At 37.9% G+C, this 72,089-nt stretch overlaps 3 protein-coding genes across 4 annotated transcripts; 1 reads left to right on the top strand and 2 right to left on the bottom strand.

Moving 5' to 3' along the window:
- Window positions 1-13,652: 13,652 nt before the first annotated feature.
- LOC134815530 (polycomb protein Pcl-like) lies at window positions 13,653-36,995 on the bottom strand. Its single transcript, XM_063824070.1, has 7 exons — window positions 36,901-36,995; window positions 27,059-27,227; window positions 26,406-26,492; window positions 15,525-15,656; window positions 15,153-15,269; window positions 14,583-14,701; window positions 13,653-13,812 (listed from the first exon to the last, which is right to left on the bottom strand). The coding sequence occupies exons 1-7, from the start codon at window positions 36,993-36,995 to the stop codon at window positions 13,653-13,655; spliced, it is 879 nt and encodes a 292-aa protein (XP_063680140.1).
- Window positions 36,996-51,469: 14,474 nt separating this feature from the next.
- Window positions 51,470-59,971, top strand: LOC134814853 (glycerol-3-phosphate acyltransferase 3-like). 2 transcript variants are annotated; one of them, XM_063823152.1, is made up of 10 exons: window positions 51,470-51,619; window positions 54,652-54,736; window positions 54,885-55,073; window positions 56,965-57,110; window positions 57,278-57,374; window positions 57,590-57,732; window positions 57,940-58,100; window positions 58,393-58,567; window positions 58,783-58,933; window positions 59,156-59,971. In XM_063823152.1, the coding sequence occupies exons 1-10, from the start codon at window positions 51,519-51,521 to the stop codon at window positions 59,300-59,302; spliced, it is 1,395 nt and encodes a 464-aa protein (XP_063679222.1). In that variant the 5' UTR covers window positions 51,470-51,518; the 3' UTR covers window positions 59,303-59,971. The 2 variants fall into 2 exon arrangements, with proteins under 2 accessions (XP_063679222.1, XP_063679221.1); XM_063823151.1 differs by having other exon boundaries at window positions 58,381-58,567.
- On the bottom strand, window positions 51,864-54,313 carry LOC134814924 (E3 ubiquitin-protein ligase TRIM71-like). Its single transcript, XM_063823265.1, has 2 exons — window positions 54,107-54,313; window positions 51,864-53,855 (listed from the first exon to the last, which is right to left on the bottom strand). The coding sequence occupies exons 1-2, from the start codon at window positions 54,243-54,245 to the stop codon at window positions 51,976-51,978; spliced, it is 2,019 nt and encodes a 672-aa protein (XP_063679335.1). The 5' UTR covers window positions 54,246-54,313; the 3' UTR covers window positions 51,864-51,975.
- Window positions 59,972-72,089: the final 12,118 nt, after the last annotated feature.

Below are 72,089 nucleotides of genomic sequence, written 5' to 3'. Positions count from 1 at the left end.
TATCGTATAACACGACTTCTTTTTACCGATAAATAAAGTACTCACGCGGAGATCGCAGAACCTTTATCTTGCTCCGTCAGAGCTTTTAAACGGACCAATCTTCTCAAGCTCAGATATAAAAGTGAGTTACCTCCAACCTAACCACCCCCCCTTCACCCCCCCCCCCCCCCCGGCCCATCTCTCATCTCAGATGTAAAAGTGAGTTTACTCCAACTATACCCTACAGTTTTACCCCTATATTTTAGGGTTAAATGTCAATTATAGAAACAATGATTAAGCTTCTCCCCAATGTCCACATGAAAGTTTCACGAACATGGTAAATGAACCCTATAATTAGAAACCTGGTAATAACCTTAATCTGTTTTTCAAAGACACTAATTTCGAGTATAATTATCGTTGCAGTCCACGTCTAATTCGAACTAAGCTTGTTTGAAATTATTTTGTGGGACAAATGCGCTGGGGACAGGTGGGCCTGAGCGGCGAGGTCGTTGCACATACATATAAATAAATAAGATTGTAATTATTATACATTGTTATAGGTACATTTCTTTCTAATAATGTATTGAACTTAATGTTGAAGCATTTGAAATGGCTGAATAAATTCTTCAGAAACAGTCATTACGTTCTCATTTCTCACTTTCCGCAATATTTCCTGGAATGTGACCTTTTGGGGTACAGCAATGACCATGCTTTTCAAAGGCAGAAACGCTCATTCTGTTTCCTGGAAATCAAGTACTGAACGTCATACAACGGTTTCTTGCTCAGCCGCAATACAGTGTTTGCACCTGTTCTCACTGCCGCGAGTCCCGTTTCTGTGGTCTCGTGACTCAAAACCCTTTTGTTGCAAATCACGTGACCTAAACGTACGTCACGTGATATGCTAATCAGCAGTCCGGGGTGTTCTGGACCGGTGATCTAAAGGAAAAAGCTGATTAATCGTGACACCGACACTACACAATACCACATAATCTGGGACCGATCTTTGACCTAAAAGAGTTATTTAATTTACATACGGAAGGGAGGGGGGGGTGTTTTCACCACAAAGACAACATCACCAATATTACACAAAAAGTGTCCAATAGAACAGTCAATTTGCACAACATGTTGAGATCATAACCTAAGTTGTATACCAAAAATGTCTAATATAGCACAATATAACTAACTACACACAAAACCTGAAAATTCTGAAGCCTGTCCAGCTTAAGTTCAATGCGCGTCTATTGTTGGTATAAATATTATATAATGTATTCCTTGTTCTAGTGTGACGCAAATGTTACGCTGATAGATTTCCCTCTTTGTGTCGATCAGATTTCACAACGTGCACTTTCCCCTACCTCGACAAAAATCGGGCCAATAGAAGAGAAATACCGACAACTTAAACGAGATTAAAACCAATAAGCATGAGATTTTCCGTTTAAAATTATCATAAAGGATCCAAAGTACTAAATGTAAATGACGTGTGAATTTCCTAAGTATCACAACCTGATGCACTCACCCTCTCAAGTCTCAAGTCAAAAACGCATTAAGCATATGACCCGTTTCCTTCGTTCCTTACTGTAAAAGGTATAAACATAGGACTGTCTCTCCAATTTGACTGTATCTTCCCGTCAGCTCCTGTAGACGACATAAGCAACATATTATAAGATGCGGTGGGTGCGGAACCGCACTAGTGACCTCCCACTGCTATTTTTTCGCAACCATTACTTGCATTGGCCCTATTTACGTTCTATCAGATTTGTGTACTTGGTATCATTCAAATTCAAGTCATGACGTAACACTTTTCAAAAACTAGCACCTGGTTAGACAATAATTAGCCAAAGCATCCACTGTGACACGTGTGCGAGGTTTAGAGTTATTAAATAGCCACGACCGCCATCTAAATGCCTGATTTCAGGATCCCCCATCCCCCAGTATTAGAGTTAACTTTGTGCAATAAGCTTAAATGCATTTAGGTGTGAAGTTCGGTAAGGTATAGTACTCCTAGTTTGTCAGCGAGGACGTTGTTTGACGTTTTCAAATTCAGGAACATTGTCTTCAACTCTAAATCGACTTATTTCTGTCAGAAACCATCTAATGAGAATCTTGCCAGGTTTTAATAAAACTCAGAGAGAGAAGTAAAATCTTCAAATTGGGTGCTACATATATATTAGCACTGCTAATATGACTTTCATACTCCAGTTAATATCAAATAGTGGTGAAACTCACTTGAAAGGTATCGGTAGAGCTCGAAAGAGCACAATAGATTCAGTAGGCTAACAGTAACTTGCACTGCTGTTCACTGATCTGCCGTCTGCGTTTACTGAATACTGATCAATCCATCTATAACTCTATAAGATGAATACTACCCCATTAATTTGCCTTGACTACCCCTAGCTACTCTTGCTAACTGGTATCACCTAATGCCCTAATGGTTTCCACGCCTTTAGGCCCAGGTACGATCATACGATCTAGTCCTCTTCATAGACATCACACCTAACACAAATAAGCTATCATGGAAACCACTTGATCAATTTACTAAGTTGTCAGGTTTAACCCCTGGTGCTGGTATAGTATTTAAACGCATCAATTCATCTATTAACGCTTATTTAAAATCATTAGATTGGTAGTGATCGCTTGATAATATACCCTTTAACCAGCGCCTGATTGATTCATCACAAATCAATCATGTGCTGGTTAAAGAGTTTTGAATAGCATTTAGCGATATAACCTATAAATTGAGTATTTTAAGTTGTCATGACAACAACTCACGTACGACAGATTTTGTGCTCGCAGCTCAGTTTCATATTTACTTCAGGGGTCTCCGTCGTAACAGTAAATTAAACGTGGCTACATTGCTGGAGTATTCGAGTAAAGATAAAGGTTGATCGTGACTTCTACCTCATCAAATAAACTGCTTGAAAGTACAAGTATAACCATGCAAGGATCTTAAAGGAGCCGTTTCCATGTGAAGATCATATTGAACTGCGATGCACGTGATCACATTTTCTCCAGTTTTTACGCACGTGATCGCATTTTCCCCAGGTTTTACGGTAACTGATGAAAGAGTTCATTCATTAACTGAACTGGGCGTAACTTGGCTGACCCAAAACGTTCCAGAATAAACTCTGTACCAAGCTGCTATTTCATTATCTGTATCAATATTACTAATAGATATCAGTTTGTCTATTTGGCATTGCCCTAGGATACCGTCTAACTATAAAGTGGTGTCAAAAGACACGATATTTACTTATTTAGTGATCTTGACACCACTTGGATCTTGGGGGTTCATTTTTCGAGACCTACATTATTCCTTCCTTGGGAAATTTTGTATTTATTCATACTAGTCAAAATTAAAAGGCCATAAAAGCAGTCGACCCAGTCCACAAAATTTCAAAAGTATATCTCTCACGGTTTTCGCGGAAAGTAGTGTTAAAATTGATGTCGTGGTGTAAGTAAAATGGCAACAGATATACATATATTATATACATATCGTCTCGCTTTATATAGTAAAGTAGTAAGATTACTTAGATAAAGACTTGACAAGCATATCCCGATTCCCACTTTTATTGCAATACTAAAACACAATATAATATTATGGCAGATTAGGTACCGATTGAAGACTATTAGCGCGTTAGATCGTGACCGCACGTGGTTGAAGTCTCTAGTATAATAGAACGGCACACCAGCTGGGCCATGATGATCTACAGATCTTATACTTTATCGTTTACTGTATAGGCCAGGCTGCTCGAGATCATGTAGCACCTTATTACCTTAACACTGAATCTTTATTTTGTGGAATATTCTGAATTAGATTTTATTTACTACAAAATATTTAAAGATCACTTTGTACTACACTAAAATACCTAAATCTCAACAAATGTGTCGTAGATCATCGTCTTTCCTTCGAATTCTTATGTAATGGACCAATGTTTTTATCGACTAAACAACAAATTTGAAGTGGGTTTTTAGAATGTACAATGTTAGCTGTAGCTATGTACTAAAAAACAGATTTTAAGTCTTGCATGGCTAGCTTATAATAGCCAATAAGATTTAAAATATTTCGTCACGTGAATGATCTAATGCTTCTTTTAGTAAATAAGTTATAGTTTCGTATTACCACGGGGTCAGATAACACATTTTCCATCAGATCTCACGTTGAGTCCCCTGTTTGTGATTTTATAACTCATTCATTTTGCCACACCCTTTTTGAATTTTCTATTTGAGTATTTGGAAACCGGTCCACGTACTGGAAGTGAGTCCAATTCTCCCCTTGTTGATTCTAATTTGTACTGTATACCAGTTTCCATGCCGAGACGAGGTCACACATTTGCTTGATCGTTTGTGAAGATGGCGTTAGGGTGTTCAATACCTGAACTTTAATAAAGTTTATTGAACTCACGCGAAGCGGAATGAAGGCGATTATTAATATTAGATGGTAAATTGGTTTGACAAAGCAATCATATTTTCGTGCATTTAATTAGCCTTCTGCGTTAAAACCCCAACATTTAAGTCGTATCATGGTTCAACGTCTCACAAAATATGAGCTCATCCCCATAAAAAATCAATCAAGCCAACTTTGAACCTGACAATCTTATTATTTTTCTCCGCCCAATCTGTGATCGACCTCTCACATAATGCTCTTCGTAGTCGAATTGCCACGCGTCACAGATACTATGTATATTCGAGAATGGTCCGAACAATGGGACTACGGAATACAAAGGATCAGACATAGGGGCACCAGGAGAGTGCGAAACGAATATCTTAAATTACTACAACCGAGCTGAGATTGAGTTTCTTCATTTCAGTCCTTTACGTAGATCCCTGATCCCATATTCTTTTCGCGTCCGGGCGCTATTTTTGATGCAAAAGGGTTGCCATCATCAATTATAGCTGGGGTAGGCAACTACTGTTTAGTGTTTTGCCATCATAAGATCTTAGGTTGCAAAGTCGTTTTTATGGTATATATATATACTAACTATCTTACTATATATAAAGCGAGACGATATATATGGAGGGTTCCGTACCATTTTACTGACACCACGGCATCAGCTTTAACGCGACTTTCCGCAAAAACCGCAAAAGATATACAACTGAAACGTTTTTGACTGGGTCATATGCTCTAATGGCTTCCAAATCAGCATGAAAAAGCAAAAAATTTGCCAAGAAATAGGAGTTTTAGAGCCCAAAATTTGGACCCCCAAGTGGTGTCAAAAACGCGAATTAAATAGGTAATAATTATTTTAGTCTCTTGAGTCTTGACACCATTTTAGGGTTATAGTTATACGGGTTCCTGCTAGTTAATTGTAATTACTAATTATTATTATCCATTCCCGATATACCAAACACCGACTTAACATGATTTAACAGTGAGGACCCCGCTCAAAGTCGATGTTGCGAGTTAATTAACCCCCCGATTTACCGGTTTTTTGGTTAACTGGAATTTTCCATAAACTGGAAAATTAACCAAACTTTGAGGCTGACAGTTACCATGATCGAGTTGTTTGTGCCAATCAATGATTTCCAGCCATGCTCGATCAATTCATATACCTTCATTTTACAATTTAAACAATGAAATGGACCAGCCACTTTAAATTAACCTTTTACAATACAGTCAGATTTCCTCGTTAAAGGCCGTTATTTCAACATTTTAGAGTTCTGTACCCTGTGCTTACCAGTTACTATACAGAGAGGATGCCTTGACCGCATATCATAATGAGTCTTCTAATTAATCAAGTTGAAAGTCAAAACAAGTTCATTACGACAATCGAACGTTTATCTCGGACCATTCATATTTATCCAAATTTCAGCTAATTTCATATATAACAGAGCTTAGTGGACAATAGTGCTCATTTCAGAGGGGAGCTGAACCAATACTACTAGGCTGATGGACCAGTGTACAATATGATATTAAAACGATTGTCCAACATTATATTATTAACATAATATTATTATAACGAGGTCTGATCATCACCTTCTTACCACGTTCGATGTCTGTGTGAAGGTAAAATGGTGACATCCTCTGGATCAGGCAGAGGTTGAATGTTATCGGGATTACTTCTGTAGTAGTTGTACACTGTACAGCAATACTAAGGTAATGGGACTACCGCGGACCTTCTACCGGCCAAACCTTGTTAACAAAGTCGCAGTCAAGGTTCGCAGTAGTCCCATTACCTTAGTAATGCTGTACAACTACTACATAATATTATTATGGTAGATAAACGTTTTACTAATTTTACAATAACATCTTAATCTGGTCCATTTATCTAACGAAAAAAATTGTTTATTATATGTACTTCCATTTCATTTTAGGGGCACTGATCAAGGCCATAAAAAGTCTCATATTTTGGAGCCTACCAATCTCGATTCTCGAGCTCGTTTGATCACCTCGTATTGTTACTATCATGTTATTATTTTGTTGTAAATTTTATCAATGTTAGCGCTACTTTAATAATCCCTTTATGGCTTAATATTATATTAGCGCTACCTACTCCTTGGTTATTAATCATTTCTTTGTGGAACATGATTGTAGTGCTCCCTTAACTTAAAGATTTGATAAGTGCTATTCCGTAACTGTTTGAAAATGCTTTTCATTCGAATTATCATGGATACTCTGATACCTAAATAGTCTCACATTATGTTTCTTCGGTTAGAATAATAATACTAGATCTTTTTGATGTACCAGGCCAGGTTTTAAGGCCAGGTAGCGCAGTTGGTTAGAACGCCAGCTTTGCAATCGTGAGGTTGCGAGTTCGAATCCCACTGTCTGCCTGGTCGTGGGGTGAGTGTCGTTGACGTTCAGCTAAGGATCCTGAGTGGTCTATGCAGCCCCCCGGTCTACTCAGCCGAATACTCGAGAAATCGGGTGTGAGGGTTAAATGAGGAGCTGCACATTGCAGCAAAGTTTCGGGCGAAGAAAGTATGGTACACACTACCTTAACCGTCACTGGCCAAATAAATCCTTCGGCTTCCTGTAATTGGCTGGTTGCACTTGAGTAACAATGTGGCTGTTGGAATACACCGAAGTAAAATAAATGTCTTGATAAAAAAGAAAAGGGGAGCGACCGAATTCCTGGCGTTGTAATATCTGCAAAGTTATTTTCGTTACTTCCGGGATGAATCACTGTTGTAAATGCGCGGCGATAGTCAGGACGAAAAATCGCTTATGAGAACTTTCATATTGTAATTTGTAAGAGATAATATGATTTACGATGAGCAAAATAACAAAAAATTAAATTGTTTATACAGTGACTTCAGCTGCAGTTAGCTAGATCTTAGAAATCGTTCATCTTAACCGATGCCCATTTGATCAAAAATTTGGTCCAATAAATGGGTATTGGACATGAGGTTGGTGCCCCCAAGACTAAGGATTCCTCATAATTTATTAACGAGACTTAAATTATATTCCCTCTGCTAGGAAGACCGGATCACCTCAACCACGAAATAAGTTCTGAACTGTATTTTCCCTCTTCTAGCAACATAATAAACAAGATAATTAAAAATTAAGTAGCTTATATAATGACTTCAGCAATTAGCTCGATCTTACTAATTGTTAGTCCTGAAAAAGGAACTCTATTTTATCGAGTGACCAATTTCCTGTACAATTAATATAATACCAATTAATAATAGTTATCTAATAATTGTAGTACTACAAGCTACAGGTTCCTTCCCTAAATTTCTAAATGAGGGTTTTACATTTAAATGTGAACAATCAAACCCCGGTTTACCGTGACCCCCGATTCAATGTTGATGTTCTTTCCCCAAACTCCGCGGTCAATCGAACTACGAAATTTACAGATTCTTTGATAGGTTGTGCCTCCACCCTTCGTCCGTGATTTTTCTCTGTATTCTTGAGGGCAATTCTTGACAGTTTACGTAGTTACCTATCACAGATTTTTATGGGAGATTTTTGTGCGAGATCAGTACTAATCAAATTTTTCAAGGTTATAAAGTTTTACAAATTACTAGTTTCAGAGATTACTTAACATATGCATAACTACTAGCAGTTGAGAAAAACGATCGTCCCGGTTTGTTCCCGCTGCTCTCACAGAGATCAGCTCTGTACAAGGTGCCGTGTGGTGCAGTATGGTGCCGTGTGGTGCCGTGTGGTGCCGTGTGGTGCTGTGTGGTGCCGTGTGGTGCCGTGTGGTGCAGTGTGGTGCTGTGTGGTGCCATGTGGTGCAGTGTGGTGCTGTGTGGTGCCGTGTGGTGCAGTGTGGTGCTGTGTGGTGCCGTGTGGTGCAGTGTGGTGCTGTGTGGTGCCGTGTGGTGCAGTGTGGTGCTGTGTGGTGCCGTGTGGTGCAGTGTGGTGCTGTGTGGTGCCGTGTGGTGCAGTGTGGTGCTGTGTGGTGCAGTGTGGCGCAGTGTGGTGCAGTGTGGTGCAGTGTGGTGTGGTGCAGTGTGGTGCAGTGTGGTGCCGTGTGGTGCAGTGTGGTGCAGTGTGGTGCTGTGTGGTGCCGTGTGGTGCAGTGTGGTGCTGTGTGGTGCAGTGTGGTGCAGTGTGGTGCCGTGTGGTGCAGTGTGGTGCTGTGTGGTGCCGTGTGGTGCCGTGTGGCGCAGTGTGGTGCAGTGTGGTGCAGTGTGGTGCAGTGTGGTGTGGTGCAGTGTGGTGCAGTGTGGTGCCGTGTGGTGCTGTGTGGTGCAATGTGGTGCAGTGTGGTGCAGTGTGGTGCAGTGTGGTGCAGTGTGGTGTGGTGCAGTGTGGTGCAGTGTGGTGCCGTGTGGTGCAATGTGGTGCAGTGTGGTGCCGTGTGGTGCAGTGTGGTGCAGTGTGGTGCCGTGTGGTGCAATGTGGTGCAGTGTGGTGCCGTGTTGTGCCGTGTGGTGCAGTGTGGTGCCGTTTGGTGCCGTGTGGTGCCGTGTTGTGCAGTGTGGTGCAATGTGGTGCAGTGTGATGCCGTGTGGTGCAGTGTGGTGCAGTGTGGTGCAGTGTGGTGCAGTGTGGTGCAGTGTGGTCTGTGGTGCAGTGAGGCGCAGTGTGGTGCAATGTGGTGCAGTGTGGTGCAGTGTGGTGCAGTGTGGTCTGTGGTGCAGTGAGGTGCAATGTGGTGCAGTGTGATGCAGTGTGGTGCAGTGTGGCGCAGTGTGGTGCCGTGTGGTGCAGCGTGGTGCCGTGTGGCGCAGTGTGGTGCAGTGTGGTGCAGTGTGGCGCAGTGTGGTGCCGTGTGGTGCAGTGTGGTGCCGTTTGGTGCCGTGTGGTGCAGTGTGGTGCCGTGTGGTGTCGTTTGGTGCCGTGTGGTGCCTTGTGGTGCAATGTGAAGTACTCCGAATTGAAAATTAATCAAATATTAATATAATAATATCTTTAAAGTTACTTATTACTTTATTATATAGTTATACGTCTTGGTATAGGATGGAAGAGTTAGATTGCCCACGAACTATGATCAGTATTTGTAGTCTGAGCGTCAGACTACCCGGTACCACTGATTTCCTGAGTCTCAAGGCAGGGTTATTCCTGACAACAGGTTGGTACAAGCAGTGAGCTTCCAAGTATAATGATTAGCAGTGACAGGGGCGGATATCTGCAGATCATGTCTAATTAATTGCGGTGCCGAGACTAGTAGGTCAGTACTACTGAATATCACCGGGTTAGAAGTATAATTCACTTCCTCGCCAATCCCCCCTCCATGCTGTATTGGGTTCTTAATCTTACTCTAACGCGTTTCTAACCTGCACTCTAACGCGCTGCGATATTCACCTTATGAGTCCACAAAAGCTAGAAACTCACCATTAATGATGCTCGAATCGACGGATCATGCGTGAAAATAATAACAGCCACCCAATGGCCACCCACTGGCCCCAGGTTCAGAGAAGTAGTTCATTACAATAGTCTTGATTGCAATGGTTTTGATTGACCTCCTGGCAGATGTTTCATTATTGGGATTATCAGAATATTAGATGTAGTGCTTACCCACTATATCTTACTACATCTTACTATATAATATAAAGCGAGACGATATATATATATATATATATATTATATATATATTATATATATATGTCCGTACCATTTTACTGACACGACGGCATCAACTTAAACACGACTTTCCGCAAAAATTGTACAAGATATTATACTGGTTCAAATGCTATAGTTTTACATGTTACATGTTACATGGCGAGATCTCCATCCAAAAGGATTAGTCTGCGTCATCTGCGTCATTACTTTGTATTATACAACTTCGGCGGGTAATATTTCTCCATCCTTTTCGATCTGCAGCCAATCTTCTCATACAATCAATCGTGAGTCCATTACGATCCAATCTCTGCTCAGCATCTTCAATAAACACATCATTTAAGCTCTTCCTAGGCCTGCCTCTTGATCGTTTCCCATGCTTCGGTTTCCATTCAAGTAGATAGTAAGGTAACCGATCTTCAGGCATTCTACTGACATGTCCAAACCAACGTAGCCGTTTTGTTGCTATTATGTCAGTAAGAGCAGTTATTGAAGCCCTTCTTAAAACATCTTCATTTCTTACTCGATGGAACCACCTCACTCTCAGGATTCTGCGTAAGCAGTACAGATGGAAAGACTCTAATCTTCTTGTCTGCACTTGAGTCGTGTTCCATGTCTCACTTCCATAGGTCAGAATGGTAAGAACAGCTGCGATGTAGATTCGCACTTTGTTGTTAATGCTTATGTTCTTATTCTTCCAAATGTTATTGAGTTGGTTAAAAGCTCCGGTTGCTTTTCCAATCCTGACACTTATTTCTTTATCGATCTTGCCATCCGATGTAATTTTGGCACCCAAATAAGTGAATTGAGTGACCTGCTTTGCAGAGTTTCCATCGACAGTAATATCTATGGTCCTATTCTCTGGGAGTGGGTGCTGCGACGTATCTTTCCCAATTACCATGATCTCTGTTTTCTTTGCGTTCATCTTTAAACCCCCAAGCCCACAGTATTTCGCAATATTGTCCGTTGTTTCTTGCAGTCCCTCGACAGTGTCATCCATGCCTGCTATGTCATCAGCATAGTCCAAATCAATGACACATTTTTCTGGTTGTCTGGAACTTTGTCTGTACTGAAGAGTAAAACCACGCGATATATTTTTAAACTTCTCGGCAAGTTCTAATCCCCAGTTAAGTACAAGGTTGAAAATGGGAGGCCCTTGCACACCACCTTGTCCAGTCCCCGAATCGACATCAAACCATCTTGTCAATTCCCCATTGACACGAACTGCACTTTCAGTTGCTCTAAAGAACGCTTTGAATTTTAGTTTTAGTGCCCAAAATTTGAACCCCCAAGTTTAAATAGTGTCAAAAACGCAAATTAAATAGGTAATAATTATTTTAGTCTCGGCAAGTTCTAATCCCCAGTTAAGTACAAGGTTGAAAATGGGAGGCCCTTGCACACCACCTTGTCCAGTCCCCGAATCGACATCAAACCATCTTGTCAATTCCCCATTGACACGAACTGCACTTTCAGTTGCTCTAAAGAACGCTTTGAATTTTAGTTTTAGTGCCCAAAATTTGAACCCCCAAGTTTAAATAGTGTCAAAAACGCAAATTAAATAGGTAATAATTATTTTAGTCTCTTGAGTCTTGGCACCACTTAAGGGTTAGACGGGTTCCTGCTAGTATACATACTAGCGAGACGATATATAGAGCGAGACGATATATTATATATGGAGATATGGGTGCCATTTTACTGACACTACGGCATCAACTTTAACACGAATTTCCGCAAAAACTGTCAGAGATATACAATTGAAACTTTTTTGGCTGGGTCGAATGCTTTTATGGCCTTTTTATCAGAATGAAGAAATTAAAAATTGGCCAAGGAATAAGAACTTTAGGTCCCGAAATGTGGACTCCCAAGTGGTGAAAAATCAAGAAATTAATAATTATTGCCGTCTTTTGACACCATTGACACCATCCTGCTACTACCTTACGAGACATATTTATATTCGACATAATTCTGGTGACCTAAATGTTTTGGGAACGAAAATATGGGATTTTTAACGTACTATATTGATAGTAAATCGACAAAGTCATAATTAAAGAAAATACCTGAAAAATAGTTTGGGGAAATAATAATGGTGACCTAAATTTTGGTAGTCCGAAAATATAGACTTGTTTTTTTGGAAAACCACCGACTTTCGTATCTTCTAAATATGTCTTTTAAATATGTCTCGTAAGGTATATAATAGTGGGTAAGCACAACATCTAATAATAGTCTATTATGAGATGTTGTAGTATATTCACGGTGTCGAGCGAACGTTGTCCTTTTTTGGTCTTTCCACGATTTAGTCACGTGATTCATGAAAATTTTACAACATTTTTATCCTAACTCAAATTTTAGCTGTTTTTTATCCATTTAGCCAAAAATTGGGGAATAAAGGGGCGTCAAGATTAATGAATCATTAATAATGATTCCTCATAATTTATTAACGAGACTTAAATTATATTCCTTGTGGTAGCAAGACCGAATCACCGCAACCACGAAATTAGTCCTGAGCTGTGTTTGAGGAATTCAAATAAAACCGCTTATAGGACGTTTAGAGTTTAGTCTGTGAGTATGATCTTTAGTATTACCGTATTATAATACACTTATAATGAAGCATTTCATCTCTGAATAGCTTTGTTATAGAGTTAGAGGAATTTCAAGGGTAGGTACTGCCTACTACATTCCATAATGGCATATAATGTGTCGTACGTAGCCTTGGAATTTCCATGTAATACAAGATACATCATACATTGCCACATTGATCTATGTACGCACTTTGTTGAACTAGAATGCCATTCTATTCATGGAATTTATATTCAAAGTAAGAGCCCCAATTTATTGAACCGAAAACTATTTGATGTCTGAAATTGTAAACATTTCGTCGACAAGCCTACCCAATGCCTATTGTTTTTGTTACCGATTGTTTCCAATTGCGCTCTTCAGTTTCAAGTTATCCAATCATATCATCACAGCTTTCTGCTGTTCTCTCGTTTCCGCTCACCCACTCCTCAGTGGGCTGTTCATTTGACAGAGTTACTGGCTGGCACTCCCAACATTGTCTCACTCACTATCACTGCCCAATCAAAATCATTGCTCTAGAGGAAAATTGAATCTGCGAAATCACTTGACCTCACGCCGATCACGCCGCCGCCGATTTCAACCACTCCGCCGCCGTTTAGAGAAAAAAAACGGCGGCGTGCAGCACTGTTAGAGGGATATTTTCAGATATTCTCCTGTTTTTTTAGAAACTGCCGCTATTTTCTTCTCGACCATTCCAAATGAAGCAGCTTGTCAGTTTGAACTTTTTAACATATTACCCCATGCCCAACTGTTTTGCAATATAACTTGCCTTATTTGCTCTAAATCAAATCGCATCACAGTTAAAGTTCTGTTGGAGCTATATTATGCTCGCGCAGATTATGCACAGCATAAGCCATGAGACTGATATTGATTTTATTTTACTGACAAGGCGTTTACTCGCTACGACGCGTAGGCGAGGAAGGTGGAACACGTCAAAGCGTTTAATATTAGGGTCAATACTTTTATATATTTCTATATTATAGAGCTTGCAACTGACAATTTCACGACAGGTGGAAGTGTTAAATTATTAAAACCATCAAGTTCGGTACTCGGTACTATAAGAGAATCAAAAATGGTATCGATGCTTTCGAGCAGCGTGAGAAGTTTTAAAATTGACACTTCATGTCAAATTATTAAACTATAAAATCCTTTAAATTGAGTGTATTTGAGGTATTTTACCGGAGGTTCCGTTAGCGAGATCCATTACAAAGCCAGGTGGAAGGTAGTGAGGTATGGGTTGATGGGATGCAGGAAGTGGGAGAGTCAGGGTCTCATCCAGGGGGAACGAGGGAGGCTCGTCTACTAACAACCTGAGGCAATGGGATCAGCTAACATACTTCACATTGTATTGAAGTATTGATTTTTTTCTGCAATTATTGTCGTTTTGATTTACACTCATTTTCATTTTTTGTTGAATCTGTGAAGTGTGTGATTCTCTGCGCATCTACACTGTACATTGACTACTGTACAGTGTATATTTGACAATAGAAACCCATCCTACCGTCGGGCACCAATATATCAAACTGCACTGTACAAGCTGGGACTCTGTCGTTTGCTTTTATTAGTGGCTGCTTTATTACCAATCTAACCAATGACACTGTCATTAACTTTAAATAATGAGCTACAAGCAATTTAGTTAAGTATTCCAAGCCTCTGAGTGTTCGCTTGTCCGATGTCTATCATATTTGCTCTCAGGATTTCTGGCATACTAATGACGTATGATCGTATAGGATCATAATATAAACTAGGTGGTAATCATATTATTACCTATTAGGTATATAAACGCTCTTTCTGTTCTATTTGCTGATCAAAGTTTTGTTTGGGGAGTTAGCGCCTAATCGGAAAGTTTCTCACAACATAGGTTAGGGCGAGGATTTAACACTTTACTGTTCGGGTTAATTCTTTATACTGCAATTGCTTTTACGCCGTTTCATTTTGTAAAATATCATACCCTCTTTATAGCATAATCTTAGCTTCTTATAGCTTCTTATTAGCTTCTTATAGCTTCTTATTAGCTTAAATGCAGTATTTAACATTTAATTCCAGGATTTAAGTTATAACTTATGATCAGGCTTGATACTTTGAGAGCTTTTCTGCGCCTTTAACCATCCTATACCTGTATAAAGTAGTGTTTTTGTGCTTCGCTCCTGGTTGAAACAGGTCAGGGTTATCAATAGCTGTTTGAGCGAGAGTCCATACCTGAAGAGGTTAGAAAGTAGTTAATATATATAATATATCATATATATTTATTGTTTCTCACTGCTCTTAAAATTTAATGAGTTAAGATTGGAAGGTCGATTTCATCTAGATTTGTGAGACAATGATTCAGCGCAACAAAAGCTTGAAAATGTGACGCATCTCGCGTTCTTTGAGGTACAAATAAAGATTTATTGAATTGAAAGGTGGGTTGAGTTCATCTAGCTTTGCGACACAATTATTCGGCAGAACAAAAGGTTAAGTTGAAAGCATGACGCAGCTCAAAATTCGCAGTAAAAATAAAAATTGAATGAATTGAAAGGTAACCACAATTCACTGCAATTTTCAAAACAATGATCCTCCAGAACAAACGCTTGAAAGTCACAGCTCAGTGCTCATTGTAATAACATCTGGTTGAATTTGTCAGCTCCAGCTCAGAAACTGAGTTTCTTACCTGAAGATCCTGGAACCTGACCGGGTCCCAGGCCTGTAGCAGGGGTGTTGTGTTCATACGGAGACACACAGGGAGTTGAAAGTCACCACGGTAACGCGTCATGACCACGTGATACATCTGATAGATTAGGGTGGTTAGTGAACACTTGTCAGTAGACACACTAGTCAGGTGTGATCATCATAAGTTGTTTATTATGGTGTTTACTGACTATCTATTCATGATGCTAAATAAAACATCGATATCGTGATCTTCAGATTAGTATTTCTGCAGTTCCACAGTTTTCGTTTTACGAATATTTCTAAGCTGAATCAATACATTCGATTGATTCGTCAATATTCCAAATTATATTCAGTAACCAACTATAAACCTCACCGCCAATTGAAGACATTCACGATCACTGAGAGCTCGTAGAGTTAGATGTTCCTCTCCCAAATTGCAGACCGAGCAGATAAAAATATTGTTCTCCCCGAACAGCATTGGTTTAGCACTACAGCTAACACAAGCCTGAAAGAGGTAAAAGTTATTTAAAAATATATATCACGTTATGGTTCAAGGAGTTTAAAGAGGTTGAACTAGGTTAATTGCTCTAGGGGATTTACGCAGCAAACCTTTCCCAAATAAGAACAATTGGCCCTTTTGAGACCTTTTAACACGTTAAATTAAAGCGGCTTTCATTTATTTTTGGCACGAGATAGTCACAGACGCACTTAGTCTTTTATAGTTTAATGCAATTTAGAACTAACAGGTCTGGGTGGGCCAAAAGTCATTACCCATACGTTGGCCTTTATAGCTCAGTCACTGAGTGCCCAATTGAAATAATTCTTTCTGGTATGACTTACTACCACCACTGGTTCGGGGAATTTGTCAACTCGAAAAATATTCGTGTTCATTTTTTTCAAATGAAGATTCATTTTCGCATTTATTTGATAATTTGGATAGTCGAATCGTGTTTGGCCATTCGAATGACGTTTGTCCTGAAAAAATTAGAGTTATAGCTTCTCAGATGACCGAGATACGAAGCATAACGAGTTTATTCATTACGTGAGATCAGGTGATTGGCTTACCTAATCACGTGATAAGGTGACCCCCGACCCCGGTAACTACCCCGTTGAACATTATGGAATCGTTAAGGCTGCCCAATTAAGGTGTCGTGTCACATAATCACCCAATCAATTTTGCTAACGAGATACACAAATTGCTTGATAATTTCGTCATTTCTAATCTGTTTCACATAATTTTTTCAGATCAGATGCAAAATGTAATAATCTACCGTCTCAGAAAAAATTAGGCGCCCAACATGTTCACAGAGAACAATATAGGTGTTTTAATATTGAATGGGCGTGGTCTAAAATATTCGAATTTTCAAATTTTAATGACGGAATCCTCGAACAAGTTATAGGTACAGTATGCCATCTGCAAAGCAACAACTCTCAAATATAAAAGACGGCGGAGGTATAAGACCCAACGTATGGGTACTGACTTTTGGCCCACCCTGTATTTGAGCTGTTTAAAAAAAATTGAATATTGATAGGTTATGGGAACAGGATAATGGTTAATGTTATGACAGCTTCAAGACTCCAGAGGTCTGTTGCATTGGGGGGGGGGGGGGCAAATTCTAAATATTTTGTGGCGCTTCGCGCCACAGCCTAAATTTTTTGCAGCATGTGCTGTATCGCGATTTTTCAGATCCTGGCCTCACGACAAATCGCGATTTTTTCAGTTCTCCGCATCAAATTGCGCATTTTCCTTTAAATCTGACGTTTTCTATAATTAGTAGGTATATGAAACCAATCAGTATTACATCCACAACCTTCCGAATGTAGGTACGGACTTCAAAATACCGAAAAATTATATATTTTCGGCTCAGAATGATCAGGGTAGCTTTGGTATTTTGCATTTAAAACGAATTGATTATAACCTTCGAGGCAAGACTACATCTTCAATATCTTGCATTTACGTTTAATAACTTCATTTACGTTAACTAAAAGTAACTTCAGGAAAACTGACACGTCGGTTGAAGTTAAGGGGGCAGGGGGGCCTTTATGGAAATTCTCTCGAAATTGACTTTATAGTTGTTTCTGATTGAGGGGAGTGATATATATCAGCTGTTTTTGGTCCTATCATGGAAAAATATTGTTCCTAGCCGAAATTATTGCCAGTCAAAGGCCAGCTCTTATGTGTAATTGTATTGTGCGAGCGATTTTCAATCGCGCGCCCTGAAAATTGAGTCTAAAAATATATCTTCTCCTAAATTTGTTTAGCAATCACCTTGAAACTTTCAGGATATTATGTTCTAAGGACCATTTAGGAGATTCTGATTTATCAGAATTTTAAAATAGGACTTAGAAAATTTTTTATTCGATTTTTAAAAATATCTTGGACCTTGTTTTTCAAAATCGAATAAAGGCCTTTTCTGAAAGGCCTATCTTAAGATTATGATAGACCAGAATCTTCTAAATGGTCCTTAGAACATATCCTGAAAGTTGCAAGGTGATTGCTCAAAAAATGTAGGAGAAGATAGATTTGGATAGACTGGATTTTCAGGGCGCGTGATTGAAAATCGCTCGCACAATACAATAACACATAAGCACTGACCTTTGACCGGCAATAATTTCGGCTAGGAACAATATTTTTCCATGGAACTAAAAGAAGCAGATATATATATCACTCCCCTCTATCATAAACAACTATAAAATCAATTTCGAGAGAAATTTCATAAAGTCCCCCCTGCCCCCTTATGCAAGTTTTCCAGTTAAACGATATATCATTCACCAATCACTTTATAAGCTTTCTAAGTCTAAATATGGCGACAAACTTCACGTTAATATCTAGAACAATTATCGCGCGAGTCTCTCAATTTTGTATGAAGCACTTTAGTCCTGGATATGCTGCACTGGTATGATTAGTTTATCGACTGCTTCATCGCGTCTAGTCGACAGAATTAATAACTTCCATGATAGAGCTTGAAGTCTTGAAAGTTGTGCAAATGTTCAGAGTTGACTTAAAATAGTTGGGTGTGCTGATATTAATAAGGCAAGATAACTTCCCGTGAAGCACGGGTTGGCCTTGAATAGGATTCGGCGACAGTTTGCATCAAACGGAGCACCGTCTTATAAATATTAAGTATCTGATGCATTAAGCATTTCTGTTTTATTGCTCCAGGAATCGTACGTCGTACATTGGCTTTGAAATAGATATTATTCCGTTTGTGTTCGTAAAGTTCGGGAAATGGTTTTAAGGGATTTTAAGGAATTTCAGATGAAGCAAGCTGGCTTATCCGGAATCAAAGGAAATTCAAAGCTTTTATAATATTAATGTTTTTCAAACAAAGTTACAACGAATTCTTCATATATCTTACTATATATAAAGCAAGACGATATATATGGTTCCGTGCCATTTTACTGACACCATGGCATCAACTTTAACGCGACTTTCCGCAAAAACCGTAAAAGATATACAACTGAAACTTTTTTGACTGGGTCAAATGCTTTGATGGCCTTCAAATCAGCATGAAAAAGTAAAAAATTGGCCAAGGAATAAGAATTTTAGTGCCCAAAATTTGGACTCCCAAGTGGTGTCAAAAACGCAAATTAAATAGGTAATAATTATTTTAGTCTCTCGAGTCTTGACACCACTTTAGGGTAGACGGGTTCCTGCTAGTATATAGTAATGCATCCTGGGTTTAGACAGGATATGCCCGTTTAAAATATTTCCATCACGTTACATTACATAATTCTCAATAAATGTAATAGATTTGTAGTGTTGTAATTAGTTTAACATAACATAATATTATTTGATAATATTAATATAACAGTTCTCCAAATCTTATGCTTTTTGTTTGTCTGATAACTGAAAGTCCACTTTAATTGTGGCATTTATTATAATAGCAGAACGAGTTAAAGCTGGTGATTGCGATCAAGGCACTTAATGGACACATTTTGCAATCATAATGATTATATGAAAAGGCTGATCAGAAGAACAAGGAGAGACAAATTTTCATTACAATATTAACACGAAATATAATATTATAACAATAGTTTTCCAAATCTATTGTGTCAGATAGTATAAAGATTTGAAGTTGGTAGATTGTGATCGAGGCACATGATAATGAACATATTTTAGAATCATACTTCATAATGATATTATTACTGATCTGCATGTTTATTTTCTGACAAAGTACTCTACTTAGATAAATTATTAATCTTGAACATATTAAGCTCGTAGTTGGTAGCTGGATGTATCCGTTGTTTACTTTAAGATGGTAATCAGAAAAATCAAAAAGAGGTTAAAAAAGCTAAAAAACTAATGTCTAATCTTACTCTATATTTTAGAGCCCAAAATTTGGACCCCCAAGTGGTGTCAAAAACGCGAATTAAATAGGTAATAATTATTTTAGTCTCCTGAGTCTTGACATCATTTTAGGGTTATACGGGTTACTACTAGTTATTATGTATTTTTTTTTATTGAAATCTTTCAAATCGATCAATTACATACAAATTTACACAATGAATGAACAACATTAAATTTTCTCAAAAGTATAAGACTCCGATAAAATCAGATTTTCTAGGACAAAATGTATGTAATCAAAGGACCTGAGGGTCACCAAAACACAGATGTTGAGAGCAAAATGCACCTCCTGCACAAGTATGGGCCCACGAAAATCTTTAATTTTAAATAGAATTTCAAATAAAAACACACAAAAATATCAAAAGCAATCAAATCATATAATAAAAGGCCCCTTCCAGCCATTGCCACCTGCCACCTAATTTGGCAGGTTTTACATTAAGACTGACAATCAATTTGAAGTCTTAAAATGATTCCTGCAAAATTAACCGAAAACCTGCCTATTTATCGTATTCGTGCAGAGATTTATCTCACGTAATTATTTAATCGAGTTGTTGATTAATAGAAAAGCCTGCAAAATTAACACAAAACCTGCCTCACCTTTCACCTACTCTCGGCAGGTTTGCTCTATTTTGGCAGGTTTTCCGTTAAATATAAAGTCGAATGCTGCAGATTTAACGCAAATCCTGCGTAAGTTGAGATAATTTGAATCAACTTGTGGCGTGATTAAACCTATATTGGCAGGGGTTTTGGATAATTTGAGTGTACAATGTGGAATACGGTAATGATCGTATAACCTTATTACTAGGTAGGGTGTAGGACTGAGACTTGGTTTGTGCAAAGCTACAGAAGTACAGAATGCTACATGCCTACATGGCTCTATAGTTTATACTTTTATACATGCAGTCACTAGTCAGTGGCGAAACGACCGCCCGACACTCCGGCAACCCCTGCTATGCGGAAGGGGATGGGGGGGGGGGGGGGGGGTGCAGCTGCGGCCTCTTAGGTACGTTTCGCCACTGCATATTATCCACTGTTACCAACACGGGGTCTATGATAAGTTTGAGTATAAAAGTACAATAAAAACCGATTATTGGAAAATAACTGTTTGCTTAACTTCAGTTCTTAGGTTGCCATTTTTAGATTAGATTGCTATGTTCTTAAGTAGTGAGGACAGCACTTTTTCAGTTGCAGTGCCTCTACCTGTTCATTATTCACATTGTAAGATTTAGTGAATGAAGTGATTCTGAAAGAATCTTCAATTACAATTAATATAATAGTTCTAAATATGCAGTTATTTTCAGATTATGAGATATTTGATCGGAAATTTGTCACACGTTAAAGTGACACTTAATAAGTTGGACCTTAATCGAAATTCGTATTCACGAATTGGAAATAGCTCGTAGGTACTATAATTTATAGGTTGACCTCCCACATATGCTCTAAGTGGGAGGTCAACCTATAACTCAAATTATTGCTATTTACCAATATTAATTGATCACTGATGTGGCACTTTCAGCGGAAAATTAGTAATAGAAAGCGGACAAACCAGTTTTGGTGAAGGATGTATATCTTATACTCTTATAGTAGTTGTACACTGTACAGCAATGCTAAGGTAATGAGGTAATGCTGTAATGGGACTACTGCGGACCCTCTACCGGCCAAACATATTATCTCATTATTGAAGGGTGTAGACTGTAATATAGATGTAAGAACTTGCTAAATTGGGAGGTGACTGTTTTAAAATGATCAGATGCTTGCTTACTAACTTATTAAGAATGAGAGGTGATAGTGATTTACTTTATCTTGACAGGACAGTTAAGTATTTAAGCTTAAGAAACCACGTGGAGCTAAACGGTGCAAGTGATATAATACTTGAAAATTGACCCCCCCCCCCCCGACAATTGACCAAACAAATATATTTATTATACTAACCCTAACAGTAACCTGATTGGGCGACATCTGTCCGACAGCGACATCTGTCCGACAGCCGAATTGGGGATTTCGGACAGATTTCGCTGTCGGACAGGAGTCGTTTTTGGCGACATCTGTCCGAATTTCGGATCATATTGTAATTTCGGTTCACATTCGTATTTCACAAACTCACGGGTAATTTCGTGACGTTGCTCCCATTGTTCGAATGCTGATTTGATCCATTGAGATCTGATCCATCGATACGTGATTGACTATTTAAGGACAGGATTGTGCTAGCCGTACACTAACAAGCTGTCGATCACATCACAGGACACAGCCTACATGAGTACATATAGGATAGCAGCCGTATGGAGATCAGTTATCGCAATCCACAATGGCAACCAATCTTCAGTAAACAGACCCAGATCTGCAGCAAACAGACCCGAGAGATCTGGAAACGCTATCCATTCCTGCAAACTAAATCCTCTCTACCGACAACAGTCCAATGATGCTCTGGGACTCTGGATGGGACGAACAGACTCGTCGATCATTCCTTTGGGGGACTCCTAAGAACGCATATCATATGGTAGACGCGGAGCATTGCGTAGTCAACGCCCAACGGTACCTTCAAATCCGCACCTAATCTCTTCCATCAGCTCTTCACAGTCCACGGACTCTTCCCTGACGGCTGGCACCTCCCCCTCTTCTAAGGACTCATTCCTGGAAAATCGACGAAACTCTACCGCAACATGTTCGATCAGATAGACACCTGGGCTTCTGAGGCCTTGGGGCTACCAACCACAATACATTCTCATGGACTACGAGCTCGCCATTCACAACGCAGTTGCTTCATGCCTGCCTGCCTAGGTCGAAAATAAACTAGTAGTACACTATGGCTCAGATCATATCTCAAATTGGCAATGTTACGTATTCAAATTAACAGTTCAGATCACGTCTCTAATTGGAAATGTGTTGTATTGAAATCAGATCACAATTTCGGACAAATGTCGTTTTTTCTGGTACCCTGAGTCGGACAGATGTCGCTGTCGGACAGATGTCGCTGACAGGAGTCGTGTTACCCAGTAACCCTAACCCTGACCCTGACCCTGACCCTGACCCTGACCCTGACCCTGATCCTAACCCTAACCCTGACCCTGACCCTGACCCTAACCCTGACCCTAACCCTGACCCTAACCCTGACCCTAACCCTGACCCTAACCCTGACCCTAACCCTGACCCTAACCCTGACCCTAACCCTGACCCTAACCCTGACCCTAACCCTGACCCTAACCCTTACCCTAACCCTGAATTGACCCCAGTGTAATTACATGGGGGGTCAATTGTCGGGGGTAGATTGCATCAGGGGGTCATTTGTCGGAGGGGGGGGGGGGGGAGGGGGTCAATTGTTGCGGTACCGTACTATATAAGTATATTAATTATTAATATAGCGTACTATACCTCTCATTTGGAGATTCAGTGCCATGGTTGTCAGCTTTTTATCAACTCCGGCCAATTTCTTGACTGCGCTAATCAACTCGGTTTTATTGACTTTTAGTTTTGGTGCCAAATAAGCAAAATTCCAAATAACTTAAGAACTTAAAAGAAAGATAAAAGAAACCTGCCAATTTATAAATTTAACGCTGCCATAATAAGATTATAGCATTATAATCTATTTGGCATGGATTGATAATTTTATAACAAATCCTGCAAAGTTAATGGAAAACCTGCCGATTTAACTTTATCACTGCCGTAATCTATCCGGCAAGGATTGATAATTTTATAAAAAATCCTGCCAAGTTAATGGAAAACCTGCCGATTTAACTTTATCACTGCCGTAATCCATCCGAAAAGGATTGATAATTTTATAGCAAATCCTGCCAAGTTAATAGAAAACCTGCCAAATAACAAATACCTGCGCTGTTGATGCAGGATCACTAGTTAATTAGGCAGGTTTTGACATAAAAAATTAAGAGAAAACCTGCGGATTTAGTGTAATATACTGCTGATCTGGACAGGGTAAATTAGATTACTAGGCAGGAGTGGTAATTTCGCAGTCTTCGCTATTAACTGGGCAGGTTTTAGGTTAAATTCGCAGTGGCAATGGCTGGAAGGGGCCTAATAAAGTGAAATCCATGATGTGATGACATGCACTAAAATGAGAAATGAGAAATACAGACAACAGGGATTTAAGCTCCTTATGAACATATTGTTAGCTTTAGGTAAACTGCTTCACATCTCTGTCTCGAGGGAAAAATCTAGATCATAATCAAAGTCCTCCGGCATAATTAAGTAAGTAATCCCACATGTAGGAGGTCAATTTGCTTTTGAACTCAGAAATAGTCTCTATCTCACGTATATCTAGAGGAATATGATTCCATTTGGAATGGGTCCTAAAGTAAAAGTTCTTAGCAAAAGCGTTAGAGCTTGCTCGTGGTAAGATCGAGCTTACAAAACATAAGGGGTCCATGTGGCTATTTCTTAACCTTGAGTGGCCTTGATATGGTTGCAAATATGAGGGTAAAGTGACAGGAATATGTTGCTTCACAATTTTAAAGAAGAAAATAAGGTCAAGAAAGTCGAAGCGGTCTTCTATGGGCATAATCTTAAGCTGTCTGCATTTCTGAATGTATGTGGATGGTGGATAACTCATATACTCCTCGCGAAGAATCCACTTAATAGCACGCTTTTGGAGGCCCTCCAGCTTGCTTATCTGGAATTTTGTGACCGGTCTCCATATAACTGAGCAATGCTCAAATTGACTTCTCATTAAAGTGAGATACAGTACTCTACGACGATTTACATCTTGAACAAAATAGCAATTTCTCCTTGCCATGCCTAATTTTTGGTTGGCCTTTGAGAGGACTTTAGAGCACTGGTCTTGCCAGTCGAGATTCTTGGTCACAAAAACACCCAAATCCTTTTCATGATCGACATAGTCAAGTGCGATTCTTCCCATGGAGTATACAAAGTTAAAGAGTGGTAGGACACTAAGGAGGGAAACTGTTTCGGATATCCTTCCTGCGACGGTGAGGACCTTACATTTGTCGGGATGAAATCTCATTTTATTAGAAAGTGACCAGTCATGGAGATAATCAATGTCCTTCTGCAGTCGCAGGATATCAGACTCCGAAACAATCTCACGCCAAATTTTAGTATCATCGGCATACAGTGACAGTTGTGTGCCAGGTGAAATCCCCACTAATATATCATCAATGAACATAATGAACAACAAAGGTCCCAAAATTGACCCTTGTGGTACACCAGATTGGGCGTTTCTCATGGAAGAAAACTTACCACTTATCAAGACCTGTTGTTGCCTGTCTCTTAGATAATCAGTGATGAATTTCAGTAGCCTCCCATCAATACCAAATTTGCTCTTTAGCTTAAATAATATAAGATCATGGTTAACTGAGTCGAAAGCTTTGGCAAAATCAAAGTAGACTACATCTGTTCTCATATTTTCATTCAGTGAGAGAGCTAGGCTGTCACATAGACCTACAAGATTAGTTGCACATGATCTTTCAGCTCGAAAACCGTGTTGTTTATCGTTGATCATGCCGTTAGTAAGTGCAAGTAACTCATCTTTAATTATGCGTTCAAGAACTTTGGTGATTAAGCATGTAAGGGATATTGGCCTATAATTTGAAACCTCGTGTTTATCACCTTTTTTATATATGGGTACAACGTGTCCCAGTTTCCACTCCCTAGGTAATGTCCCAATGTTGTAACATGAATGAAATAATAGTGATAATGGGTATGCAAGCCCAACAGCACAGTTTTTCAAAAGTTTCCCATGAATACCGTCAGGCCCATAAGCTTTGTTAGGGTTAATATTGGAAAGGATTTTTCGAACCCTTTGGTGGTCAAATGCAATATCAAAGCGCCAATCGTTTGAATAATCAATATCTATGTCGTATAATGATGCTTCAGAGAACTGCTAAAAGAAAAAGCCATTAAATAAGTTGGCCTGGTCCTCTGGGCAGTTGCGGACAATGCCTTTGTAGCTTACAAACTCAGGAATTCTTTGACTAGCTGTTTTTGATTTTACATATGACCAGAATTTTTTGTTACAAGAGCGCTATCATCTGATTCATTTAATGTTTCTCGCATTTTTTGAGCAACCACATTTTTGAAGTTTTTCCTGGCAAGGGAGAATGCTATTTGGGCTCTATCGCTTTTATGTCTATCTTAATGCAGTCTTATTTTCTTGCGCCATGCATCATGGCACTCTGAGTCAAACCATGGATCTTGTCCATCTGTCTTAACTGAGCATTTCTTGATGAATTTGTCAGTGATATTAAAAAGTTTTTCTTTAAATTTTTTCCACCCAATTTCAGGTTCTGTGCCATTAAGCAATACATTCCAGTCTGTGTGCCGGAGTTCATGGTTTAGCCTCTCCCAGTTCACGTTTTTATAGTTATAGCACATACGCTTAACCGGCTTCTTCCTATTTACCTTAATGTTGATCTTAAAGTTGATTGGAAAATGATCAGACTTACAGACGCTATCTCGCTCACCTACCATTAGGTCACTGATATTAGACTCAGAGTTTGTGAGCAAAAGGTCCAGTGTTTTGCCTTTGCAATGTGTGGGTGTAAGTACACATTGCCGAAGGCCAAGGTCTACAAAAGATTCAACAAAAATCTGCTCAATAGGACAGGAGCCGGCCAAGGTAGACCAGGAGACTCCAGTCAGGTTGAAATCTCCCAGGATAAATACTTTGCTTAGCCCTCTTCTCCGAAGAAGAGTTTTCAGAGATCCAAGAATTTTTTCATGATTTGCAAAGCCCAGTGTACCAACACGATAACATGTACAGATAACAAATTTAATGCCCGTTAAAGTCTCAATCATAATATCAGTAAAAAGAGGGCGAAATTTCCAATATAATCACCAACCCCAAATCACTCCATTGTAACTTTACAAGTTTGAACTTGTGGCTTGTGCGTGATACTTATTCTTTCTGCGTGATATTTGTTCTGTTCGCGTGACACTAACCTGGTGAAACCACTGTCTGCAGTTCAGACACTGTAGCATCTGTTTGTACCAAACTCCTGGCCCCATACAATAGCAATACACACCTTCCTGTGGAGGTTATACTTATGTTATACACGTTATTATTCTGTAATCTCTTGAAAATTGGAATGTCCACCTGAGATCCCAAAAGAGAAATATTTTTAACCAGTATTTTTAAAGTTTTAAATGTCATTACGTTCACGAAATTGCTCCTTAAATACAGCGTGCCCACACAATATAGCCGGGTAAAAGCAATACAATTTTCGTAACTTCTGTCACATGACAATCATTTGAGTCTAATCTTGACATTAATATCACATGAGCCATCGCGAACTGCAGGCTGTCAAGCTCGTCGGACACGTTTCAAACTATATAGCCACTATGCTGCCATGTCTTAATGATTTGTTTTAAAATATGATAGATTCCCTCCCCAGACTCCGGCCCCATCCCGATATTTCCGGCACTCTTATATTGTAGAGATTGACACAGTATCTTCATGGTACAATGTAATCCTCTCGTGGGTCAAAAGGAGATAAAACTGTCATATAGAGTTATCATTATTAGCTCTATCAAATAGACATTTGATAGTTCACCACCACGTGCATCAGATAGGATGACACGTGAATAACAGTTACCTCGTTATAGCGATGTTTAGCATCCCATGTCAACTCAGCTGTCTTATAGGGCAGGAAATCGTAGTATAAGTTCAGAGAGGTTAGGGTTTTAAGTTTTAGTTCGGAGCGAATCTTATCGAGTACATTAGGTGAAATGTCTGTGCTTCTTTTCGTAACCTCATCCAGATGCCTGTAATAAATCTATGTTGTTGCACTTAGCGTAATATTCCGCAGATACATAGATCATGCAGTGCAGTGTTTATGTTTAGTGGATTAAATGATATGGAACGAACTACCTTACCCAGAGAAAACATTGTCAATTATTGAATGTTTTAGAAGTTCGATAAAACATTTTAATTTAACTTCTAATTTTTGATAAAAATTATTCCATAAATTCTGAATTTAATTTTCATAAAATTTCATGTCTCGCTTGAATAGTTTTTTCAAGTCATTGGGCCAAAGTTCTGTCCCTTCGTGTTGAGACGGTGGTGTGCCTAAAGAGAAAAGTACGAACCTGGGTTCGCTTTACTAGCGTATTCAAGTATTCAGTAAGTTATACCATCGACCACTTGCACTTAGGCTTGATGATACAAATTTGTCAAAGATCTCTAGATTAATACAGAATTATCCTGTTAACGACGGACCAATTCATCGCACCTTGTTGGTGGTGTATTCACTGTATCTAATGACTGTGTAATATATCGATAAATCTTTCAATGATTCCTACATTATTACGATATAATAGAACTTGAAAAACTATATCGATAACTATTTTGGTCATATCTAGTGTTTGATCTTTGCATAATAATATGTTTAAGTACCATTTTCTGGCTTTAGTATTGCCGATATATTTTCAAGCATAAGTTACTATTCTTAACTTAGTATTCATGCTATTTTCTGGGATGACTAGTTTAACTGAGTATAACTTTTATCTTAAAAGCGGTGTTATTCAATTTCAATTTATTATTATCAAGTGATTTTTTCTGAATAGATTTGAGATGAATAGATTTTGAGATGATCTAGTTTTCCACATTTGGACCATCAGAATTAAAATTTCAGTACTCACTACATGAGTTATCGAACTTACTATAAGATTTTATAGGAGAAAAAATCTTTCTGGATTCTTCTCGATCTTGATAGTCGCTCACAAAAATAGTATAATTGCGATTCAATACGATTAACGAATTAAAGGCTCCATTTGCTGTGGTTTCGGCGAGCAACTTTCTTTTTTATTATATAAAAGGTTCCTGTTAGTGGTAGAATGCTACTCTTTAAATCAAAGTTGCCATATTCCATATATAAAATTTTAAAGTTTAAAAGCCCTCAGTAGTATAGCTTTCATTAGATTTCGAGTGGCCTGTCTTGTATTTAGGTCACAAAACATTGCTAAAATACAGTCAGCCCCCAGGAGCTAGCTACCTTTGGATTTTTCAATGTGTTCTGCCAACCGATTACTTTTTCGGGGTCATACTGTGAAACTCCAGTTCTAATATTTATGAAAATGAATGATCCTTGGCCTTAGTCATCATTTGATATTTTTATAGTAAACTTGCCAGCCGAACCTTCTATAAAATATACTTAGATCCAATCTTTAATTAGTTCACGAGAGATACTTGTTAATAGAAACACTGGAAATATCCATAATATTGACAAAGACTCCTTTATGTACGGAAAGATAAGGTAAACAACTAAATACTAATCATGAGCCGACGGGGTTTCATCTGGTAGAATGTTTCTAGAAATTGGGGACTGTACAAAAATTTGACAAAACTAATGTTTTGGGGAATTAGGGAATTTGTTTTTGATTATTTATTATTATTAAGGGGATTTTACTGGATATGACGGATGACCCGCCTACACTTACGCCGGGATATTTATTATGCGGGGGAGTTAATTTATTGGACTGGGGTAAAAAATTAATGGGACCGGGAAAGGGAATAAAAAAATTTATGGGCGGGAAAAGTTTCCAAAAAAAAAACCCCACCAAACCACTTTATATCCCCAGTTCCATAAATATTTCCCCAGTGGTAAAGGTTATTGCCTACTCTAGTAAATGAGGGGATCCACCCCAATTAGAAAACATTTGTTCCATGTGATTTATATGATTTCAGTTTGGGGGAATATTCTTTGGAAACCCCATAGTGCCTGTTTAATGTTAGCTTTGGTACCTACAAACCAAAACTGTTTCCCTTAGATTAATTTAAATCCGGTAAGAAGTTTTACAAAACACCCGTCCCTGAAGCATTAATAATAAAAAAGCACAAGGGTTAAAAAAACCACATTGTTGATCAGAAGGGTATCTACTTAAACTTTAGTAGTGAGAAAGAAAAGGCCCCCACGGGGACAAGGGACGTGGCTAGGATAAGGTCGCGGGGGCAACTATTTTATTAGTGTATTTTGGGCGAGGGGGGCTCAGCGGCCACATTCTGGGTTTCCACTGGGGGAATGCTGTACCTTACTGTTGTATACTGTACTAATATTTTTTACACCCCTTTCTCACTTACTCAGTTCTGCATATCCCCTACCACCACCGCCTCACTTTTAACCTAACTTTAATCCATGGTTTAATTGTGGTTATTTCTCTTATCCATCTCACCTTCAAAAAGCTTTAGTCTCGGGTTTGGGATTTTATTTAAATTGTGTTATTGTAGTTTTTGTCAGATTTGGTTTGTTTTACTTCCTCAGCCACGGAACAAAATTTTTTTGAAGTGTTTTTAACATAATAACGGGAGTGGCTTTTTAATAAATATAAAGGGGTTTCGAGGAATTTGAAGATGCTCTGAACTCCAAAACGCCTGATTTAAAAACATCGTAGGCTCTCATTTGGGTTAATTTTGGTTAACTCCGGATATCATGGGAATTTGCCCCAGTATTCAAAATTTTCGTTTGAGTTGGAATTTTCAATTTTTCTCGGTGTCAAGGGGGGGATATATGGTTTTCCCATCTCTAGGGGGAAAATAAATTATAAAAATGGTTTTCAGTTTGTTAAACTTGTCCACCATGGCTCAGGGGGGGGAAAAGGTTTCCGAACGGTTGGGGACATGCTCCAGTTTTCGAGAACTTAGATCTTTCTATAAAATTAATTATTATCATTCGTGGCCCTTCTTTTTTTCTTTTGGGGCTTTTTGAGCATTTACCTTCATTTTCCAGGTTGTTGGTCAGTTGGTTTAGGAAAAGATCGGACAACCCGGACTCGAATTCAAAGTTTAATTCCTTTAATCAATCCCAAAACTGTGATCAATTAAATGCTCGTTCCGTAAAAAACACCATCAGTTAAAAAAAAACTGCTGTCAAAACATAGTAATTTACTAATTATGTACGGAGTTTATTTCTTAATCGGTTGATATTTCGGTTTAAATTGGGACGTTTTGGCCCCCCCCGGCCCCCCCCCTGTTAATTTTATACCTGTAATTGTTTTAAAAATAAAAATCTTCATTTTCGAGATTTTTAGGCGGGGGGATTATTTTTCTTTTTGTTTATTATAATTTGTTTATTTTCCCCCTTCATTCTCTTGTATATAAATACTTTTTACCTTTTGGTAAAATTTACTTTCTTTATAATTTTTAAATGGGTGTCCAGGGTGGACCAATACACCAAGGAATTTTTGGGGGGGACTTTTTGAAAAAAATTCGGTTTAATGCGACTTTAATTTCGTTTTTTAATTTCCGTTTAAAATCCGTTTTTACGGTTTAACCCTGGACTTAAGAAAAAAACCCGCTAGTGTCGAAAAGCCTTTGTTCGAGGGAATTTAAAAAAAAATCAATTTATGTTTAGAATTTAATCGAAATCTCTTCTTCACCATTTAAGGGGCATTTAAGCTACTAAAGCTCTGTATTGTAGGGGAAAAAGGTGAAACGGGATTTTTTTATTTTGAGGGACCAAAATTAAACGGGGGACAAAAGTCTTGTAAGTATTTTTTTGTAAGAATTTTAGGGGGATTTTTTTCCTAACACGGATACTTTTTTAACCCGCATCAAAAAATTATTTCAATCACAAACCCTAACGTTATTTGAATAGTTTAATTAATCTTGGAGTATAAAACTGTGGAGTTTAGTGCCATGGGGGGGAACGTTATTTTCCATTTTAAAAAGGCATTGGGGGCTGGTGGGGGCAAAAACGCGTGCGTTGTTAATCATTGGGCGGGTGGGCTCGCCCGCCCCACGTACCAATTTTTTTTTTTTATCTTGCTCTTAAAGCAAAACGACGGGCAGTAAAAACCTTTTTGCTAAAATTAAACCGCCCATTGTTTCTTAACACGTTTATTGTACCCTCACTTCCGAACGTTTTTCACATATAAAAAACAATCTAAAGCCTCATTTAATCGTAAATTCTAGCAAATTAGACTATCTCTTATATTCTGTCTTTTTTTCTAAAAAAAAACCCCTGCTAAAAAATCGTGAGGTTTCAACTCCATTTGCGTGGAGCCTGTAAAATTAGTCCGGAAGAAGGGGTCGGGTTTTTTTGGTTACCATATTTTTAATTTTTTTCAATGGTCCCAGTTGCCGTTTCCGTCAAAGGTTTAATAAATAAAAATATATTAATTTATGTTGTATTTTATTGAAAAGGGTTTTCAATCAACCTTAATATTTTTTGGTTAATTTTGGTATCGGGACATATTATAAATCGTTTTTTCAAGGTTATAAATAGTTACATTATAATCTATTAATTAATTGCAGTAGCCAGTGTTAAGGATTTGTGAATTTGTGGGGATTTTATTTTGTTTATTGGAATTTTTTATTATTTAAAATTGGTGGGGGACTTTATTAAAACAAAATAGGTTTTTTTTAACCATTTTATAATTTTACAGTTCTAAAAAAATTATTGTTTAAAAAAACAATTTAATTTTTTGAAGGGGGGAGTGAAATGTTGTTCAGGGGGTTGGATGCGAAAAAATTTCCGTTATTATTCATTTTATTTGGGCCTTGTTTTAATTTGTTTGTTTTTTGTTAAAAAATTGTTATTTTTTTTTAACTGTGTTTAAAATTTACGAATTTGTTTTTTTGTATTTTGGAGATTCCTGCGGAATTAAAATTTATTATTTTTGTTGATTGTAAATGGTTGTTTTTGTTATTGGCCATTAATTTATTGTATATAAATTTTTTATTTGTATAAAGTTTCTTCAGGAATTTATGTAAATGTAACGCCGGATAGAAACGCATTTTAAAGCGGGCATTATCCTGGTCCAAAACCAGGGCTTACCATTTGGGGGAGAACATAAAAAGAATTTTGGGTTTTAAACTTATTTGTATTTGGGAAAAGGCAATCAAATAGTAACCCGATTATGCTTCTTGGAACATTACCAAATATTCAGTTCTTTTAATTTTTTTTTTTATTAACTTTCAACCACCATTGTTATACTGGGGGAAATGTAATGGTTACCAATTCTTTTATTTCATTTATTTTCCGCTTATGACAACTCATTCGTAAGTTCCTTAGACATTGTAACCTATTTTGTTCTTTCCTATATATAAAAGCGAGACGACTATTTAATAAAGATACTAATGTGTATATATCCGTTGCCAATTTGTTAACTTTGGGGGGGGGAACAACACCACCAACGGCCACAAACTTTAAACCCCGCGACTTTTCCGCAAAAAAACCGTAAAAAAAACATATACACTGGGGGAAACTTTTTTTGGGGGGGGGACTGGGGTTGGTCAAATTGCTTTTAAAATGGCCCTTCCAAAAATCAGGCATTTGGAAAAAATAAATAAAAAATTTGGTCCCCCCAAGGAATAATTAATTTATTTAGTGCCCAAAAATTTGGGGGGGGGGACTCTCAAAGTCTGGTGTCCAAATAAATCCCGCGAATGTAAAAATAGGTTAACTTAATTTATTTTTAGGGTCTCCTCGGGAGACCGTCTTGGGGGGCCCACCATCTTTAGGGTTTTAGGGGAACGGGTTTCCTGGCTAGTTCCCTATATAATTTTTTTCCTTTAGCTGTTTTTACTGTTTTTTTGTTACTGTTTGCAATGATCTTTACTTCCCCATGAGAATTTCCCAGGGGGAATTTGTTGAGGGTGTTTTCCTGTTTTCTCAATTTTGGGTTTAACTAAATTGGTAAATCCCCTATCTCCCTCTTTTTCCCTCAAATTTAGGGGGGGGATTTTGACTTTTCAGGATGGAACTGTAAAAAAATAAAAAACGGCACTTTTTAAAAACAAACTCTTAAAATTTTGGAAAAAGAATCATGGATTATTAATATTAGTGCACGTGCAATTGTTAGAAATTTTTACATAGGGGGGGACAAAAAATTTACTTGTACAAAAGAAAAACGGAAAAAACTCAAATGGGAAAAACCCGGGGGAACGTTTTCAAAGGAAGCTTTGTAAAACCCTCAAAAAAGAAAAACTCGAGGGGAAAAGGAAAACCAATCCCCCACCGGAATCTTCTGAGTTTCTGGAATCTGGGAAAGCCCTACAGGTTTCATTGGGAGGTTAACCGTTCCCTTTTTGTGGGGAGGGTGGGAAATTTCAATTCTTTAATTGGGTTCAGGCATTCGGTTAAAACTCATAACCCTTGGGAACTATATAATGTTGGGTAGCAAAAGATATCCGGCGATACCGGGTGGTTCAAACTTTCATTGACAATTATTGTCACATTTCGTGGGGGGGAGGGGAATAAATTCTTGATATCGCAGGGGGACTTCCAATTTCTCGTTTGACATTGGAAATCTTTTTTTTACCAGACTGGCTAGGGGGGGGGGGGACCACTTGGAAGCTATCGAGGAGGCTCATGTGTCAAATAAACCATTTTTCGGGTGTTGGCCCAATTTGCCCAGGGAATTTGGATAAATGGTTACATGCCAAAAAAACGGTTCTTTAGTCTGTCTTTCTGAGAATGATATAAAAGCCTCTCACTTAAAAAAATTTTAAATCCTTGTTTTCTTATATGGAATATTTTATCTATGTCGTATTTGAGGGCTAAGTGAAGTTCAAAAGGCAATTTTCCTTGTGCAAAAGGGCCCAAAATTATTTTAAAATGCCAAAAATTTTTTTGTTCCCCATTAGAAGAATTTAAAAACCCCCCGTAAAGTCTTTTGGAAGGGAAGGGTTTTTAAATTCCGTTTTTGAGTCGTGGGAAAAAACTTCCACAGGATCTAATTTAAATTTGCATTTAATTAAACCAATCAAATTTGGCGGGGAATTTTAATAGCTTTTGGAAGCTTTCAATTGGGTTAAATTTTCCCAAACAAACTGGGGAAAATGGGGTTTTTTTCAAAATCGGGGATTTTTAAAAATCTTATTTTCCTTTTGGTTTTTAAAAGGGTTTTTGGAAAGAATCCATTTAAAAATTTTATTAGCTTTGGTTTGATTTTTTTATAAATCTTTGGGTGGGGCAGTATTTTTTTCCCTTCATTAAATTATTTTTAAAATTTTTTTTTTTTGGGAATTTTTTTCCTTAAAAATGGGTCCCCTTTAATTTTTTATTAATTTAAAATTTGTTTAAAGGTTTTAAAACACGTTAATATAATAAGTTGCAATATTAAACCCCACTGGATTATTTTTTGGGCTTGATTTTTTGGGGGGAAAAAGTTTTGGGAGGGGGTTTGGGGGGGGGGAAAAATTGGTCCTCGGATAGTAAAAGGTTTAATTTTTTTTATGGGGAAGGTAATTTAAAAAAAATTTAAACGGAATTTTATTTTCATTTTTCCTGAAAGTTATGTACTTTGTTGAAATCTTTTGTAGATTAAGGGGAGAATACTTATTTTTACCTGGGGGCCCCTGGGAATTTTCCCCGGGATTTGGAATTGTAAAAAATTTGGAATAGTTGCAAAAGCCCTGCAAAATTTAAATTTTTGGGGGTTTGGGGAAAACAACGGTTAAAAATTTGGATTTAGGTTTTGCATTTTTTTGGCTTTTTGCAAAAAGATTTATTGGTTTCAATGTCGGAATTTCCCAATATTATTAGTATCCTAAACCAATTAGTGGGAAACCCGGAAACATGATTTTCAGGGCCTTAAAAGGGACCCGGGGACCGGGATTTCAAAAAGGGGACTTGGGGGGAAAACCGGGGGGAAACCGGGGGAGGGGGGAAAATTTTTTTTTAGGGCCGGGTTTGGAAAAAAAAGGGGAAAGGGGGGGGGGGGGAAGGGGGAAAAAATTGTTTTTTAAACCCTCCGGGGGGGGGTTTAAAAAATTTCCAATTTCCCCTTTTTTCCCCGGGGTTTTCCCCCCGGGAAAAAAAAAATTTTTTGTTTAATGTTTTTTTTTCCCCAAATATTAAATTTTTATTTTAAAAAAACGGCCGGGGGCCCCGGGCCTTAAAAAACCACCCAAAAAGGGTTTTAAAAAAATAAATTTTTTGGGGCTTCGGGGGAAAAAATAAAAAAAATTTTTTTTGGGACCGAAAAAAAGGGACCCTTTTTTAAATTAAAATTTTTTATTTTAAAGAGGTAAAACCAACCCCCCCCGGGGTTTTTTAAAAAATTAAAACCCGGTAAAAAATTCCCCCAAAAAGGGAAATTCTCCCAAAACCCTAAATCCCCCAATATTTAATTTTAAAAAAATTTTTTCCGGGGAAACAAAATGTAAAAATCCTTTTTCACCAAAATTTAAAATTATTTGCCCCCAGATTTTTGGGGGGAAAAAAATTTACTGTCCCCCAAAAAAAAGCCCACAAAAAAAAAAGGGCCCTTTTTTTTTCCCAAAAAAAATTTTTTTTTTAACCAAAAATTTTTTGTTTGAAAACCCTTAAAAATTTTAACCCCCCCCATTTAAAACCTTTTAAAACCCCCATTACAAAAAGGGGTAAATTTTTCGTTTCCCGGGTTTTTCCCCCAAAAGGGGGGGGGCCGTTTTTTTAAAATTTTTGCCAAAAATCCGGGGGGGGGACTGGGATGAAAAAATGGGGAATTGACCCGGGAAAAAACCGGGACCGGGGATGGCTCAAAAATTCCAATTCCCGGTACCGGGATTCCCGGTTACCGGGAATTCCTGGTCGATTACTGGTTAATTTTCATGATCATAAATTTATTACTCAAAAACTTGCCCAGGGCCCCAGACCATAATGATAATTCTTTCATCATCTACTACATGATTATTGATTAACATAAGAGATACATGGAGCTTCTTAGGAAAAAATGAAATAAAGTTGACGTGTCAAGTTTAAAATTAGCATTCCTACTTAAAATTAAAATGTACTTTTTACTTTATCCAGAGGACACATTTCACGGTCTTTAAATTACCGTTCGGAAGGCGATGTAAATTTAATTCCCCATTAGTTAGCAAAATCTACCACACCTCCCCACTACACCAATAGTCCAAGTTTAATCCTGTCGTCATAACTTACGTGCTAAGATCCGTTTTCAGCGCATTAAAAATATATTCGCACAGTATTTTGGGCCCGTGATATTTACTGTGACCAACCAAAGAAGCCCCACAAAATAAAGAGTCCAGACTTTCCAGGAAAAATGATGCTAATTTGAACATCAAAAATTTTATGTTTGATTAACCGTTAAAATTTAAACACGTTAGCTACCACTTATTGACAGAAGGGTGGAAGTCGTTACACGGGGCCACAAATTGAAGTCTCTTATTGCTGCCTATTGACCCGAAAAGGGTGTGGTTTTTTAAATAATGTTTTTATAGTTTACTTTTTAAATCGGGTTTTTTAAAAAATATGGTGGTTTTTAAAGTTTTTTAAAATCTGTTTATTAAATCCGTTTTCTAAAAACCTTTTTTTTTATTCTGTTTTATTAAAAATATTTTACTTATTGTTTATTAAAATTCTTGTTTATTTACTTGTTTTTACTTTAAAATACTTGGTTTATTTAAAATTACTGTTTTATATTAAAATACTTGTTTTTTACTGTTTTTAGTGCACCCTGCTCTAGAGTCTAGACTCATATGAATAACACATACCCTGAGAAGAGCGGGGGGGTGTTGTGCGCCTGTAACTGCCACCACAATCCCGTGTTCTTGTCCATGATAACATCCAGTGTCCTGTTAATGCTCATCGTGGTCGCCAAGCTTGGTCTTCCATTTGTCGCTCTTCTGCTTCTGGTAGTACTTGAAAACTGTTCCTGGAACAGACCCCCCACAGGGGTTTTAAATTTTTTAGTGGGGACACACAAAAATGGGCCATCAATTTCGTAATGATATTTTTGACTTTGATAAATTTTTACCACTGGCGTTAGCTACTTAGCTACCAGCATAACACCCACCAAGGCGGCTAAAATTTAAACTTAGACTTGCAATTTTTTTTTCGGAATGGGGGAAACTAGTCGGCGATTCAACGTTTTTTGGATCAGAGAGTATTAAAAGTTTACATATATCAAATATTTTGGGGCCAAGGTTCAAGGTGTGTTCAAGTCAAAAACACCCTTTATAAACTATCAACGAAAAATAAATAATAAAAAATCAGATTTTATTAAAAAGGGGCCCCACTATCAGTATCTTTTTAAATATAATTAAGTAGGGTTTGGGACAGTCCCAGGGAAAAATTTTGTTTTGCGTCCTTTTCGACCTCATGATCTTGGATTTAAGGAGCTAGCCCCTTGGACTACGATAAATCCTCAACCGACGACCCCCAACAAACAAAAACAAACCAGAACACAACACTAACAAAAATTTACCACCACAAAACCAGACATACAAAATCAAACAAAAACCAAATAAAAAAAACAAAAAAAAGACATAAAAAAAAAATAAAATCATAAAAAAACTTTAACAAAAAAAACCCAGGACATAAAAAACATACATACAAACCAGGACATACAAACAGACTAACAAAACAGACACCACAAAAACAGACACCCAAACAGACATTTACAAAACAGACAAAAACAAGGCGGTTGTTCAAAAAAGGTTTCTCAACCCTGATAGGGTTTTCAAACAGTTTTATTTATTCCTCCAACTAAAATCATACTTTTTTAATTCCCATTTTCAAAAAACCCCACTGTTGTTCAGCCAGCTGTTTTCCAGCTTTATTATTTTTTTTAACAATTATGTGGTCAAAAAAACGAAAAAGATTTTTTTCATGCCCCTTGTACATTTTTTTGCCAAAGAGAAAAAATTTAATTTTTTACCAAGGGTTTTGGGCAATGGAAATTTCCTTTCCTAATATCAGGGGACGAAATTTTCGTTCCACGTATTACTGTTGGGATTTAGTATAATAATTAGGGGGGGGGAGAGGAAGGAACCTTTTTTAAATTAAAAAATTTTAATGATATCCTTTTCTGTATTCTTTTTTTTTTACTTTTGGGGTACTAAAAGTTTTTATTTTTCATGTTTTTAAAAATAAAAAACCAATTTGCTTTTTTTTAAAGGGGTTTTTTAGTTTTGGGGGAAGAAATAATTTTTAAAAAAATTTTTTCCTTTTCAAATAGGGGGTTTTTTTTTTTTTAATTTTTTTAAAAAGTTTTTTTTTAAAAAAAAATTAAAATTGGGTATTTTTGGGTTCCCCCCCCCCCCCCCAAAAATTTTCCCAAAATGTCTTAATTTTTTTTAATTTTTTTTTTTTACAAAAAAAATGTAAAAAAAAAATTTTGTTCTTATTTTAAAAATTTCTGTTTTTTTTTTTAAACAAAAACGAAAAAATTTCGCGGCACACTACACTGAAACGTAGGTTTCAAAAAAATACAACATAATTTTACGAGTAAAAACAACTTACAAAAAAATTCTAATTAAAAAATGGGAACTGTGTCTGCACTGTTTTTTACAGTTTTACACAACAACATCAACCATGATCATAAAAATACTCCCCAACCCACCTCAAGTTGGGTGTGAAACTTTTGTTTCCCTTAAAAAAACGTACAGTAAGGAATGTTACTTTCTGATTATGGGGTCAGGGTAACGGGGGTTTGCCTTGCTTTTATTTAAAATTGCAAATTTGGGACCTAAATTGGGTTAAAAGCAATATTGCGCGAAAAAAGAAAGATTATGGGTAGTTAGAGTTGTTTTTTTTATGTCTTGGTTTTTGTGAAAACATTTTATTTTTTATCCGGGTACTAGTAATCCTGGTCGAAAAAAGGTTATTTCGTGGGTCATGTTGAACTTCTATCACGTATTTTAACGGGGAGCTATTGATATTTTACTTGAGAAACTGGGGGAACTTTTCCAGTTATATTCTGAAATATTTTAAAATTTTTTTTTTTTTGGGGTTTATCACTTTTCCCCAACTGTATTTTATATAGAGCAGAAAAAGGCGTCTGGCCCAGTTTTTCATCTTTCTGTAAAAAAAAACTAATCGGGTTTTTTTCTTAAAAATAAATCATCATTATGGAGTTAAAGCGGTAGAGTGGGAGCGGAATTTTTTAGAGCTTTAGGGATTAAAAAAACATGGGCCTTCAAATTATGTCTATTATTGTAACATAACCCCGGTAATTTTGTTAAATTTCTAAAACTCCTCTCCCAATTTTTAACGGCGAAAACAAAATTTTTTACCCACATATTGTTTTTTTTTAATTTAAATTTCTGTTGCTTCTAGTCTTATAAAATCGTTTACTTAACAATTATTTTCTAGTTGCTTAGTTTTTTTGTCCCATAAAATTTCCTGAATTGAATATAGAAGTTTCCATAAATCTTGATTTTCCCATATCAAAAGGTCCTCGCTTTGAATGTCTTGATGTACATCTTCATTGGGTAAATTTTAAAAATTTATCGAAAGGTTAATTACAATTAAATGTTAAATTTTAATTAAAAATTTATTTTTTTTATCATTTAAAAAGCCCAATTTTAAATACCAGGAGTTCACGGCTTCAAGTCTCAATTTAAACGAGGTTTTTGAGCCCCAAAAGATCGACTGTAAAAAGGGAAAGTGGCACGTATGATTCCTTTTAAAGGGGTTTTTTTTTTAAAAAAAAAATTTTTTTTTTTTTTTTAAAATTTTTTTTAAAAAATTTAAAAATTTTTTTTAAAAAATTTATTTGGGGGAAAAAAACCCAAAGGTTTTTTTCCCCCCCCCCACGGTTTTTTCTTTTAATATTTTAAAAAAATTTTAATTTTTTTCCCCCCCAATTGTAGTAAAAAAATTTTTGGGGGGTTTTTCCCTTCAAGATTTTAAAAAGGGGGGAAATATTTTATTTTCCCAATTTTTGGGGTTTTTTCCAAAAACCCCTTTTATTTTTTACAAAAAATTTTTTAACCCCCCGGGGGTAAAAAAACATTCCCCCGGGTCCGGGCCATTTTTATTAAAATTTTTCCAAAAAAAAAATTTTCCCCTTATTTTTTTTTTAAAAAAAAATTTTTCCTCGTTTTTTTCAAACCATTTAAAAAAAAAAAAGAAATTTTTCCTTTTTATTCCTTTTTTCCGGGGGGATTTTTTTTTATTTTTTTACTAATTTTTTTTTTTTCCCAAATTTTAATTTTTTACCCCCCCCTTTAAATCTTATTGGGGTTTGATTTTTATTTTTTTTTAATGGTTAAAATTGTTTTTTTTTTTTGGTTTAAAGAATTTGAAAACAAAAAAAAACTTTAAAAAAAAAATTTCAAAATTTTGATTAAAAAATAAGGGGGTTAAAATTGGTTTGTTTAATTGGCCCTTTTTGGAAAAATTTTTTTAAAAATTTTTTTTTTAAAAAAAATTTTTTTAATTTTTAACCCTTTAAATAAAAAAAAACAATGGGGAATTTTTTTTTTTTTTGGGGTTTTTAAATTTGGCAATTTTTAAAATTTTATTAAAATTTTTAAAAAAAAAGGCAAGGGAAAAAAAAAAAAGGGAAATTTTAAATTTTTTTATTTTTTTTTTTTCTTTTTAAAAATTCATCACAAATCTGCACAATATGATGAAACTGGTCGGTTATTATATAGGTTCATTACAGTATATCTTCTAAACCCCGTCTTAAGATGCCATGGCTCCACTCATACCACACGTACCATGATGTTAAATTCAAGAAAACAAAACCGTTTAGCTCATATTATTCCTACTATTGCTTCAACACCAGGGCATATATTAGACTGAGACATTCATGACTGTACACACATTAGTAATAAACTATAGGAGCCAAAAACTAACCGTACGTAGTGGCGATCTCTAATGTCAGTGAAATTTGCAAAGTGAGCCCCATTTTCTATACCCGCAGTACAAGCCACAACGGTAATAACCCAGTGCGGGTTTCATGGGAAGAGTAGGTGGTTCGTATAACAGAGCTCTCACTGGGAAACCAACAGCCAGTATTTCTAGAGTAGTTATATAAAGTTATAATATTCAGCTCTCCACTGGGAAACCACCAGCCATATTTTCTAGAGTAGTTATATAAAGTTATATATCAGCTCCTCACTGTGAACCCACCAGCAGTATATCTAGATTAGTTATATAAAGTTATATTATCAGCTCTCACTGTGAAACCACCCACCTGCCAATTTCGAGAGTAGTTATATAAAGTTATATTAGCGACTCTCACTGGGAAACCACCAGCCTGTAGTTCTAGAGTAGTTTATATAGAAGTTTAATTACAGCTCTCACTGGGAATCACCAGCCAGGTAATTTCTAGAGTATTATATAAAGTTATATATCAGCTCTCACTGGTAAACCGACCAGCCAGTATTTCTCTAAGCATTATATAAAAGTATATTATCAGCTCTAACTGTGAAACCACCAGCCAGAATTTCTAGAGTAGTTATATATGTTTATATTATCACTTCTCACTGTGAAACCACCAGCCATATTTCCTAGAGTATTATAAGAAAGTTATATTATCAGATCTCACCGTGAAACCACCAGCCATATTTCGAGAGTAGTTATATACAGTTAGATTATCATCCTCACTGGGAAACCACCATGCCAGATTTCTAGAAGTGTTATATAAAGTTATATTTTCAGCTCTCACTGGGAAACCACTCAGCCATTAATTTCTAGAGTAGTTATATAAATTATATTATCTGCTCTCACTGGGAAACCACCACCAGTATTTCTTAATAGTTATATTAAAAGTTATACTTTTCAGCCTCTCACTGTGATACCACCACCAGTATTTCTAGAGTAGTTATATAAAGTTTATATTATCAGCTCTCACTGGGTAACCACCAGCCAGTATTTCAGTGTAGTTATATAAAGTTATATTATCTGCTCTCACTGGGAACCCACCAGCCAGTATTTCCTAGAGTAGTTATATAAAGTATATATCAGCTCTCACTGGGAAACCTCCAGCCAGTAATTCTAGAGTAGTTATATATAGTTATATTAGCAGCTCTCCACTGGGAAGCTAGCCACCAGCCATTTTTCTAGAGTATTATATAAAGTTATATTATCAAGCTCTCCCTGGGAAACCCACCAAGCCAGTATAATTCATTCGTGTGGGATGCTTATGCTTGTTTTATATATTTTGTACGCAGAATAAACTGGATTGCTGTGTTTACCTCGACTTTATTTACTTCTATGCAATGATTAGTGCTGCTGTTATTGGTGCTGGCAGCCTAGTGCTTCTAGGACGCCCGGGATTGATTTCTTCAACAACCTAGGGAGACACGTAAGTCTAATATTAGCGTCATTATTTCACGTCTCTTTAGGAAACGGTAAATCCTAATATTAGCGTCATTAGTCACGTCTCTTAGGGGAATCGGTAAGTCTAATTATTAGCGGCCATTATTTCGACGTCTCTTAGGGAGGACACGGTAAGTCCTAATATTAGCGTCATTAGTTCACGTCTCTTAGGGAGACACGTAGGTCTAATATTACGGTCATATTTTCACGTCTCTGTAGGAGACACGAGTCTAATTATTAGCGTCTTATTTCCGTCTTTCTAGGGAGACACGGTAAGTCTAATATTAGCGTCATTATTTCACTTCTCTTGAGGGTGACTCTGTAAGTCTTTATATTAGCGTCATTATTTCACGTCTCTTAGGAGACACGGAGGTCTAGATAGTAGGCGTATTATTTCACGTCTCTTAGGAGACAACGGTAAGTCTTAATAATTAAGCGTCATTATTTCTCGTCTCTTTAGGGAGACACGGTTAAGTCTAATTTTAGGCGTCATTATTTCACGTCACTTTAGGGAGACACGGTAGTCCTAATATAGGTCGTCATTATTTCCACGTCTCTTTGGGATGTCATCGGTATCTAATATGAGCGTCATTATTTCCACGTCTCCTCTGTAGGGAGACACGTAAGGTCTATTATTAGCGTCTTTTATTTCACGTCTCTTAGGGAGTCTCGGTAGTCTAATAGTATGCGCGTCATTTATTTCACGTCTCTTAGAGACACGGTAGTCTACTATGACGTCATTATTTCTCGTCTCTTAGGGAGACACGGTAAGTCTAATATTAGCGGCATTATTTCACGTCTCTTAGGGAGACAAGTAAGTCTAATATTAGCGTCATTATTTCACGTCTCTTAGGGAGACACGGGGTAAGTCTAATATTAGCGTTCATTATTTCACGTCTCTTTAGGGAGACACGGTAAGTCTAATTATAGCGACATTATTCGCGTCTCTAGGGAGGACACGGTTAAGTCTAATATTAGCGTCCATTATTTCACCGTCTCTTAGGGAGACACGGTTAAGTCTAATATTAGCGTCATTATTTCACGTCCTCTTAGGAGACACGGTAAGTCTAATATTAGCGTCATTATTTCACGTCTCTTAGGAAACACGGTAAGTCTAATATTAGCTCATTAGTTCACGTCTCTTAGGGAGACACCCCCCGGGTTTTTTTAAAGTCACCCCCCCCTTAAAATTAAAAATAATTTTTTTTAAGCCCCGTCCCTTGTATGATTTATTTTTCCCCCCCCCACGATTCCGTCCACCCCCCCTTCCCTAGGAGACACGTAAGTCTAATAGTAGCGTCTTTTTTTTCACGTCTCTTAGGGAGACTGGTAAGTCGAATATTAGCGTCAATATTTCACGTCTCTAGGAGACACGGGAAGGGTCTAATATTAGCGTCATTATTTCACGTCCTCTTAGGGATACACGTAAGTCTAATATTGAGCGTCTTATTTCACGTCTCTTAGGGAGTCACGTAACTAATATAGCGTCCTTTTTTCACGTCTCTTAGGGAGACAAGGTAAGTCTAATATTGCGTCATTATTTTCAGTCCTTAGGGAGACACGGTAAGTCAATATTAGCGTCATTTTTCACGTCTCTTTGGGAGACTCGGTAAGTCGTAATATTAGCGTCCATTATTTTTGTTTTTTCACGCCCCTCTAGGGAGACACGGTTAGTCCTAATATTAGCGTCATTATTACACGTCTCTTAGGGAGACACGGTAAGGTCTAATATTAGCGTCATTATTTCACGTCCTCTGAGGGAGACACGGTAAGTCTATATTTGCGTCATTATTCACGACCTCTTAGGGAGACACGGTAAAGTCTAATATTAGCGTCCATTATTTTGCTTTCACGTCTCTTAGGAGACAACGGTAAGTCTAATATTAGCGTCATATTTCACGTCTCTTAGGGTGACTCGGTAAGTCTAAATTAGCATCATTATTTCACGTCCGATTTTCTATCATTTAAGTTTTTTCTTTGGATTTTTTATGGCTTTCGAATATGTTGGCACTGCTTTTCACCTCTAGACTGCTTTGCATGTCAGTTATCGCTTGGTTTTTTGTTGTTGTGGCTGTTGTCGCTGTTATCTAAAGTTGTAATTCCTACTAACTCGGCTCAATTTCAATTCTCACAATAAAGACTTAATTTTGCATTTATAGTGCCTCTTAATTTATTCTGATGTGCTTCATTATTACTTTAATCTAATTGCTTTATAGCACTCTTCTGATCTGCAAGTCCCTGTAAAATGTAACGCTGTTCTAGATTATATCGATGCTTCTTTTTTCCTGACAACTTTCGAAATCCCATTTTTAAAATGGACAGTGTTATCGATTTCTTTAATGAAAAACAATAGATTCTTAACGCAAAGTGAATAATCAAATTAAGATTCGTTACCACCGAATAGTACAAGTTCGGATATGCGTGCGATGGTATTATAAAAATCACCTCTTTCTAGTTGAGAGATGTGAGATTATGTGAGAAAGAAACGTATGAGACCAAGAAGACACTAACTCCCTTTTAATCATGTATCAGTGTATGGTGAGCGAATTTGAAATATTTTGAATCTGATAAATCGCCGATTTGAATGCAGTCGCCTCAATAATCATAGCCCATACTTACAGTTAAATAATCAACTATAAAAAATCCGTTATTGGCTAAAGAATGTTGGGCGTTGTTGACTAACAAATAGCTATAATTAGAGATTTACAATCTAAGTTGTCGTCCATGACTCATCGTAAATAGAACTTATTGTGATGTAAAAGTTGATATCAACTATCAATATTCGTTCCATCGATACTTCAATTAATCAATGCATTCTATTTCTTTGTTCTAGACATATCCTAGGTTTTTGATCTATATGATAACGATACTAATATATAATAGAATTATAATGCCCTAACTATATTTTATAATAATCCGCCAGCGGCTGCCTTGATTTTCCAAGTCATGATCTTTCCGATTTTGTTGGTATAGAAGAAAGTAAATTCTTCGACGTTTATTTATATGACCAATATCCGGCTGTTAGTATTTTAGTTTTGGTTGGTTGGTGAGTTGTCCATAACTATAAGTTGTTTGCGAACGTGTGATCACCTGAACATCAGTCCATAGTATTACATGAATACACCGGCCAGACCCCTGATATGAGTGAAATTAAGCAGCATTCCTCATATAGTAAATTTGGTCCTGGACAGCGTCCATCGAAACGAATCAGATCTGAGCCATAACCAAAAGTTTTAAATATGGTACAAAATCACAAAGCACGAGATCTTCGGTTGGATATCTTTTGCAGATGAGCGGTTCTAACGGGTAAGTTAATGCGTGATATTTAACGCGTGTTAAGTGGCGCGTGATAAGTGGCGCGTGATAAGTAAATAAAGGCTTATCAGCCTAAAATCCAATTTTATTCAGTCAATGATTTGTCGCACTGCTACTGCAGTGAACTATAATAGTCCCATTACCATAACCACTGACAGACGTGTTTAACTCCTCTTACTGTGCTGAGTGCTATGTTTAATCCTGAACTACGGTGCTATAAATACGACAATAACTTTACTATATGGCTGCATTTTTCTCTGCGTAATCGGACACCTGTTTTTTTTAAGTTTTTCTAAACTACTCAGAAATATTTCGAAAATTGTCTAAGTGTGTAAGTACATTCGTGTTTGTTATCGAAATTGAGCTGTGTCGTTTATCCTTGGACACAGCCTTTATAATCAGAATTGATGAATGATTCGTACAAGCCATATTGTTTTTAATTTTACTTCTTTTGCAAGAACTGGTACCTATTAACTGGTAACCTAAACTGGTAACTGTAACTATAAACTGTAACTGGTACTAAACTAGTTTCCAGAACCAACGTGTGCAAACTCGCCATTTTTTTGAACAACCCATACAAGGCATTTTAACGGTCCTAAATTAACGATTAGTAACTGTAAGAAGAAGTATGTCGACGATCCTCTACTTTTTCAGCACAGGACGAAATGCTCGGTTCAATCAATTTAAAGAACCGACATGCTTCGTTAGAAGAATGTAAAGCAGGTCGATAAGCTGGAGGAAATGGGGGAGCAAGTCAGAGGTGTATAATCGCTAATCAGTGTATCTTTTTTATCTGTCACAACTCGTTTATTTTCAATCCGTATGATCCTTTTATTGTATTAAATCATGATTTGATAATGATAATTGGTTATCTGTTTCAGTATATTCTTTCACTGATTGGGGTTTGCATTGGTATTTGGAACAATATGGAATTTTCCTTACCTATGTCAAAACACGGCGGAGGTAAGTAAACCAATTGTTAGTTAAAATTATATTTTTACTAAGCAATTAGTCATATGTATAATTCTTCCGATTGTCATCAATGATTGGTTATCGCTGGTGTGCAGGAACTGCGTTCATATATAATATCGTTAACATATTATTCCGGAAAAAAAAATTTCTTCTTTTAACAAATAATACATTTTCTGTTTGCTAATGCGATTTCCACATACATTTTCGTGGCTGTACAGCATTCTTAGGGCTAGTTATTTTGGGGCGGAAGTGCGTATTATTGTGATACATTAGTACCTTACGGGTTTGCACTTTGCACATGTATAGCCCACACCTTGCTCCAGATAATTGTTCCAATTTGTTCTATGACAGGCGGCTTAACATTTGCATTATTTTGTCGCACCATGTTGGTTTGTAACTTTAATACCTATCTAGCGGATCATTTATTATTTCGCATGTACTTTGTAAACTGTACGTACTTAATATTCAGTTTTCGTGTTCCTTCTTAATATTATATGCATATTACATCCTGTATCCTGATTCCTGTGTAATATATTGTAGTTTTTAAAGTATCAGCTGGTCGGACACACTGCTGCTGCATCCTTTTGCATTTTTTTACTTGTTTTAAAAAGTTAAAAGTAGCTCAAGAGTGCTCTCGGAAGATTGAAAGCACAATCGATTTCACAAGGTTTTAAAATCTATGGAATCCACTCTACAATGAACCGGAAAAAGGATGCATCAGCAGCTAAAAGTAGGAAGCAGTGAACTGAAAAAGGAACAAGAACTGCTAATGAGACGGCTACAATCCACGCTTTAGCCTATACTTCATGTTTGCAGAGTGGGAATGGGTTATCATTATCTACATCGGATTCTGCTACCAAGAATGGCTAAAGAAGACATCGAGCGACCTTTTTCAGCTTACCTGATAAATGTGGCGAGAAAGAAATAAAACAAAACTCTTCCAACTACTAATACGGGTTAGATAGGTTGTAATGTTGGGGAGATGTTGCAAAGGTTCCCAAGCTGTTGCAACAAGTATGTAATGACTATGAGGAACCTGATAGTTTGGATACTTATCCGGTGACACAATAACAAAAGTAGGAGGAAACTACTGGTAGTAGCTTAGATACCGATATGTCAGGTATTTCAGGGGTGTATGTTTGAGGAACTGGTTTGACACTGTTTATTGTTCAGATATGTATAAGTGGTTGGCATCCAAAGGATCATGAATATGGTTGTGTGGTTGGATACATGACACTACGAAAAAGCAAAGCCAGCTCCCTTGTTGCAGACAGGGTACGATTCACAGGGTTAAAGAGAGAGTTGGAGACTAAATGAACATGCTAATATAATCGTCCACTATCCGTGTGTTGGGAAGGGATTGTGACGTCCTAAAAACACAAGGGTGTAGAACGATCCTATCCGGAAAATCCACGCTCAATTCTGACTCCCATAGGTCAGTCTACGCTGGGTTCTTTATCCACACACTCAGAGTAGATGACACAGGAAGCAACTCTCCACTCACGCTTCACTATGGGACAAGGACGTGCTCTGCCTTGATAGCCCAACCTGGGGGTGCTTCTTTGCTTGACACTTTTAGTGCTTGTTATGAAATTATGTTATCAATAAGAACCTGCGAGCATTTTTCATTCATTGTCGGGAAGAGATGGTTTTACTTTGGGTAGGCTTCTGGCTAAATTGAATAACGTTCTGCTAGGGATGATCTAAATTCCTGTTCTGTGTTTATGAAATTTGGTACGGAATTTGATGAAAGTTGGATTATGTGTTTATGAGGATGAACTGTATTAAAAAATTTTATGTTACCCTACTCGATTTACTTTATAAGGAATGCAAATTGGTATTATTTTCTGCCCTAATATTCTTACATGAATTCAACATGAGTCTAGAATCAAATTATTTTTCTTGTTGATCCATCAATCCAAACAGATGTTTATCTAACCCTTTTTTCTGATTTGTCGTGGAGCGAATAAAATATCAATTAACTTGTCGCGACATTTGTCTTTTGAATAACTTTTTTCTATTTTAATTTGATAAAATAGTCGTTATTCATTCGATTGTACTCTAAATTTTTATTGTACGAACAGAATATTTCGATATTTAAAGGTACGATTGTCGATTCATGATACGACAAAAAATTTGCTCTTCTGACATATTTTAAGCTAAAAAACCGGAAAACGGATATATGGTAATTACAATGGTTCTTGCGTGATGGCAGTTCGGCGAATATGTTCATCTGAGGGTCAATAACTTGAATTATTATACTTGAACTTCAATTAACTTAAAAACTCTCCTCCCTCTAAATTTGACCGGTGCGGTCCTGTTCGCGTTCGAGGGGATGGTGATTATTGAGGGTCTCCTCTCTTTTGTCTAGAACTTCACTTCGGTAATCACTTAAAGAGTGTTAGTGGTATATGAGGTGAGTGAACTTCAAATGTGGAAAAATTATTAGTATTAATTATATCTATTAGTGTTCCATATTATTAATGCCCATAAATGCGTTAGTTATTCGTTAATATTTATAAGTCCATAATTGCTTTAGTTTATAATCATAATATTATATTCATTTATTGCTTAGTTTATATTGCTATAGTTTAATAGAAAACTTGAACGGAACTTTCCCTTTGACCTTTGATTTATTTGTTTCTATAATTCTGAATTTTATATCAACAATATGATATTCTATGAACAAAAATTATTAGTAATCGATCTAATGTCGTTGCTTAATATATGTAGTTGAGATTGCCTGAGCGCACCACTTAGATTTCATCCCGGATTCATTAAGTCTGTACGAAAAGGGAACCAATTTTGAAAACTCGAAAATGTGCCTGCTTCCGCTAGAAACCGCCATTTTGAGATATTTTCTTGTGTTTGAAGTCATATCTCAGGTTTGGCGCATAGAAATTCGCCCAAAATCGCACAGAATATCCGTTTCATAGCCATACAACTATCTGGAAAGTTTAAAGAAAATTTATCAGTAGGATCTCGAAATATGTGCCTGCGTTCCGCTAGAAACCGCCATTTTGAGATATTTTCTTGTGTTTGAAGTCATATCTCAGGTTTGGCACATAGAAATTCGCCCAAAATCGCACAGAATATCCGTCTCATAGCCATACAACTATCTGGAAAGTTTAAAGAAAATTTATCAGTAGGATCTCAAGATAATCGACTTTTGTCAAATATTGTTCCGCGGTACAAATGGAACAGAAAGTCCAACTCAGCGTCTCTCCTAATTTCGAGCGGCGTGATTTATGTACGATTTTTAATATGCCATGACTTACCATATCGCATGATAACAATTATCAACATATTCTTCTGAAATTTCCTGTGGTCCATTATCACGTACTTTCGTTATTAGGTGTGGTTTGCTGAAACTTTTGAGAGCACTTTATTCGATCAACTTTATTTAAATGCATTTGTTATCAGTATTTTATGCCACTCGAGTGTTGTTACCTACACGACTTTGTACCTCAGGTTATGGCCTTCTTAAGGATCTTATAACATCAGATGTATTAACAGAAATCCAGGGCCTAGTATTCTACTGGCTTTGCATGATTTTCATCGATCATCCAGTAATAAATCAATTTATGTCTATTCAGGGAGGATTGGGAAGAATTAGAAAGACAGCCGGAAGATATGAAGGAGTCAAGGGAGCGGAGAGAGGAAGATAGGCTGAAAATTATCAAGAGAATATCTGACAAACGCCGACCTGATGACATTCAAGCTGAGCTCGAGAATCTAAAGAGATGGAAGAAAAGAATCGATGGGGATGATAATATAGTGTCGGAACCAGATGGGGATAATAATTTAGAGTTGGGACCAGATTAAAGTTATAATTTAATATTTGAATTACTTGAAAGTTTTTTATTAAATTATTAATCCAATTTTTATTAAAGCGGAACTCTTATCTAAGTCAAGGAAATCGAACTTCTACCTCCTGGTCCCCTTATACAAATGCCGATAACAGATTGACTCGTTACGTTATCTCTGAATTTTTCTTATTGTTTTAAAAATCACGTCAGCCCAGGGTAACTACAGGGAAATCGCACTTCTCGGATTTGAGTTTCACTTGCGACAGGTTAACAGGTGTGTCGCTAATATCATGTACTCATTACGTGTATTGTAACTTTGGAGCAATGACCTTGCGTATATTGCACGTACAGCGTATTATACATATATGCAGCATCATTGCCACAGTGTTGGAAATACTTATATAGTTGGCATACTAGTATAATGTCTGGCATCCTGCTTTTACTATAATATCTTTACCCTCGTGCAACCCTTGACAAATTTCTGTGGTTTTGTTCTAAGCTTGTGTAGTACACTGCTTATAATTATTGTACCTCATCAAAATATTGTAGATCAATGCAGTCTATATGTCTGTATACTTGACAGTTCACTTATTAGTGTATTATAGTAAGTGCAGTAAATGTACAATTGTACAATAGTTGGTTCTATGTATTGCTTGTTTTCTTCTTGCTTTCCCTGGACATCATTCTTCTCCAGTAGTAAATACCATCAAGAACAGATGCTAAAACTCTAAAACTTGATAAATTACCTCTGCTGGTAGTGCTATTTTTAGTTCCCGGAGATGGCCCGGTAAACATTCAACAAATGAATGTTGTCATGACTTCACACTTACACTACTCAAGCAATTAATTAACCTTATCATTTTCCTGTCACTTAACATGTAGATAAGATGCTAACCTCTCTACCTCTCCATCTAGAATGTCATGGAAGTTTAGGAAAGTGAATCCTGATCACTTTGTAGCTGATGTTCCCTCGCATATTCATTCTGACGTACTGGCTCTCGACCTTCGTGTTCGGATTCCTTGTTCCTGCATTCCTGGGAGGTACTCTGACTCTCCGGAGATGGTGAGTGTTTCTCTGTGATTCCCGTTTATTTCAGTTTTAGTAGATTGATAATGTAATTAATTGATGATTAATTGAAAATTTGTGTTTATGTAACCGATCTTAATTTCTCTATCTCTTCATAATTACCTTGTTACTGGTTTAAAACAAGATTTGGCCTCAACCGTTTTTCCACCATACCACTTATCACCACTATCCCGAGACAAATTTTCCGGTATTTTGTAAACAAAGTGAGAGACATTGAATTGCTGTTCAGTCAAGTAGTAATATTTATAAAATGAAAATAATTTTGGAAATCAGTGCAGCTTGTAACAATTGTTAACCAAAAATATTTTGTTCAAAAACTAAAATCACCAGTGTCAAAATATCTGAATCCTATGATTAAAAGCGTCACAAACAATAATATTCCCGGAGCTATCCAGCACAACCCCAGTAGGATACTTCATGTTCCCGAGATGAGATCCCCTCGTCCCAAACCGGGATACAAACCGTCCCTCTCCATCAAATATCTGAACACAATGACTGCTCCGGTCACAAACTATCACGTTCCCCTCCCTGTCCCCTGTCAAACCCGCCGGATTAGTGAGCGACATGTCATTCTCAGAGTCTCTGATTTGTCTCACAAACTCCCCTTGTTTGGTAAAGAACTGGACGTTATTATTCTTGAAATCAGATACTATGATCATGTGATCGGTCACGTGGAGACCCCAGGGGCACAACATCTGACCTTCTTTAGTTCCTTTCTCGCCAAACGAAAAGATAAACTCCCCTCCATCCGAGAACACCTGTATCCTAAAATTAGCACTATCGCTCACATAAACCTTGCCCTGTTCGTCCACCACTACATCGTAAGGGTGAGACAGCTGTCCCTCGTAGAACCCGTGCTCCCCAATGGCTCCTAACGGGCTGCCCTCCGTGCTGAGGATCTGAACTCTATGATTCTTACAGTCCGCTACATACACCTTATCTCCTGCCACACACAGACCGTAGGGGTACGAGAACTGACCCAGTGCGTTACCTTGACAACCGAAACTAGTGAGGCACTGCAGCTCGGGGTACGACCACACTTGTATCCGGTGATTGTCTGAATCTGACACGTAAAGTTTAGTCTCTGCTTTGTTGAGAGCTATAGCTGTGGGGTGGAGTAGCTCCCCAAGTTTGCTCCCCTTAGCACCTCCAAACAGGAGACACTCTCCTACCAGGGCGTAGTCCCTCCTTACTTGACAGGACACTGAGAATGGAGACCCCTGTACGTGTCTGTTGTTTACACCGACTGTTATTCTCAGTTTTCCAGGGTGAAGGGGAGTGAAGGTCAGTTCGTAGGTTCCGTCTCCGCTATCACTTATCTCACATCGGTAGCGCTCACTGTTTGTTTCATTCTTAACGGAGCAGACCACCTCGTCACCTCCCGTAGCGACACAGCTCCCTAACACATCACATGCTACCAGAGTCCAGCATTGTTCTGAACCATTCAGCAAACACCTCGGCGGTTCCTCCGCAAACCTTGACTTCTGCGGGAAAGTGCGTCTGTTCCCCTCCACACGCCCCAGCTGTGCAGTCGCCTCCACAAACACGTCCCCATCCTCAGGGATAAACTTGATGTTGTCACTCTCGGGTGGTGCAGGGTGTCGTCTACTCTCCTCAAGTGTATCTATACGAGACAGGACTGTGCTGTGTGTTGTGATAATGTCCATAGCTGAACCCTGCTCTATGAGCGTCTTGGTAAAACTGCAGGTGTGTTCAGCCGTTCTCAAGTCCTTCTCTATCTCCTGAATCTGCAAGTCTAGAACCTTCTCCTTTGCACGCTGAATACCCTCCACTTCTGCGATCAGCGCTTGTTCCCTCTCTTGTAGCGCACGGATGTACTGTCCGAATGTAGTGTAGATCTGATAAGTCACTTCTTCCGCTCGGGCGTATAGATCCTCCTTTATTTGCAATGTTTTCTCCTTGGTAGCGTGGACCCTCCTCAAACTTATCTTAAGATCATGCGAGCGACTGCGCAGTTCAGTAGCTTTGACAGCGCTAGCCTCGTTGAGGGTGAGATACTCGTGCGCGCGGTGTAGATCTGAAGTGCACGTGTCACAGAGTGGTTTGTCACATGTGAAGCAGAACATGGTCCAGCTGTTGTCATGGTCAGGACAACAGCCTTCAATCTGGTCTAGTTCAGAGAATGAGAGCTCGTTTGATGTGATTTTGTTGTTACTCCGGCACGTAGAGCAGTATACCAACTCTGATTCTACTGTAATAGAGAGATTTTGTACTTTTCGTGTAATTTTATCACGAATTTTGAAACTTGGCAAAAATAGGTTGTTAGCTTAGAGAACAAATGTTCAATTACAGTAAAACCACGATTTACTACGGAAACAGCCGCGGTGTTTGCGATAAATCGGGGTTTTGCGTTATTATGAACCTGTTAAGAACTCTTTCGTTCGTAGTGAACAAGATAGATGAGGATGATTCCTGGAAAAGTAAAAGATAAACATAACTTACGGTCCTGGGTATGTTGGGCGATACACTCGCTACAGTAACTATGTAGACAAGACAACAACCTTACTCTAGATTCCGTACCACACTCTCTACACGATAGCTTGTCCGTCTGTCCGTGTATTTGAGCGTTTCCAACCTCCATCTCTACAACTTATACTAAACAACAAACACTACAGAGTGTACTACGTCTGATTAGAGAAAATCTGGAATGTAGAGTTCAGATCGGTAATTTGAGATTGTGGGAGTCACAATTCTAATTGAATTGAGCTGATGTCAGCGAGCATAAATAATAGCTGTACACGATAAAGACAGGATTAATTGTGTCACACTTATTTAATACGATTCGTCTCTCTGAGTGATAAAATGTCAGCCTGGTGTTGTGGGGTTGTTTAGCATGATGTTACTATTCGACATAAATCGAACATCAAATTGGCAATATATCTAATCTCGAAGTAACGATAATATAACTGAAAGTAAAATTCTCCTGTCTGATAATAACTAAATATTGGTAAATACTGCGGAATGATAACTGACAATAACTACTTCAGGTACATCAAGAATGTTCACCGACTATTTGTTTACTGTGACGATATAATAAATGAAAGAAAGCATCTCCTTGGATTTGATAACGAGGTAACTTCATTGCGACAGTTTTAAAGTATTAAAAACTATTGAAAACTCCTTTTTAAGCTTTGTGCTCTCGAATATATAATATATTATATATCTCCTTTCCACTCGATCAAAGTGTGCTCGATCAAATCTTCTTATCCAAACATTTCAGCTAACGGAGGAAGAAATATCCTCGGAGGAGGAGGAAGAAACTATGAGACGATCCTCCCGTGGGAAAAGGAGACATCTTCCCAGTTATGTGGAAGATGCGAGAAATGGGGAGGAGTCGAACCCGCATTTCGCGTTCTGTGACATTGCCCCTCTATTAATGAACGGGATATCTACTATTAGAGACGATCAGGTTCGTGGAGGACTCTTAGGTGCACTAGATTGGGGGGGGGGGGTCCGTAGCAATTTTTGGCAACTTTCACCTAAATTTACAAAATTTCCGTAATTAAAAGGTTGCCAAAAGTTGCCAAAAATAATTAAATTCGGAAAACAAAATTCTGTTGAAAACAATTGCTAATTGGCTCCTAATTATCACTTCTAAAGCACCTTTAAGTGCCTTAGAAGTGATAAAAAGTGATAAAAAGAGGCGGGGCTCATGTTTTTTGTCCGTTCGGTACCCTATATTTTCAAAACGGACAAAAAATAGAGTGGACAAAAAATAACAAAAATGGAAATAACATTTAGATGCTTCCTCATCCTCCTCCTCCTCTTCCTCCTCCTCATCCTCCTCCTCCTCTTCCTCCTCCTCAGTCCTCCTCCTGGGTCCTCCTCCTGGGTCCTCCTCCTGGGTCCTCCTCCTGGGTCCTCCTCCTGGGTCCTCCTCCTGGGTCCTCCTCCTGGGTCCTCCTCCTGGGTCCTCCTCCTGGGTCCTCCTCCTGGGTCCTCCTCCTCCTTCTCCTCTTCAGTCCTTTACCTCCTCCCCCTCCTCAGTCTTCCTCCTCTCTGTCAGTCCTCCTCCTCAGTCAACCTCCTCAGCCATCCTCCTCAGTCCTCCTCAGTCCTCCTCGTCCTTAGTCATCCTCCTCAGTCCTCCGCCTCCTCCTCCTCCTGGGTCCTCCTCCTGGGTCATCCTGATCCTCCTCAGTCATCCTTCTACTCCTACTCCTCAGTCCTCCTCCTCCTCCTCCTTATCAGTCCTCCTCCTCCTCCTCATCAATCCCCTTCACCAGTCCTCTTTCTCCTCCTCCTTAGTCCTCCTCATTCTCCTCATCCACCTCCTTCCCCTCCTCTCCAGTCATCAGTCATCCTTCTCAATCCTCCTCCGCCTCCCCTCCTCTTCCTCAGTCCCCCTCTTCAGTCCTCCTCCTCAGTTCTCCTCCTCCTTCTCCTCAGTCCTCCTCAGTTTTACTCCTCCTCCTCCCTCTCAGTCATCCTCCTCAGCCATCCCCCTCAGTCCTCCTCAGTCCCCCTCCTCCTCCTCATATTTAGTCATCCTCCTCCTCAGTTCTCCTCAGTCCACCTCCTCAGTCATCCTCCTCAGTCCTCCTCCTGGGTCATCCTGATCCTCCTCAGTCCTCTTCTTCCTGTCCTCCTCAGTCCTCCTCCTTCTCATTCCTCCTCCTCAGTCCTCCTCCTCCTCAGTCATCCTCCTCAGTCCTCCTCCTCCTCCTCCTGGGTCCTCCTCCTGGGTCATCCTGATCCTCCTCAGTCTTCTTCCTCCTCCCCTCCTCAGTCCTCCTCCTACTTTTACTCCTCAGTCCTCCTCCTCCTCAGTCCTCATCCTCCTCATTCCTCCTCCTCCTCCTCCTCATCAGTCCTCCTCCTCCTCATCAATCCTCTTCACCAGTCCTCCTTCTCCTTCTCCTTCATCTTTCTCCTCAGTCCTCCCCGAGTCCTCCTCCTCCTCCTCCTATTCAGTCCTCGGTTCTCCTCAGTTCTCCTCCTTCTCAGTCCTCCTCCTCCTCAGTCTTCCTCGGTATCTAAAATTCTGGGGTAAAGTTAATGGGAAATCACTATTTTTGGCAACTTTTGGCAATTTTTCGCAATTTTTGGCAACCTTTCACATGAATTTTCAAAATTTCCAAAAAAAGGGGTTGCCAAAAATTGCCAAAAATTGCTACGGACACCCCCCTAGATTAGATTAGATAATACGAGCATCTGTTTCACGATAACAGAAATAAATCATTTAATTTGAGGTCACTCCATCACTTTCATCACCACAATAATACATGTTATAGATCTACAAAGTTTAAAACTTGTTAGCTGTCTTATCTTCTTCTAAAACTGTTTCCATCAAATAACAGGTGACAACAAGGTTCTACGCCCAAGAGAACGGACTGTGGAACATGCTAACCAGAACCTCAATACACCCTGTATTTATGAGTCACCGTCTCAATGTTATCTGGTTCCTCAGTCTTATCTGGAGATGGGGCTGGCTCCTACCCATGAGGTTTGTGGAACAACTGTTTTATGTAAATACAGCTACAAGATAAGAAGAAGCATAAAATATTAGACCCTTACAAAATCCATGGTACCATTCAGTTAGATGTAATATAGGTTGTGTTCAATACCATTACCATGATTCTACCAGTGTAACACCCTCTAACACCCTCTCAGGATACTAGTGTTTATGGCAGCGTTAGGGTGGTTGTTGCTTGCTACTCTTATCCTAGTACTACTCCCCCGGAGTCTACCTTGGTACGACAAATGCTACGTAAGTTTTGGAAAACCCCGCATAGAGTTACTGATGGACATTTAGTTTTAAACGAAAAAGTGGTTAACCGATCAGCTGACAGCAGCGAGCAATACATTTCTTTAATCGCTACAGTATCATGTGAAAACTAACCTAAACACTTTTAAAACGTTTTGAACTGTTTAAAATTGAGAATCAAGAAAACTCTTCAAGTCCTGACTTGCTCCCAATTTCAGGAGTGGATGATCTGCCTAGTGTTCAAGTTAGTGACGCACAGCTTCAGTGCAGTTGTTAAGTTCCACAACCCGGAGAACAAAGCCAAGAACGGTGGTATTTGCGTGGCTAACCACACCTCCCCTCTTGATGCTGCAGTATTGAGGTGGGGCTTACTTACTGACCCTTTATCTAACAACCTGACCATGTTGTTTAAAATATAGATCGATCGAATGAGAAAATAGGCTAAAATCGTCTAACACTAATTGATGTCAAGTCCAAAGAAAAGGTCTTGATTGCAAAAGAAATCGGGTTCCAAACAAAAATAAGCTAATAAATATAATGATAAATAATCAACTAAATCATTCCCCAGTTACGATAACTGTTACTCAATGATTGGTCAGCGACACGGAGGTTTCTTAGGGTTTGCCCAGAAAGTTCTGGACCAAACGACAGAGCACATCTGGTTTGAACGGGGTGAGAGCAAAGACAGACAGATGGTTGTAAACCGGCTCACTCAGCATTGTACCACTGGTTAGTCTCAATAAAGTTCTCAATAAAACTGCAATTTTATTTATAACATAAATAAAATTGCAGGGTTACAAAATTGTGGTCATATATTTTTCTTGTATTGTTAAGAAAGGGTTCATTGTGATGCACTTGGTTGGGTAAGCTTGTATATATTCGTATTCCCGGCCCCTTTTAATAACGCAATAGAAACTAATAATATTAAAAACTAACGATATTAAAAACTAACAATATTAAAAACTAACGATATTAAAAACTAACAATATTAAAAACTAACGATAAACAGTGTCTACTACAGGTAAAAACCTCCCAGTTTTGATATTCCCCGAGGGGACGTGTATAAACAACACCAGTGTAATGATGTTCAAGAAGGGTTGTTTCGAGATAGACACCACCATTTACCCTGTAGCTATCAAATATGATACCCTATTTACTGAGGCTTTCTGGAACAGCTCCGAGCAGAGTTTCGTGAAGTGAGTTAATTATCTTACATCTGTTCTCTTTTTATCTCTTCCCTATCTGTTAAACTTAATTCTATCTGTAATACTTTTAATATGTTGTCCTTTTTTTAAGACGTCTCTAATCGCACGGTGTTTAGCTGTTAAGTTGGTGGTTCCTAAACAATTTAATCTTAAGTTGTTCTAATCCTAAAATGAAAGTCCAGCTGAAATCACAATCTCCCCGCCAGGTACCTGTTTATGATGCTAACGAGCTGGGCTCTTGTGTGTGATGTCTACTACCTCCCCCCTACACGTCGCCTCCCTAACGAGAACGCCATTGCCTTTGCTAACAGAGTCAAGTCCCTTATCGCCCGGAAGGGTGGTCTTGTGGATCTCCAGGTGAGCTTACTTTTTCTAGATGGTTCAGTTGTTCTAAGATTATTAAAGGCCCTCTCGGATACAATAAAAATTACAGGTTAACATCATGGCCTAGATCACCCTACAGTATAAGTTTAATTTCTGTTTGTTGGCTTAGGAAATTAAATATCTCCGTCAATACATGCTACAATTGTATTTGTTCGACTGAAATTAATGTTTAATCTATGACAACTTACTCATCAGTGGGACGGAATGATAAAGCGAAAGAAGCTGAGCGAGAGAATCAGACAAACTCTGATGGATCTAGAGCGCCAGCACTTCCTGGAGTCCTCGGCACTCCCCCGGAACATCTCACACGGCAACCTCAGTACCCTGACGTCAGTTTTATAGGACCTCGTCACCCCAGAGTGGGTGTTAGGAATCTTTTTTCGAGTGAGGCTAGCGCGATTGCAGTCACGTGATTGTTGCGTGAGTTATCACGCGTTCGTCTAAGAGATACTTGCGTAAACTTTAATTGTTTATGCTTGAGTCTGAGATGGTAGCGTGAGCGCTCATGTGTGATTATTTCGGTGAAATCTAATTGGAGACTCAGACTTGCAATCAGAGATCTAAGCAACAAGGTGGAATTTGGCCGTGTGACTGGCAAATTTCAAATTAGATATTTCAAATAAGAAAGACAACTTGCTTTTACTTTTAAAGACCACTCTGCGGTCAGAGACGATCGCTGGTGGTTGGAAGTGAATATGATGAAATTGTTCGGAAGTTGTTTGACAATAAACACGCCAAAACCGCGTGATTTATGGGAAACTGATCAAGATTCTATCAAACTGTCGACCGATCATTTTTTACCGGTGAGTACGTCATATTCAGGTAACTCTTGTATCTTTCCTGCGAAAGATTGCAAGACTTTTCTCGTCTTGTAATCTATTAGGTTGTCGATTTCTTTTTGATTTTGGAGGATATTTTGATCCTGTAAAACCGTAAATGTATGTTGGTGGCAATTTTTACTGTGTTTACCTCCTTTAATTCGGACGAAGGTTTCTGTTTTCGGAACGAGATGCTATTTATTTAGAGTTATTTTCTTGAATCAACTCAGTTAAATTGTTAACAAATCCGGATAACTGTTATATAATATACAACATGATGTGTCACGTGATGCATTAAACGCATTGACAAATTTTATACACGAACATTACGTCTGAAATATTTGTGCATCGAATAATGATGATAAATTTGATCATTGTCAAAACCAAAATATGCTCCTTTTTTTCAGACATAATAGCAAATAAGTCGAGGCCAAATTTTTCGGACGTAAGGTATCTTGAGTAAGTGATGTCTGATATTATTAACTAAAACGGTATCAATGTGGGATATTGAGGACTCTGTTTGTCATAATAATTGTATGTAAAATTGAAGTTTTTAGAGCTGTGTGAATATTAATCACATTAGTGATTGAAATTATGGTGTATGCTTATAATTATAGTAATTTGTATTTGAAACATAAATCAATTCGATGTTTGAGCAGAATTAAAGTGTTTTTCTTTTTTTTCTCTGTTGAATCAAATGATTCATGATATTGTGACAATTCAAATAAGAGTTTAAAATATATATTACATAGGCCTAGGGGTCGTTCGCATATTACTTAATCAGCCGAGGGGGGAGGGCGAGTGGCGAGGGGGTTTCCAAATGATTACGGTTGATTACGGGGGGGGGGGGGATGGGGGTTTGGTTGTTGATTTTAACGTAATCAAAACTTTCTTATTTACCCTCTAGAATATCAATAATAACAATTTGACAATATTTTTATTCAATTTCACTCTGGTAGATTACTATAGAGTCATACCAAGGTACTATGTATAGGAGTAGTAGCCTACCCCCTTATCAAATCCGATTCATGCTAAAGTATTAGTAAGCAGTTTGAAAGGTGCTAACAATGATTTCGGCCCGTCATGATCAGTTGGCATCATGATCAGGGTGGCATCATGATCAGGTGGCATCATGATCAGGGTGGCATCATGATCAGGGTGGCATCATGATCAGGGTGGCATCATGATCAGGTGGCATCATGATCAGGGTGGCATCATGATCAGGTGATTACGTAAGTTATTTAATAATTTTATTCACGAGAAATTAAGCATACCAACATCTCTAAGGCAACGTTGACGCCCTACCACTTGAATATTCCGGTGACCGACAACTAGGAACCTCTCATTTCGGCCTCCCACAGGTATCACATCACATGGCCCAATCAGTGACGTATCATTTGTGATGTGATCCATATTATAACCATCCTAACAGCCGGACAACCAAGAACCTGGGTCGGTAGGGTTCACATGACAGTTTAGTAAGTAGCTGTGTATTATGAAGTATATTAAGAAGTGTTTGAGCTCTCGGTATGTGTTCACATCAGCTGTTAGTGTTAAGAATAAGGCCAAGGGGGACATATACAAAAAGCTTTTATGTCCTGTCAGCCTATTCCGATCCATATTATAACCATCCTAACAGCCGGACAACCAAAAACCTGGGTAGGGTTCACAAATATGGCTGAATATGGCTGAATATTCAAAAACTTGAAAAGTTTATAGGTTGAAATGTACACTTGAAATGTAATGAGGTTACATAAAATGTAATTGTTATGTTTCGGTTCCGAATCTTTATTATTTTTATTAAACATAATAAAGATTCGGAACCGAATAAAGATTCGGCGGAATGACAGGCTGAGCGCCGCCCAGTAATGTAATTGAGGTTCTACAAGTACATGTTCTAATGTTATTGATATGTAGAAAACTGGCCAGTTGTTCAATTTGATGACCTGAACTCCCGTTAGAACATTTATTCTATTCCTACTTTATCGGACCTTAAATTATTTAATGGCTTATAGTTAATTGAACGCTGGAAGCCTCTATATCATATATCTTTCATCTTAATGTCCGTTCAAATAAATACCTACACGATAAGTACCCATTAGGTAGTGCGCCATCGACAGTGAGCCGCGCGTGCCGACTGTAGGATGGTTTTTTAGCGCTAATTTCGGCCAGCACAATTTTCTTCAAACAAATAGATATTAAGTATTCTTCCCGACCTCCAATTGCAACAAAAATTGGTAAGCTTACTCATAGACTTACAAGGAAAGTGTCCGAAAAGTTTAAAGCATATCCAACCATCAGACATTATGTTACAGCTAAAAGCAGCGTATTTTGCCCCATTTTGATCACTATATCAACTCCGATATCCACCAAATTTTTCGGACAGTTGTGAAAGCCCTATTGGAAGGTCGCCGCCAATTTTCAGAATGATCTCATTCAAGGAACTGAAGATATATCCAAATAATACGACAAAAATCAACGAATTTGGTCAAATTTGGTCAAATTACGCGACTTTTACAGCTAATTTTGCTCCAAAAGCCGCGCACCATCAAATATGGCACCTAGGCGAAACTCACTGATCTTTCTAAAAAGGTATGACAAATTTGGTATTGTGAAAATTCTCACAGTCTCTAGAAAACAATGGTACAAAAATTTTTAAAATCCGAGCAAGTTTATTTTTATGGTGCACCCCCTATACCCATTTGACGAAGATGACCTGTGATACTGATTGCTGATATGCTCATCAAATCTGGTCATATTTCGTATCTGTGGTTTTTACACTATTTTCATATTCATCTAGACTAGACACTGATATCTACATATTTTATAACATTTTTACTGCTAAACGAGTGCTTTTCTTGCTTACTGTATGAAAATTTGATAACAAGTTAAATTAAAAAATTTGAACAAATTCGGATTGCATGTCTAATGTGGTTCATTATCACTTTATGATTATCTAGTTTTTGAATTACAAAATCGGTCCTTAAACGTCAAGCTGTCGACGCGAGCATTTATATATAACTTGCGTCTTGCATTGAGTGATGTAGATGGTAGATGTGCCACTGCCCTATTTAAACATCAAGTATTATTATTAAATCCAAACAAACTCTCGTAAACATGAACTTAGCAGCACCTTGACACAACCATTCCTCGATATGACTCTGCCGCGATGCAGAACAAGATCGGGACAATATAGACCCGACAGAATGGTCCTCAATGAACTCTATACAATAGAATTTGCAGTCGTACAAGGCACGACTACTCATCATATTAAGTACCGAGGGGAAAGAGTGCCTTCCTCGGTACTGACCGGGACCCAAGGAGGTGCAAAGAGGTCTGGAAACAATTAATGTTAAATGGTGTGTTATTCATGATTCGCTTTTCAGAAGATTTAAACTTCATGTCTAAATCGTAAGTGTACACACATTCGTTGAGGCTGTTAGTTCTTAATTTGGAGATGGCTGTCCATGTCGTGTGGTGTTCCTTTGTAATAGTTGAGTGTAGAGTGATTAATCATCGTCTGGTTAGTTAATAATAAGCGAAATAAATAGCGAATTAAATTTCAGGAGTTACACTTAACATCCCAGCGGGGTTGTGGGCAAGATTCAGTTCACACCGGAAGAAGTAGCAGCCACAAGAAAAGTCAGCATCGCCCACATCCACGTGGAACGCTCCATTGGCTATATATCTGAAGCGGTACAAGATTTTGGGAAACAAATTTGTGGCGAAGATGTTGCCTTATCTGAGCGACATCGCATTCGTGTGTGCCCAACTTGTCAATTTGAAAGCTGTTTTTTTAAGAGAGGTGGACAGTAAATTTGTTAAATGACCGGGTCTACCTAAATTTGTCGAGCTTGCTGAATCACTCCACAATCGATTTTGGGAGCACTCATGGATATATGCATTATTCCTTTGCTTCCAGTTGGTGTAAAATTAAAGCACAGTTCATCATTTGGAATCCCACTGAGTTGATAATCGCGACCACATATTATGTATTACAGCAAACTTAATAATACTAATCTCCGCAGTTCAACCGAGACATACTATAGCTAAACAATGTTAATATTCTGCTCATGATTGGACGGTAAGCACCACAGTCGGTTGGAGAAGAGACCAACACACAATCAAGATCGTTTGCCTATAGTGAACAATTACAATCCCCCCAACAGTTTGCATTGAACGTGGGCAGTGGGCACGGTTACATTATATTTAATGTATACACTATTTCTAGTTCATGACATTATCATGGCGTGTGTACCGCGGTGCAGATAGGAACACCTTGAAATTGCCAAGCTGTGGTAGAGATAACAACGTCTACTCAATCTTCCTGTTTATGATTGGACAGATCAGCGTCACGTGACATAACACCTCTATTACAATTGGTCTGGATCACGCATGGCTGCCCGCGGTACCGTTCAGAATAAATATAATTCAGTTGTTATTTATATTATGATTATTATATTATCATGGTGTTGGTTACCTACACTAGGGGGCCTCTAAGTGGGACATGTCATCACGTCCGAACTGACAATTACTTGTTCAGATTACCTCCAAATTCCGCCTCTCTTTCTCTTGACTTTCATATCTTCCTTTCTAGCCAAGGTTCAGACCTTGCATGAACTTGATAAACGTAGACTGGTTGTGCTCTGTTGTTTTAGTTGTAAGTTTGATTAGAAAAGTTAAAGTTGAAGTCATGGCAGTCGATTATATTATGGTTATTAGCTCTAATCTTACGATCCAACTTAGCTTGAGATAGTTGACTCTTATTCGCGCTAACACACACAACTATACCGGTAGTTCAAAATTTACATAAACATATTATATATAACTATAAATAACTATAAATAGCAGCTACTAGAGTATAAAGCTTGGAAAGAACCTTCGTAGAGAGATAGTGCGAGGCAGCGACACCCACAACCCTGCAGACACCAACACTTTTAACTGTCGTTTATAGAGGACAGTAATATCCACACGTTGCTGCTCGTTTATTGCAGTTCTCTCTCCTTTCAGTGCAGTGTTGAGTAAACTGCCTCTGAGATAATCCGGCTATGCACCTGCGGCGTCATATTATAGTATTATGAAGGAGTCATCTCGCTTTTGCTGGGTAACTGCACGCCCGATTTTACTCCTTCATTATGTGTCGGCAATACGGCGTTTTTTACGCTTTGTTTACGTTTACAGGAGATTGGGGGTGTGACAAATAATGATTGTAAATAGTTGACTGGGTTAGTGTTCGTGTGTTCTGATACTTGAGCTATTGAGCCAAGTTTTCCTTCCACTGGTCTGATAAAACGTGCGAGCTTGGCGACAGAAAACTTAGTTTAGTCAGCCTGAACTAGTACTCTGTACAGTGTACATGTCGTAAGTAGTTGTCTGCAGACAATTCGTTTTATTAATTCAGTTTGCTTCCTTTCTGGTGTTTAACTCGTTGGAGACGTTTTTTGCGGCTTGTGCATCAATAAAAACTAGATTTTACATGACGTTGCAGTCAGTGATATAGTTATAATAACATGCAGTAATAATCTAATTCGATAGTAATACGATAATATCGTGTGAGATCAATGAGCGTGATCCGACCATCTCGGTCACGAAGATCAAGCACTTTTTGTCTTATGACTCTTAAAATGGTTAAATTTAAATGATATAAAAGTTGAAATCGGTTTATTTGCGATTTGAATTACAATATGTACCTTTGTATTTCGTCTACTTTTAATTTACAGCTTATGGCTAACTTTTGAGCGTTGTAAAATGAATGCACTTTTCGTTTCGCCAACTTTTAGACTTTAGACACGCCCTTGTCTAGATCACAGCACTCTCCCTAACAGTTCCATACTGAGATCACTGTTAGTGCAGTCCCAAACCCTCCAAAATCATGAGTTCATCTGATCCTGCAAACTTCACGAACACATACAGGCTACTTGACACTTGTGCGGCGATACTTCATGAGGATTAGAAAGTGTGAATTACACCTGCTTGACTGTCGACACTCTTGTCTTCTCGGCGTGCTGTGATTGGTCAGATAATTTGCACGTGGGCAAGGCCATAGCTGGAGGATACTCCGGAGCTAAATAGCCGCAGTTGTATCTGCACAATGTTTATTGCCAGTGCCGGGTTGCGTTCTACACTGTTACGCTCTGTTTAGGGGGTGTGATACAAATGACGTTTGCTCCATATGCCAAAAAGGGTGGGGTTTTTGAACTGATAGGTGAAGGGGTTTAAAGCCAATTCATGAGGCATGGTTATTAGATAGTAAGTTAGGTATCTGGATGTTTCACCTTTACAGTTTTTTTTAAACAAAGCAACATTTTGTGGAAAGGGGTCCAAGCAATGTAATGGTCAAAAATTCCCGCATTTATCACAATATGCAGATTACATATTCATACAAAATTAACTGATTAATGACGTAATAATTAAACAATGATATCGTTGAGCTCAGGATTGGAGGACCATATTGTGCTGTCTATATTTACTAGTAACCTAGGTTACTACCCTAGTTACTAGCCTTGCAACCTAGGTTACTAGTAATCTGGACAGTTTTCCTGCTTCGCTCTTTAATTATAATCCTCGGAAATAAGCTCATTAGTAATTGCGTGAAACATCATTAGCAGTTGCATGAAACATCATTTATCATTAGTAATTGCGGGATTACACAGGATTAAATCAAATTATTGGCCCACTAACATAGCAAACCCTCATAATTCACAATTGCAAGTTAAATGGTATTTTGGAAACACCCCGGCAGGAGGGGTTTGTCGGTAAAGGTTGCCTGACAACAGTATTAGAGTTATAGGATGTGGTCGTCACAGCAATCAGCTGATCCCCCTGATTCGGAGTTGTGGTTGTCACAGCAATCAGCTGATCCCCCTGATTCGGAGTTGTGGTTGTCACAGCAATCAGCTGATCCCCCTGATTCGGAGTTGTGGTTGTCACAGCAATCAGCTGATCCCCCTGATTGGGAGTCGTGGTTGTCACAGCTGATCCCTTGTTTCAAATATTTCAGTCGTTGAGTCGTTACCATGTCGCTACCATCTGTCAGTCGTTACCATAGCTACAATTTTTCAGTCGTTCCCATTGCTCTGTAGTCTGTACGTGATAAGTCAGTCATCCCCTTATTTCAGTGTCCCATTGTAGCATTGTTACAATAAGGCCGAGCGTGAGTTTTTAACATTGTAGTGTTTAGTGGGGAGCATCACGGCTTTCGACAGACAAAGTGAAGCAAGGCAAATAACAAAAATCAGCAATCTTAGCTGTAAAAAGCCAATGAGTGCCGGAACGTGGAATATTTTCATTTAGTTTTCATCAGTCATTGGCCTTGTTCCTCCCTTGTTTCACTTTGTCTGTCGAGAGCCATGATGCTCCTTATTAAACGCTACACTGTCACTTCAAGTTCATGCCAAAATTCAAAGTATAGATAATTATTATTGCTAACTGTGCGTAAAGCCGCCACACACAAGTTCGTCACCGTACTGGTTTTTCTTTACTAAGTGACACGTTTTGAATTTTATTATTTTTCGTTTTACTAACTAACTAAAGGAACGCAATCATGAAAATTTGTCGGATTTTTTCAAAGGATAAATATTTGAATATGTGGATTGCGAAAACGCAAGCTTTTAGCATAGACAGTTGTTGCTTGGTCTCGCCTTGTTAACATTTTTAGTTTTTACCAAAAATTATAAGTTTCTTTTTGTATGACAAATTGTTGATACACATAATATCTTTTAAGTCTTACGTATGACTGTAGTCTGTAATCTAGCTATAGTACAACCTGTAATATATTACCTTCGGCTCCTGGTCATCATCAGACAAACAATCGTTTGAAACTTAGGTCTGTAGAAATTAGGTCTGTAGCGATTAACGAGTTTAAGTTTATTGTTTGGTTTGGTGAGGATATTTGAGGTGAATACACGGATTGGAAAGTTGTGCGACCGGTGGAACATGGTCTCAGCTTGTACAATGTAACCATGCTTATAACCAACAAACAGAGACTGAGAATGTGTCACCGTTTTTTAATATATCATCTTAGTGGCATATTAGTGGCAGACTCTTTCTTATTGTAACGGCAAATGTTCCAGAAGGATTTGGAGAGTTTCTTTTGAAGCATAATACTGGCATACAAGCATGATCGATTCATTGAGATTTGAGACTCTGGCATTTTAATTCAGAGGATAAATTCAAATTGTATACTACAGTATTATTATTTATCAAACATCACACTAAAATGATATAATGTGAAAATTTCGTAAGTCTCACGATTCAGTCTGAAGCTTCAGGATAGAAAGACTTCGCTCTCATTGGAGAGGTATATGATTTGCATGAATGCGAGTGCGATGAGCACTTATTAAGTAAAGTTCCCGATATTTGCCAAGGAACGATCTAATATGCAACCTGTAACTTACGTTACAACTGTTACTTGTGACCTATATTATAACCGTATCCTATAAACTTCGGCTCCTTAACATTGCATCAGTCATCATCAGACAGTTAGAACATCTAACTTAGATGTCTGAATCTTCGGTCTGTAGAAATTATTGGTTACACAATTTCGAGATTATCGTTTGGTTTGTACTGCAGTTTGATGAGGTTTTTAAGAAAGTGAGGTATTACAGACTCAGGGATTCACAGACTCATTTACTTTCAATCTTTCGGCTTCTTTTTACTTTCAACGTGAATAGTTAACCAGACAGCATTGCAGCAAGTAGTGTTCAGTGCTCGTGTTTGTAATTATCCAATTTAGAACAATTTAGAATTGATAATTCATACAAATTGTCGATATTAGTGAAGCGAGGCATCTATTTCATGCACTGGTTCGGTTCTGATATATTAGTCAAGTTCACGGAAATTATTTTTTAAACCAGACCCTATGAAATCTGCCAGTGGACTGCACATTTTTTGGTAATTGCAGACGGTAACACGTCTGAATTTTATTGGTAGCATAAGTTTTAGTTTACAGTTCCGTTTGTCTTGCGGAGGGTCCCCTTTGGCCTACCTTCATTATGTTTCTTTTGAATTTGCTATCGTGCTTTGCTCTGAAAATGGTGATAGAACCTCTTCGAGTTGTTAAGAGGTCGTTCACATATTACGTAATCAATATTTTAGCAATTTTTACCCCCCTCCCCCCTTCCGTAATCAACCGTTATCAAGACCCAACCCCCCCCCCCCCCCCCCCCTTGACTTTTTTCCTATAAAACATTTTTTCTACGTTTCATGCTACCCTGATCATGCTATGATGATGAGCCGAAATCATTTTTATGATATCCGGCCAAGCAACTTCTAAACTACTTACTATTATAGCCAGATATTCGATCAATTTCTAAATTTTATCACTATCAGAGTGAAATTGAGTGGAATTTGAATTAAAATATTGTCAAATTGTTATTATTCTAGAGGGTAAAAAAGAAAATGTTGATTACGTAATCAACGACCAAACCCCCCCCCCCTCCCCCCGTTATCAATGAAACGAAAAGTTTTCAATGAAACGAAAAGTTTTATTTTACATTCCTTTAATCATAAATAAAATAAGAGCTTAAACCACGAATTAGTTAGCTAGAAGTAAACTTGAGGAAATACTTTCGGTGATTGTATATAATTATTTAAAAAACTTTATTTGGTTGTTAGTATTTTAATTATGGTAAGTGGTTGAATTTAGTGAGACAAGGTCAGTTTCTCTATTATCTTAGAAAAATTTCTACTTTACAGTAGGCAATGCTGAGTGGCAGGAATGAGGGACCAAAACGCTTGGGGCTAACAATGGCCCATTTACAAACCACTATCAACCGTAAGCATTTGGAAACCCCCCTCCCCCCTCGGCTGATTACGTAATATAAATATGTGAACGACCCCTAACGTGACCATCTCCTTGTTCTTTCGTTGCAAAATCAACATTTTCTTTGTTTGAGTAACACAAAAATTTTGAGGAATAAGGAAGCGTTATTGGGCTGTAAAACCAACTTAAATCGATTTCTCGTGCAACGTTAGGTGAGGAATAGGGAAGCTGGGATTTTTGGCACATCTACCGATATTTTTCTAGCACATTGGAAATCACAGTGCTGGCAAGCACGAGCGGTGTCTTTATTGGGGGTATACTATGTACCCCCTTTACTATTGTACCCCCTTTACTATCATACCCCCTTTACACCCCCTTTGGTACACGTTGGAAGCCTCTTTCGTGCACGCGAAGCGTGCACTCCGGCCGGAGGCGGCGGCCGAAGGCCGCCGCCTCCGACAGGAGTTTTTCAGGCATTAAGACTCATCGGAAGTCGCTCAGCAGATATATTTTTAGTTCAAAACATTCTAATTTGATGTCAAAGATGACAGGAATAAAAAATAGTTATGCTGAGATTTTTAAGAAATTTGCATAAAATACTCGCCAGCACTGTTATACGAAATTCGGTAAAAAACCCAAAATCGCCATATTCAGGTGCCTTAAAAACCATGTTAAAATTGAGTTAGAGATCTGAAATTTTTTAGGGCGTCTAGACGTTGACCAAATCGACTGCAAAAAAAGTTTCAAGTTTCAGGAGCATCGGAAAATGGGTTTTCTAGAACCCCTGTTTTACGACAGATTGTCGTGATATATACATATATATATACATATATATTCAGGGATAGACGCTTTGCCAGTGAATTATACTATTATAGCCTGTATTTAAGTGTCCGTAAATTCTGAAGTATAAAAGATACAGCCATTTCGGACCACAGGTCTTGAAGATAATTGTTTAGACTTCAGTTTAGATTATGTTAAAAAGTAATTCAACGTCATCATCACCACTTGATGACGTCATCAAGTTAACCATTTTTAAAACTTGATTTTTCACAAAGTAGTCATTTTTCAAATCGATTTTACGCCATTGAGGAGTAATTTTATTCAAAATTTGAGAAAATTTTTATCCTAGATAATTGTTTAAGCATTCTCAAAATCTTTTATTTTTAATTGTAGTTGACGAAATGAGAGTCTCCACTCAGTGTGTTAAAACATAATTCTTTGTCGACGTTTCGGCTACATGCCTTTGTCATAAACAGGACGTACTGAAAACTTACATAGCTGCAAAGATACAATGTTAAAATAATCTATTAATACTACGAAATATAACAACAAAAAATAACACCTTGAAACACAACAACAATCACAAATTTTTTTTCCAAACGAAACATAAAATATAACAGCTAAAAGAATCCACACCGCAACAAGCCGTGAACAATTCCTCATAGTACTACAAACATTTTACCAAGATAGCTACTTCATAAAACTGATTAATCAAAAACTATCTAGGTTTATAAGTTCAATATTACATTAACTTCCAAGTATATTTTATCCAATCACCTTCATTTACGGACTCAGACAATTGAGTATTTATTTCTGGGTTTTCACGTTTTATTAGAACCGACTGCCATAATTGACGGTCCACATAGTCTTTACATCTTTTTCGAACTATAAACCGAAACGGCATGTTTGGCATTGAAATGTCTGCATACTCCTCTAGGTAGTGCTTCCCCATGGCCGTAGATTTGTTGCCATCCCTTACTGATTTGTAGTGTTCCCAGGCTCTACTTCTTTTAAACCTACCAGTTTCCCCAATGTAGGACTTATTACATATTTGGCATATTAATTGGTAGCAAATGTTTTTGATCATACAGTCTAGGTAAACTATAGGTAAAAATATAATATTAATCATAAGCTAAAATGTACTAATCTTTTTATTCTAAATGGGGAAAAAGAAGAAACATTGTCAGTCAGTCGAGAAAATTGTCAGTCAGGCTATATGGCAGCTTTGTAGATGTTGTGAATATGCTAGCAGTGGTCCCAGGCTTGCGACTGGAATTGCGGTGTTAAATCGATTTAATGGTATACCAACGATCCACCTCCCACTTGTTGTTTGGTACTTAGCATTAATAGTGTTAGCTGTAGCCATTTATAGCAAGAATCTTAAAACTAAAGGGGATGACAAGGAAAAGAGGAAGGAAAAAGAATAACGGGACAAACAATTAATTAAAGTATTTATAGGAGCATTAGATATTGTAATTACAAGCTTCAATAACAAATCACTAACTAAAACTTCTAATTAAAATGACACTTGGTACGCTCGCCCATTTTCACTGGTCAGTCTGAACTTCGGTTTAGCACGTTGTACACTTATTCACCTAAGTTTCAGAATTTGTTCAGTTTAGCAGAGTTAGTACCCGTGTTTCAATAAATCAAAAGATATCAGGGGAGTTCTTTAATAATGTTACGGTCATCTAGAATACCGAACTTCCTGAAAACGTTATCATATTTCCTCAGACAACGTTTAATGCCTTTAATCAGTCTATCACGG

Source organism: Bolinopsis microptera, chromosome 5 (assembly GCF_026151205.1).
Source record: "Bolinopsis microptera isolate Bmic1 chromosome 5, MBARI_Bmic_1.0, whole genome shotgun sequence".
Classification (NCBI taxonomy): domain Eukaryota; kingdom Metazoa; phylum Ctenophora; class Tentaculata; order Lobata; family Bolinopsidae; genus Bolinopsis; species Bolinopsis microptera.
The sequence above is the reverse complement of the archived record's forward strand: the minus strand, read 5'-3'. Positions and strand labels throughout refer to the sequence as shown.

What these genes read in the sequence shown, in the direction of transcription:
- LOC134815530 (XM_063824070.1), bottom strand. Translation starts at nt 36,995, where the DNA reads ATGAGCATTAACAGGACACTGGATGTTATCATGGACAAGAACACGGGA. An exon ending in CTAAACATCGCTATAACGAG is followed by an intron (nt 26,493 to 27,058) that starts GTAACTGTTATT and finishes TAACCTCCACAG; the next exon opens with GAAGGTGTGTATTGCTATTG. An exon ending in GCAGACAGTGGTTTCACCAG is followed by an intron (nt 15,657 to 26,405) that starts GTTAGTGTCACG and finishes TACCTCTTTCAG; the next exon opens with GCTTGTGTTAGCTGTAGTGC.
- LOC134814853 (XM_063823151.1), top strand. Translation starts at nt 51,519, where the DNA reads ATGTTCCCTCGCATATTCATTCTGACGTACTGGCTCTCGACCTTCGTG. An exon ending in CTTGGTACGACAAATGCTAC is followed by an intron (nt 57,375 to 57,589) that starts GTAAGTTTTGGA and finishes TCCCAATTTCAG; the next exon opens with GAGTGGATGATCTGCCTAGT. An exon ending in GTGGTCTTGTGGATCTCCAG is followed by an intron (nt 58,934 to 59,155) that starts GTGAGCTTACTT and finishes CTTACTCATCAG; the next exon opens with TGGGACGGAATGATAAAGCG.
- LOC134814924 (XM_063823265.1), bottom strand. Translation starts at nt 54,245, where the DNA reads ATGGAGGTTGGAAACGCTCAAATACACGGACAGACGGACAAGCTATCG. An exon ending in CGCCCAACATACCCAGGACC is followed by an intron (nt 53,856 to 54,106) that starts GTAAGTTATGTT and finishes TCTCTATTACAG; the next exon opens with TAGAATCAGAGTTGGTATAC.